Genomic DNA, 72,089 nt, shown 5'->3' on the forward strand with positions numbered 1-72,089 from the left:
TGTGGCTCTTGATTGAGTATGCCTGTGTGGCTTCGAGCTTGTATGGCTCTTGAGTGATTGATGGGAATGTGGCCCGATGACTATAAACTTAGACCCTTCATAGATTGCCACTGTGTTGGTAGTACGAGTGTCCAGCCAATGTTAGTAGGGTCAGAACTATCAAAGATGAGACAAATGTCAAGTAAATGTTGAAGGAAACCATAAAGGTTTAGTGGTGTAAATTATTAAATTCGTGAAGGATGACCAAGAAAGGCCTTAGCAAGGAAATGGCACTACAGGTGCGAAAACCAATGACGGATTTGATGTTATGGACCACCAATGGTAGATTACTGATGATCAGTGGTTGTGTCATGTGGAGGAACTGCAGCCTCTATATGAAACAACTAGTTCTGCTGTGGAGACGATCAGATGTCGAAGACTTGGAAAGCACTATAGGATTGTGACTAAGCTAGGCCTGGGTCGTAAGGGATTGAAGGAATCGTTCAGTGAGTTTGAGCTCATGGTTGGATTGGCAATTGAGAAGTGAAATTCCTGAAGAGAATGGGTCTAGCGTGGAAATAACGCTACGGCTAATGCTTACCAGTGACGGGTCTAAAGCTAGGGACCACCTAATGCAGCTGGCCGTTAGCCAGTGGGTTGGCTCATGCCGAGGGACCGCGACCCTCTGGGAAGAGCAACCGGTCTGCGGTGGAGACATTTAGGCACCGAAGGCCTGGAGTATGCTGTGGGTTATGACTAAATTAGACCTAAATTCTGTGGGATTGAAGGAGTAATGATTGCGCCACTAATTGATGGTGGTGGCAACTAGGGAGATTGGTGATGTGCTTGAGCGAGATCGCATGGTGGCGATGATTTGATGTGTAAGGATCCCCTTTGTTGAAGGATCTTAGGGCGTCGTGTAAAGTTGGTGATGAGAGATCGAATAAATTGGAATGTTAAATCCAATGAGACCCTGCAGTGATGCAAGGGTGTAGGTTGTTGGAAGGGTTGTTGAAACCCTGAGATATGTGAGCAAATGTCGGGGAGGCAGGACATGCAAAATGAAAATAGATTATGAGATAAAGTTTGAGGTGTGTGAAAATCTCAGGGAAGGATAAATCTCTGAGTGTAAGATGTAATTGATGGTTTGGGCATGGTTGCCCGATAGATTAAGAGTCTTGACAATGTCAAAGTGTTAATGAGGTGGGATCCTCGTGTAGCACCGGATGGGTGTCCGATTGTTGGTGCAGGATTGGTCGCATTGTGGTTGTGCCTGTAATGGCAACGTGAGGAGAGTAAAACTTGAGGTTGTGAATGCCAAGCTTAGGGATTTTTGTGTGTGTCGCTAACCTAAGGGTTCAGCAAGCTTCATGATAAGACCGGGTGAATATTGAGGAGAAGATCCAAGATCATTGAAGAATAATGAGTGAGCTGGAAGTGAGCAATTTAGATGAATGTTGCCCGATAGTACGAGTTAAAGATGGGAAATCTGAAATGGCCTAGATGAGAATGTGGGATGTTCTCTTGAGAAAGGCCAAATGGATTGCATCACCCGAGAAAGCCAATGTGAGAGTGGTTCAGGAAAGATCGAAATTCCCGTAAATTGTGAGTTGCCAAGGACTGGCAAGGTAAAGAGGAAAAGGTTAGTCATCTTTGCAAGATAGGGAGACTGCGAGGGTTTGATGCCCCGAAAGGTTTTATGGTAATTGTGATGTTCGTAGTGACACGAAAGACAAGGAGAGTCTTTGTTGTGATAGGATCTCCTAAAATCAAGTGTCATTAGAAGGTACAAGGATTGAGAGTGGAGTAAAGTCTCACATTGAAAGGGGGACTACGACGATAGATTGTGGAGATTGGAATAAATATGTTCCAATAGGATGTGTAGCCAGGCCAGTAAGCTTGGCAAGGTAATGGTTGCGCATAACGAAAAGCTTGATGGGATGCTGCAGTGGAGTAAGACGTGGAGGTTGAGGTCGCACTACAGGTGTGGGATAAGTAGTGACGGACCTGAGCTATGTTGCTGGAAACTATGTTGGCTCGATGCGCACGGGGGTAACATGAGGGTAAAATCGAATGTTAACTCGCCTAATGCATGGGACAACATGGTGACTGTGCAGATTATCAGGGGGCCGAAGATCTGCAGCTCGCATGCTAGTATGACCTAGATTGTGATTGGTTCTACATCGCAGTAGATCACGATAAGCTGAAGTTGAGGCACGAATTTGGGAGAGAAGTTTATCTAACAAGAATACCCAAGTGTGGGTAAATAACCTTGTTTTTGGACAAAGTAAGCTTGTGAGAAGAGCCTAAGTACTCTTGTGGAGTATAAAAGAAATCCTTAGAAAAGAGATGTTGTAATGCGCAGAGCAAGGAACTCGAAGCACAGGCTTGACTACTGTAAACGGGCTGAGCACGGAGGTACCCAACGTGAGATAGGGGTATGTGGTGCGTGCCCTAAGTGATGGTAATAGAGTAAGTCAGTCGGTTAAATGACTGACCATGTAAAGAAATAGTTAAGAGTGGCTAGGAGAGCCAGATGGTCGCTTCGAATAACAACGAGATGGTTGTGGTCGGTCAGACACGAAATGTCGCCATGGAGATCAACTTAAGCTAGAGAGGTGTATATGAGGGTGATACGCCATAGTGGAAATAGTGCCCGCACCACAAGTTTGCGAGCTAAAAGGATGACATTGCTGTGTTTGACCAAGTTTGAGACGTTGCTGTGTTGGTCAGCGTAAAAGCGCAGCCGTGTGTGGTAGGCAAAGGAAGCGTTGTCATGTGTATTTGGCGTAAAATCGTGATGACTGGTCAATGATGCGATGTTGATTGAGTTAGACTAGTGTTGCTGAGTTTGTGTTAGCTTCGAGGTGGAAGCAGGAAAGTTGACTGTAGAGTGATGGCTGGTCAAGGTTGAGACCATGAGAAATGGTCAATTGAGTTAAGCGTGCTCAATAATTGCTTCTCGTGTGATGATGCATGGTCGTGAGTGGTTAGTGAAGAAAGATTGCCATGGAAATTGAATTAAACCATGGATGCAAATGACATGGCGATGAAATGCCATGGCTGATTGGGAGTCAGCATATCTAACGGAAGCGACATTGCCAGGGTTGATCGGTGACGGAAACGTTGTTGTGTGTGATCAGCGTAAAAACGTGGCCATGTGTGATTGGCAGGGGATGCATTGTCGTGTGTGTGAACGGCGTAAAATCGTTGTCGACTGATTAGTGTTGTTATGTCGTGGTTCGAATGAATTGGCTGGTAAAATGTACGTGCGGATATTACTAGATCATGTCGAGAAGCAAGGATCATGGAAGCCCTAGGGAGATGTTCTACGGTATAACTAGCCAACAGTTATGAGCCTTGGGAAAAGGTCAAGATATTGGCCGAAAATTTGAATGTCCTCGGGAATAAGAGGATTGATAGCCAAGAGGCTTGAGCGGTGGTAACTCGAGTGGTGGAAGCTCGAGAAAAGGATAAGCAATAATGAAATTGTGAAATTCTCGAGCATAAGAATGAGGAATAGCTCAAGGGTAGGATTGTTTCGAGCGGAAGGTTGGTGAATGCGAATTTCGAGGATGAAATTCTTTTAAGGGGTGGAGAATGTAACACCCCATGTTACTGGTGTTAATAAATAAAAGAAATTTCAGAAATGCCTTGAATAAAGATGAATAGTGAGCATGATGGTGTCCAAGGGTAGGGGCATTTTGGTAATTTGGGTAGTGAGACCCAATGCAATGCTTGTACTTCATAGTATATGAAAAGATATGGGTGTCGGTAATTTCACAGAGCCTGAAGTGGTCTAGAGAGCCAAGAATTGGATCCGAAAAGATCGAGTAGATCGCCGAATCGGTGACAAGGAATGCCCCGGGACTTGGATGCCTAGGAAAAAGGGCACGTTGATGATGAGCGTCTCGAGATAGGATTTATAACGCTGAAAGAAATTAAATTGGAAATAGTTTTTGGTACAGCGAAATTGCAGCTTGAAAAGTCGAATGGTGAAGAGATGGTCGAGAGGATCATCCAAGAAGGTAGAGGGGCCCTAAGGGTGTTCTGATTTTGTGCGAGGGACAACCTTGAAGTGGTTTTAGATTGAATAAATGTCCCATGCGGGCTCAGGGACGAAGTTAATTGTTTTAAGTGAAGGTTGGATATTAATTTTCAAATAAATCAAGATTTTGGGTGGTTAAATATAATTAATTTATGGCTTTGGAGGGTCAAATCGCAATTAATAAATCCTTGAGTGAGATTTAGGAATTTTTTTAAAGGGATTAAGTTGCAATTAGGGAAAGTCCTCAAGTGAAATTAAAGGAAATTGGAGGATTAAGTGGTATTATATAATATGTTTATATATATATATATATGCTCGTGCGCAAGGCCCAAGCAGTGAGTGTTTTCAAATTTAAAAACTTTCTCTGGCATTGGGATTGTTGAGGATGGTGTCCAAACGAGAGAGAGAGAAAGATTGAAGAAGTGGCCAATCATGGGCCGACTGATAGCGGTTGTCCGGCGTAGGCAAGCGGCCGACGATGGCCAAACAAGCAGCCGGCCACTGGGGCCAATGGTGGTCACGCATTGAAGGTCAATAGCGCAAGGGGCAGTCGGCCGCAGGCGAAGAAGAAGAGGAAGACGGCCATGGCCATTCTTGCGGCGGCTAAAGGCCGTTCTGGCCGGCAATAGTGGCTGGAAGCGTCGAGGCTGGCGGCAATGGCCGCGAGTTGCGGCGGCCAAATGTGGAAGACAACCAGCGGCGGCTACAGCTGAGCACCGGGGAAGCCTCGGAGCCATCGATGGCGGCTAGAGGCGACGGCAAGAAGCCAATTGGCTGGCATCAATGGCCGGATGAAGCAGTGGCCGGTGAAGGTGGCAGCGGCGATCTGGGATAGTTTCAGCGGCCAAGGCTGTTGCGTAGGTGATCGGCGGGGCCCTCGGCGATGGTTGGCGGGGCCGATGTCGGCCGGCCACTGGCCGGCCGTTGCTGGGGCAGTTGGAGCCGATGGTGGCTGCAAGCAGCAAGTCAGATGGCTGGCGATCGCGCGAGCAAGGCTGCTCAGACACGCGAGGAAGACGAACAGGAAGGAAGAAAGAAAAAAAAAAAGAAAGAAAATCTGGAAATTCCAGAAAATAAGGAAAAGGGGGAGAAAAATAAGAGAAAAATGTTGGAAAATTCTGGAAAATTGAGAGAAAATTCTAGAAAATAAATGGAGGCGCAAGGAGTGTGCCAAAGGCTGGGATGTGCGTTTGGGGTAAGATTAAAGCCATCAAAGCAACGTCGGTGTGTGCAAAACGCCGGGTTTCTCGTCCAGATTAAGTAAGGTAAATGAGAAATTTATTTTTGTAAACTCCATTATGCTAGATGATGTTAAATAATGGATCGTGTGAGGTAGTTGGATTATTCATTTGGTTGGGCTTGTGGTGAAATTGCCAATGGATGGCTTGTGATATAGGGCTAAGGCATAGGCCCTAATTAAATTATCGGTATGATTGGGTGTTGTTGCGTGCTTGAATCTAGGTCCTAAGGAGGCAGTGGTCCTAGAAGAGTTCGAAGTGCGACTTGGTGTGTTTGTTCGTAGCAAGAGAGGCTCCAAGCCAGGTAAGGGATAGCCCCAGTGGATGGTGGCTAGCAAGTTGTAAGTATGCACTTAAACATTCTATGTGTGCATTGGCATGTGTTTGTACTTGAGTTTGTGTTCATGTTTAAAGATCTATGGCCATGAGGTTATGTGGAAAAGGGTAGTTTAAGTCCTCAAACCAAGGTGGTTGTGAGGATATGGAAGCCCTTATCATGTTGCATGCATTGACATCACATTTGATTGTTTTTGTTCATACTTATTGTCATTGCACCCTTACTGAGTCTTTGTGACTCATGAGGTTCTACCTCTAACAATGTAGATGTTGCAAGCCCAGAAGCTCAATTGGTGAAGTCGGGAGGACGAAGTGGTGATAAATTATGTTGCCGAGTCTTGTTTATTGTATAATGGTTGTTGTGTAAGTTCATATTGGTTTGATATATCTGTCGTGACCTATTATTCTCTAGTGATTGTATCTATTGCGGATCCCCCTGTAATCCTTTAAGAATGTAATCCGTTTATTATGAGACGATCGTTGTAAAGGGCTTACTGATGGTTTAATCGTTGATGCCAAATATTGAATGGATTAGAAGTGGTAATTTCCTATAAATCCCCAAAACTCAACATAGATTTAAATATGCTAGATTGTTGATATGTTTTTTGGTGCCTAGGTTCATTTTTGGCTCGTTGTGATACGGGCTAAAGAAAGGTGAAGCTCACTCGGGTTTCGGATCCCTTTTCGCTGCATTTTTTTCGGTTATATTGGTACCGAATCCTTGAGTGGAGCGAGGAGAATGACGAATCCTAGTTCCCACCTAGGGCGTTTCTTAATGAAACATAGTCCGTCTCTTCATCAAGTCTGGAATGGGTGAGTGATCAGGTGATTATTCACCGATAGCACCCGTAAGTGGGAACGGGTCGTTACAAGGACTAAGGATTTGATTCTTACATATGGAACAGGAGAACTTAAAGTAGAAGGGTACACAGATTCTGATTATCAATCAGATATTGATGATCGAAAGTCTATCTCAGGATATGTGTTTATTTGTAATGACGGAGTATTTAGTTGGAAAAGTTCCAAACAAGATACTACTGCCGATTCTACTACAGAAGCCGAATATATTGCAGCATCAGATGCTGCTAAGGAAGCTATTTGGATTAAGAAGTTTGTGTTAGAGCTTGGAGTTGTTCCTATCATAGAGTCAGTTGTACCCCTGTTTTGCGACAACAATGGGGCTATAGCACAAGCTAAGGAACCGAGGTCTCACCAGAAGTCCAAACACATTGAGAGACGTTTCCATCTCATTTGAGAGATTGTTGGCAGAGGAGATGTCAATGTGCAGAGAGTAACTACATTAGAAAATGTAGCAGATCCACTGACTAAGGCCATGAACCAGAAGCAACTAGATTCGCATTTAGATAGATGGGGTATGAGATACCATTCAAAATGGTCTTAGAGCTAGTGGGAGATTGTTAGATATAAGCTCAAAACCATTTATTGTGGCGAATCGGGGTTTGATCTTGTAATTCTTAGAATTTATTTAATGGCAAATTTTATTTAATTCAAATTGTAGTGTGGTTTGAATCGAATAATTATATATCCTTTAGTATAATAAGAGGTGGATCTCATTCTTAAGTGTTAAGAATAATCGAGATGGATGATCCACAGTACGTTATACTATAAACGTGCTCCTGGCCATAGAGTTCCTAATTTGGACATTAGCAACTCGCAAAGGTCGGCACATCATCTTTCTCCTTGTTCAGTATGAGATACTGAATGTCAGGGTGGTGAGTCTCATACCATTCTATACGAGATATAGTGGGAAGATGAGTGGGTGTTCGTTATAAGAACGAGTTCACTGAACGGGACAATCAATATTGAATCGCATGGCTTTTATCTCACGGGTCAATGATTCAATATTTGCTACGGATATGCAACTAGTCCTTAGACCTGAGATGACATTGATATCTACGCATTGGTGGATTAGGTTATCAGAAATACTATATCATTGGTCTAATCAGGGCCGATGATATGTATCTATGTACCTAGTTCAGTGATGCGTGAGGTATGTATGCATCAGAAATGGAATCTATCACCTCAAGGTGTACGAGGAAGATATCCTATGCGATCCAATAATCACTTGACAATAAATCCTTGGCCGAGGTAATATGATAATAGAATAGTGATTCCATGGAGATTCGTCATATTAGTCAAGTCGGATTATTGGATTTGGTCATATGATGAGATCAAGAGATTTGACATTCTGTCCATGATCTCATATCTCATCGGGATATAGGATGATAGAGGGACCGTATTGCATGGTAACGTGGTATAAGGTTCGCATTGTCTGCTTCACATTAAATTGGGTAATCATGACATATTGCTAGATGTCACTCATGATTTACGAAAATTAATAATTGATTAATTCTCGTTGCCAATTTAATTGTGAATCTAGGAAGTCCCACCCAATAAGAAATCGTTTTTGAGAGAAGAAGGACAAATTAGTAATTATTGAATTACTAATTGTGGTGCATTTTATTTATTGGATAAATAAAATAATCAAATGAGCAATTATTTAATAGGAGTTATTTATAAGATAAATAAGGACAATTAAATATAATTATTTGATAAAACTTATTTATGAGATAAATAAGGATTATTAAATAATAATGATAATTGTTTAATTGAACTTATTTATGAGATAAATAAGAACAATTAAATATTATCATAAGGATAATTATTTTGTTGGATTTATTTATAAGATAAATAAATACAATTTAATAATTATAGAGATAATACTGATTGCATTTATTTATTAAGATAAATGATGCAATCCAATATTATCTTAAATTATCATTTGATTAAATATATTTAAATTAGGATATTGCTAGCACATTTATCCTAATTTGAGTGCACTTAGGATTATCCGTAATCCTATTATAAATATAGGGCCAATGCCCTATAATTTGTGTGGCAATCAAAAGATAGAAATTTTTAGAAAAATTTCCGTACTCTCTCTCAATCTCATACCTTTTTTCGGTCGCTGGCCGGCTGTCGGTGATGCTCCAATGGCTGATCTGAGCTCACCCCCCTATATTGATGCTTCCGAACACGATGGTGGGGTCGGTTTTTCCAAAAAGTGGCTGGAAAGTGGCCAAACGGCCGGTCGAAATCGCTGCTTCGGCCACTGCAAACCTCGACCAGCCTCGATTTTTTGGCCATATCTTTCTCATTTTAACTTCGATTGACCTCCCGTTTGATCTTACAGCTCCCTCTCTTCCTCCTCTACAGTTTTATGGAAAGCAATTGCCAGATCGGAGCCGTTTTCCAACTATTACTGTCAGTTATCCGGTGAAGTGCAATTTTCCGACCAGCCTTGGTTTTTCCTTCAAATCTCCCTCGATTTTCACTCTTTTTCCTCACTTCTTGTTGCAGAATTTTCCTCTCTCCTAGAGGAACAAATTCTCTTCTTACACCTCCTTCAAATTCACAAGAACTCAGCCCCGAATTCTCACTTTTGCTCGCTTGAATAATTTTCTAGCCAACTCCTCCTTTCTCTCTTACTTTCCAAGCTTCTTTCTCTCTCTCTTGATTTCTTCCTTCAAACGCCCCATACCTGCTCCCATTCCCTCAATCCATTTCAATCCAAATCAATTTCCTACCCCACTGTAGCTTGCCCATGCTTCACGCATACGCGCACACACATATATATATATATATATATATAATTATATCATATAATTTGTACTATTACTATGTACTAATTTCACCATACCCTCCAATCTCTTTTAATTCCCGTTGAGACTTATTAAATTTCAAGAAAACCCATTAAAACCATCAGACTTGCTAGCCATCTTTTAATACTCGTAAAATTAATATCAGACACTACTCGATAAAATTAATTTCTTCCCTACGCTTGCACGGGACATTTATTTTATTTGAAATCACTTCAGGGTTGTTTCATACGCAAAATTGCACCACCCTCAGGGCCCCCTCTGCCTTCCCTGACATTCCATTCGACCTTCTCCTAACCATTTGATTTTCGCAACTGTATGTTCGCTGTACCAAAAACTATTTGAGATTAAATTTCTTTTAGTGCCATAAATCATGTCTTGGAACGCTCATCAATATCGCGCCCTCTTTCCTGAGCATCCAAGTCTTCAGGCATTTTCTGTCGTCGATTCGACAATTTATTCAGTACTCGAAACCCTTTTTCTGTAATTTATTAGCCTATTTTCTCATAACTGACGTTTGGGCTTTCCAAATCACTCAATATCCTTCTCAAAAATAATTAAAAATCATTTATTTTTGACACCACGTAATACAGGGTATTACAAAGCCGACTTAACCTCCCAGAATATGCAAAAGTCCACTCCGAACTTCCCGAAACACTCACAACATCCACCAGACATCCCGACTACATGACTCACACACCCATGCAGTCTATCTAACCATGATGACAAGAATTACATAAATTAAAAATGGAAATTCAGGATGTTACAATACCCCACCGATCTTTCTCACATAAATATGGGAACGCCCATCTCACATAAATAGCCCATTCGTGATTTCCTCGGAGCTCCTGGTCCAACAATGTCGAAGTGATTCTGCCATCCCAGCACGAACGCATCGATCTCTGTCCAGCTGGAAACTGTGTAGAGAAGGCCCGGTGACGCTTTCCAATTAGGCCTTTGGGTCGGGGTGGTACCATTCTGAACGCTGATGGAAGCCGAGAACAATGACCTAAAGGTAACGCCCAGCTGGGTTCCCACTCTCTTCAGGCTTGAACTGGGTCCCACCACTATGCCTATGTCTGCCGTTAGCAGAGGCAGCAGTTCTTCAACTGATTCTCCAGCGTAGACTGTCAACTTTTTTTGGTTTGAATACTTATTCACGATCTCCTCAAGGACGGAAACTCTGTCTGCGGGAGAGACTATGGTGTCGATAATCCCACCGGTGGACACCGATCCCTCAAATTCCAACTCGTTTGCATGAACTTGGAGTTGGTTTAGACCCACTGCTCAAAAGTCAAAAACCAATGAATCCAATCAGTGACAGGAGGGCCATCCTCATTGCTCATGGTGATGACGGGAAGATACATACCAGAGGAAAAGACTGCTTTAACTAGAGAAGCGCTCCAAGTTGTGGAGATCACATTAGCGGTGGAGTTCAACTTTCGACGCGTCGCCAGCCTCCGGAAGAAGGTGATGAAATCCTGGAGAATTATAGCATCTTCTCCTGCGCTTTCTATGGCGTTGGCTTGTATGCCTGCAAGAGCTCCGGATCGATTCACTCTCAAAAGGTTTGAGCCTTCAATGATTGAGAATTTCTCAAACTCTTTAGACAGGTTGTAGTAATCGAATTTCTCAGCTGCAGCGGCAGAGGTGAAGCTCGAAATCAAAACCACGAAAGAATAGTGGGAGATGCCAAAGCAAGTCAGGAGAAGAAACCGGAAAGGCTGGTACCTTGGGCGGAATTGCTGATGTTCTCGACTCCAAGTCCATACTCCTCCTTGTACTGCGAGAAGAGACGGCCCCATGTGGCCTTGGCTTTTGTTTTGTTAGAAGCTGATGAGACTGCGAGGTCGGCCAGAGCTACAGAGGAATCCACAACATTGCTGCTTCCATCAAAACCATTGAATATCAAAAGCCGCCCTGTAGCGTTGATCAGTTCTCTCGACAGGGGAACTGAGGTATATTGGAAGAGCGGCTGCGCAAGGAAGAACTCTACTTCGCATCTCATGCCCTGTCGATGAACCTGCTCTACGATGGCGAGTTCCTCTACGGTTAGGTCTGCCGCGAGGGTATCAAAGACATCATCAATTGTCACAAGCTTATTCTGGAGAACGCAGGACAAGTAGGAGGCAGGGTGATTGTCAATGATCATGCTAAACGTCACACAAGCACTTGGAAGGAAAAATCCAAAACAGGCCTTACCTTTAAGGATTCCTCGGAGTTGCCGTAGATCCAGTCGTAATAAGGGTTGTCACTGTAGTTCCCGACGGCTGCCACAATCTGCATGCCAATGTGATAATACAGCTTCCAACAAGGAATGAAGGCAGCCATACTGAGAACCGAAGCGATTTTTCCTGTGAAAGGCTTATCAAATCCTTCAACTATGCCGTGGGCTGTGTTGTTCAGAAAGTTCATGTAATTTATGGTGGCATTGTTGAGGGGATATGTTGCATTTGGTATGTGCTCATCCAACCATTGCTGTGGAAAACCACTGTCTGTATTACTATCAATGAATTAAGTGAAAAGATTGTTGTAAATGAGACCAATGTCTTACCCGAAAGGACTCTGCTCCCCGAGCATTGGAGTCGTTGAACATGGCGAATATCTCCTTTGCCAGGGGATCAACAGCATAATTCAACGCCACTACGTTCCTGCAAATTCCAGAAGAATCAAGCAATCATGTTCATTTTTTTCCCCTTGCCTTCTTATGAAAATGGCTCCACCACCCACTAAACAAATTTTTTTTTTTTTTTTTTTCTGGGCAGCATTGAAATGAAAAGCTACTCGGGGTGGAGTAACTGTGCCTATCTACTCCATGAGCCCGGAAGAGGAAGAGAAGAAGAAAAGAACTCACGCATCTGCTGCGGCCTGGGCATAAGGAGCATCTTGGTAGATGTACTGCGCATAAGTTTCGTTATCGAGATTTCCGGCAGCCAAAGCCACAACAAATGGGGAGTACAAAGCGTTAAGTGCTTCTGCCCGACAGTCATTCCATACTGCATCAGCAAAACTCAGTTTGCTGCTTGCAGCGGCAGAGGGATGAACGGCCAAGGATGCTGACAGCAACACTATGTTCATAAACAGACTCATAAAGCTCCGCATTTTGGTCAAAAAAACTGTTGATGGGAAAGGAGGGGCTAGGAGATCGATCGATGCTTGAAGTGAAGCTGCCAGTGAGGCCATCTATTTATAGCACAAGGCAATGCCCATGAGTTTGCAAAACCTAAGTGAGGATAAAAGCATAGCTCCAGCACAAATAAAACTTCCACGTGAATAGGGGCGGATGTAAGGGAAGACTTGGGATTGGGCTGTAGTTGGGAGTTTATATATTTATATATATATATTATTTATTATATATTTTTTTACTATTTATTATATTTTTTTTACTGTTTAATAGGGGCTGGCACCAGCTGAGGCCCCCCCCATCCGCCCTGCACGTGACCCCCCCCCCGCCCCCCACATCCGCCCTGCACGTGAACAACGCAAATAAAGCGGAATGAACGTGCTGCACGAGTCTATGCCCTGTTCCTGTCTCAGATCTGAACCACTTGTGTGAGAAAAGGACAAACAACATGTGAAAATATGTTTTGTCCTTTTGCTATGGTGGTGGTTTCACCATGACGTGGCAATGAAGGCCTTGCGGAGAGTAGTGACAGCTAGACATGGCCAAAATTGAACCGGACCAGCGGTTCGAACTGGAATTGGAACCGGTCGAACCGGAATCGGACCGAACTGGCGAAATTCGGTCCGGTTCCGGTTCAAGGTTCCGGAGAATCGGAACCGCCGGTTCCGGTTCCGCGGAACCGGCCGTGCCCCCCCTCCCCCGTGCCCCCCCCGTGCGGCCGTGCCCCCCTCTCCCGTGGCCCCCCCCCCCCCCCCGTGCGGCCGTGCACCCCCTCCCTCCCCCAACGGTCCAATTTTGGACCGTTGGCCCCCCCCAACGGTCCAAAATTGGACCGTTGGCTGCCACCCCCAGCCAACTTTTTTTTTTTTTTTAAATTTTATAATTCCTATCTATATATACCCCTCCCTCCCCCACTCATTTTTCACTCTCTCTCTCTCTCTCTCTCTCTCTCAAATCTCAAACTATTATTCTCTCAATTTTGTCTCTCATTTAATATTTTAATTTCAATTTCTTCAATCTTCTCATTTTGTTATTTATCAATTTATTCAATTATATTGTTAATTATTTATTACTTGTTACTATATTATTTTATCATTATTATATTTTTTTATTATCATACTTTTTTCAAAAAAATGGCAAGTGAAGGTAGAAATGTTGAAAATGTTGAGTTTGAAGCTCAAAATTTTCAAACACAAGAGAGTGAAACTCAACAAAAGAGAGGTGGAAAAATTTCTACTTCTGATATTTTTAATATTCATTTCAAGAAAACACCAAAAGGAGATGGTAAATTTGATGTATCTTGTAATTATTGTAATCAGGTATACAAATTCAAGCAAGGAGGTGGATATGGTACTTTCGCCCGACATTTGCAAATAAAGCACCCGCTCAAGGTTGGATTGAGCCGCGATCAAACACAAATATCTGGGTTTGCTACCTCTTCAAACTCTCCTCAATTATTTCATTATAATGAAGCTAATTGTAGGTCTGGTTTAGCTGAAATGGTAGCAATTGATCATTTATCTTTTAGTTTTGGTGAAAAATTAGGTTTTACTCGATTTTGTCAAAACTTTGTTAATCCTAGTTTTAAATCAATTCCTAGAAATACTTTGAAAAGGAATTTGTTAAAATTGTTTAAAAACTCAAAAATTGAATTGATAACATATTTTCAAAACAATAATATTAATGTTTCTATTTGTAGTGATATTTGGAGTGATCATTGGCAAACTCATTCATATATGGGTATTACTTGTCATTGGGTTGATGAAAATTATGTTTTACAAAAAAGAATTCTTGCGTATCGATGTTTTGATGAAAGTCATAATGCTGAAAATATTTGTAGATTAATTCAACAAATTTTACAAGAATATAGATTAGTTAATAGAATTTTTTCAATTTCTTTTGATAATGCATCGGCTAATACTGCTTCTATTAATGAATTGAAAAGAATTTGCCAACCAAATTTTGGTGGAAGATTTTTTCATGTTAGATGTGCATGTCATGTTTTAAATTTATGTGTTCAAGATGGTATTAAGTCACTTAATTCTTATTTAGATCCAATTAGAAATGTTATTTCTTATATTTGGGTACACCCTCGAACTGCAAAAGCATGGGCACATTTTTGCACCTCCAATGGTCAAACCCCAAAACGTTTTTCAAAAGATGTCCCTACTCGTTGGAACTCAACTTTTAAATTACTTAATCAATCTTTTGAATATAAAGATTTATTGTGTTCTTTTGCAGCAAATTATATTCCACAATATCCTATTTTTCCAACTATGTGGAATGTTTGTAGTTCAATTTTGAATATTTTACGAATTTTTAATGATGCTACTCATACACTTAGTAGTGTTTATAAACTAACTTCACATCAATTTTTAGTAGAAGCAATGAATGTGGCCGGTGTATTAATGGAAGGAATTAATGTTGAAGAAATTTGTCATGCTGTTTTAGAAATGAGAGAAAAATGGTTACGTTATTATCAATTTATTCCTGAAATTTTTCTTGTTACTATGGTATTTGATCCTAGGTGTAAATTTGATGGTTTAATTGAGTGTTTGTCTAACTATTATTCGTTGTTAGGATTAGAAAATAATGAAGAAATTGATGTGAATATTATAATTTCTAAGGTTAGAACTTTATGCAATCAATTATATGAAGCATATGTTATTGCTCCTAGTAGTGAAGAATCATTTCCATCCATGGCTCCGCATTCCTCTTCCTCCCAACCAATGAAATGGGGTCATAAATTTTTAGATCAAAGGAGGAAAAAACCTAGATCAAGCTCACATTCGGAGCTCGAAACTTATCTAACCACAGTTTTTGAGTTTGGTGATGATACAGGTTTAAATTTTGAAATTTTGGAGTGGTGGAAAAGGCACAAGGAGACATTTCCAACTCTTGCAATTATTGCAAGTCAACTTCTTGCAGTTCCAGCTTCAACTGTAGCCGTTGAACAAACATTCAGTAGTGGAGGCAACATTTTGGACGAAAGAAGATCAAGATTGGCTCCAGAATCATTGGAAGCTCAAATTTGCCTCGATGATTGGGAAAGAGCTAACATGCGACGTCAAGAAGAACTTATCCATTCATCATCATCTGACGAATGGGTTAATGATGGTTCAATAACGGCGACTTCCGACTCCAATGAAGATGCGTAGGATCCAAGTCCATATTTTATTTTTTTTTCACATTTATAAAAATTAATTACTTGTATTACATTTTTGTTGTAATTATTTTTTAATGAAATTAAGTCTAATTCTATTTTTTATTTTTTATTTTTCACATTTGTAAAAATTAATTACTTGTATTACATACTTATTTAGTTGTTTTAATTATTTTTAATGAAATTATTACTTATATTTCTTCAATTTTTAGTAGTGTTTTTTTATTAAAAATATGGTTGAGAATATTTATATTTACAATTACATTTAACAATTAAAAATCGAAACCAAACCGAACCGAACAACGGAACAAGGACCAAAATTGAATACAACAATATTTAAAAAAAATTAAAAAAATTCGGTTTGAACCGGAACCGGAACCGTTGACCGAACCGGCTCAAACCGTTGACCGAACCGGTCCAAACCGTTGACCGAACCGGCACGAACCGGAACCGGAACCGAACCGTCCCAAACCGCCCTTGGGCGGTTCGATTCAGGTTCAAAGATTTCTTGAACCGGAACCGGCGGTTCATGAACCGTGGCCATGTCTAGTGACAGCCTCTCTGCAAAGCTACCAGCATTTTATTCCATTTGGGTATTTGGATGGCTTGGATTGTTCAGATTTGGTCACACAAGGATGACTGATGGTTGGCCGTAATACCCAGCGTAAAAAGGAGTGCGATTTTGTTTAACGGGGTGAGCATCACCCTCACACATTTTGTGAGGGTGAAAAAGTAATGGAATGGCATAAAAATATTAATTGTCGTTTCGTTACCTTTTTCACCCTCACAAAAAGTGTGAGGGTGATGCTCACCCGTTAAAGAGGATGAACAAAATTGCACTATGTAAAAAGAGTGTAAAAAAATAAAAAATATATATATAATAATAAGTAAATAATTAATGGAAGGGTATTAAAAGAACTTCCGAACTGAATTTCGGGGAAGAAACGGACAAATGAGAATAATGGTGGCTAAGAGAAGGCCATTTTGATAAATTTGGATGGCTAAAAAATACAAAAAAGTAAATATTTAATCCCCGAATCAGTGCAAGGAAGTGCCTGGAAACTCTCAAATGCTAGGGAAAGGGGCATGATTTTGATGAGCATCTCAAAATAAGATTTTTAATATCAAAAAAAATAATTTTAAAGATAATTTTTAGTACAATAAAAATACAGTTAAAAATATCAAATGATCAGTGAATAGCTGAACCGGACTTTAGGAAAGCCAATGAGACCTTGAGGAGGTTCAAGTTTTGTAAGAGGAATAATTCTAAAGTTTCATTGGAATTTTAAATAGTGTAAATAATTTTATTTTATTTTTGTATGCAATATTGTATAATATACAGTGTATTATATATATATTATGTAAATTGCACAAATTGTTAGAGGTAGCACACTCATAAACGTGGCCGGCAAGTGAGCTGCAGTGCCCATGGAATTGAAATTTATATTCAATTGGATTTGGGATAAAACAAACGGACGTATGTGTATGTATATATTATATGTTAGCTGAAAATTCAAGCTTAGATTTACAAGAATCCGGCTGTCTTATTGAGTTGGTTCTTGGATATGATGTTCCTCGGGTCCGAGAGCATCTTTGGATGGTCTCTGATCGTGGAAAACGGTGGAGATGATGGCGAAACGGTGGCGAACAATGTGTTCGCGCATACATATATATATATATATATATATACACGGCCGAAACTTTAAAGCTAGATCTAGAGAGATCCGGCCGTCCGATCTTCGTGATTTTTGGAGTTGGTTTTGTTGGATATCCAACCGTAAATTAACACTGTTGTTTTAAGGAAAACAGTGCTATTATAAATTTACATGCAAAAAAAAAAAAAAAAAAAAAAAGATAAAAAGTTTTGAGTAATTATCGAATAAATGTAGGATTTTTTTTATAATTTATTTTAAGGATCTCCGACTTTTTTTTTCCACTAAATTGATCCTTATATTTTTAACAAATTCCAATTAGTGATGTTTTAAACTGTGATCAAATCGGACCCTTTGAAATTAAATCATTGATAAATATAAATTTATATAATTATTATTATTTTTAGTAGTTTTATTTTTTTTTCTTTTTTACAATATCTAACGTTACACGCATGGTGATATTGTAATATAGATTAATTAAAATATAATTTAACCTTAAAATGGTGAACATTAATAATCAAAAATTGGTGAGAGAAGCCAATATATTTGATACCTTAAACAAACAAGAAGATTAATTCAACAAAAAATGAAAAAAGAAGCAAACTATTTAGAACTATAATACAAAAAAGGGTTCTAAACTCCTTTGGTGATTTTCCTACAAAATAGAGAAAGTAAATTCAGATCGACCATCTTTTAATGATCACATAACATCGTATATTTAAAAATTATGACCTTCCTAAATATTTAATTATTTTATACATGACCTCCCTAATATTAAGTGTCACATTGCCCGCCCCTATATAGAACTAGCTACCTTCAAAGCAATGTATATATGCCATTGATCCATTAAATTCTTTTCTTCACACGCTACAAACCTCATATATGTTGAGAACATACAAATGTAAACATGCATTAAAAAGATTCTTAATTTGTTTTGAATCAAGAAGACGTTTTAATTTGAGACGTGTTATAGTATTGTTTGAAGCATAATCACTAAACAGGAAAAATGAGAAAAAAAATAATAAAAGAAGATTGCACTGCAGGCTATGAAGAGAAACCTATGATGAAATTCCCATTACAAGAAGAAAACGTCCTCTGTTGAAACTATCTAAAGTATTTAAAATCTAATATATGATTACTTCAAAAAGGCACAAAAAAAGAAAAAAAAAGAAGTGCACGAATAACATGTTCTCATGCAAAAACAAAGCTAGTACTTCTATATGATAATAGTTTCAAAGACCTTCACATGTTTATTAGATTTCTTTTGTCCAAAAGTACTGAAGTCAGGTGGTCCAATTAAGATAAAACCCAAAAACTAAATATTTATTTTTTGTTTACAAATTTACAAATTATTTTTTTAAAATGGGTTCTTTCTGATTTTTGAATCCTTGAATGATCGATGAAGGACTTGAGTCTAAAACGATTATTTATTTTTTAACTTGCTTTCACCTTATGTTCTATCCTGTTATATTATATAGTCGGATCCTAAGGTGGATGAGTTTAAACTAATAAATGTATGTGATTTTACTCTTCTAACTTTTGCATGGATCACTGACGCATGGCTTTCAATCCTTTCTTTTATTTTCTTTTGAGTAAATTAGGTAAAGCTTTTCCATGATGGCTCTTTCTTGAGTGTTCAATGTTTAATTAATTTTATAAACAAAATCCACTGAAAATTAAGTTGTTAACAAAACAATCATTGCGTGCATAGAAGGCTTTCAATGGTCATGGATAGTAAGACGTTGCAGATATGAGGTCCAGAAGCAACAGCCTTCTGGAAAGCCTCGGAGTTGGTTTTTTTGGATATTGAATGGTAAATTAACAATGTTGTTTAAGGAAAACAATGCTGTTTTAAGTTTACACCCAAAAAAGTGGATAAAAAGGTTTTGAGTAATTATCAAATAAATGTAGGAATTTTTTTATAATTAATTTTACGGAGTCTGACTTTTACAAATTCAAAATCACGAATTGATTGATGTTTTAATTAAATGTGATCATATCGGACCCTTTTCAAATTAAATAATTGGCAATTATAGATTTGTAACTATTATTACTTTTAGTAGTGTTGTTGCCAAATACAATAAAATTTATACAATGTAGGAAATACAACTCGATGTTTGTACAATGAAGCGACTAAGGACTTGATAAATACAAAGACACCGAGAAAAGACTAAACAGTTTTGAGGGTCAGCAAGAGCATGATCAACAGCCAATGGCAGGGGATCTGGATGATGTAAATGTAGCTTCAACAGATCTGGATCTGGTTAGAGTCGGTATCAAAGGGGGCATGGGCCCTGAATAGTCTTCGTGTGTTGAATAACGTGGGCCCCCGATGAGAGTCTTCAATGGGTTTGACCTTCCATAGGGGCGAGCAGTCTGGGACTCTGCCTGTGAGCACAACCACAATTAGAAGGCCAAGCAGGGGATTCCCCCATGCGGGCCCTCCGACGGCCAAGTCAGATGATGCTCTGACAAATGTGTCCAATGCATGTCGGAGATAATAAGCATGGCAATATGTATGTGTGCATGGATGCCCATGTGTTATGCTGATGAATAGTAGCTGAGGAAAAGTAACTCCTTGATGAATAGTACTGTAGCAGTGACTGACACTGTAGCAATGGAGAGTGGCCCTCAAAATGACGACGGGCCTATAAAGTGACGATTGGCCCTCAAAATGACGACTGGCCTATAAAGTGACGATTGGCCCTCAAAATGACGGGTGGCTTAAAAAGTGACGACTGGCCCCCAAAATGATGGCTGGCCTATAAAGTGACGATTGGCCCTCAAAATGACGGGTGGCTTAAAAAGTGACGACTGGCCCCCAAAATGATGGGTGGCTTAAAAAGTGACGACTGGCCTCAAAGTGCCGAGTGGCTTTAAAGTGTCGACTTGCTTTAAAAATGACGGGTGCTGTCCAAAATGAGTGTTTTTCTCCTTCGTCGAAAAATCCCCCAATGACGAGGCGAAATTGAGTATTTATAGGGGGAGAGGAGAGCGACACGTGGCGGACATCCCGGGACTCCCCGGGGGTATAGGTGTCAAAAGGGCCGGCCCGGCCCGGCCCGGTCCGGCCCGAGTCGGCCCACGGGCTTTTTAAACGGGCCGGGCCGGCCCTTTTACTAAAAGGGCCGGGCCGGGCCCGAGCCCTTTTATCATTGATAGGGCCCGGCCCGGCCCACGGCCCCCCTACAAAGGGGCTGGGCCGGGCCGGGCCGGGCCAGCCCGTGGGCTAGAGGGCCGGGCCGGGCCCTTAGCCCACGGGCCTAACGGGCCGGGCCCGGTGGGCCCGGCCCTTTTTTTCTTTTTTTTTAAATAATTTTTTTAAAAATAATACACATAATATATACATATATAAAAATTAATTTGTTTCTTTTTAAAATATTTTCTATCTTAATTCTTAAGTTTTAAATATTATTTCATTAATTTATATTCCTTATAATTTTTTTTGTGAATTGATATGAAAAATAATGTACATATCAAAAGGAGAATGTTTATTTATAATTTAAATATATAAAAAATTTAACTTAAAAATTTTAAATAAATTAATTGATGGTTATTATTTATATATATTGCGAAATTAAATTTTTTAATATCCAATATCAATAATTACTAAATAATAACAAAATTAAAAAAAAAATGAGTAAGGGCCTTACTGGCCCATAAGGGCCTCATGGGCCCGGCCCATAAGGGCCCAACGGGCCACGGGCCGGGCCGGGCCGGGCCCTTAAACGGGCCGGGCCGGGCCGGGCCGTGGGCCCAATTTCTTTGGCCCAGCCCGGCCCCCCAATGGGGGCCGGGCCAGGCCCGGCCCGTATGAACAGTAACGGGCCGGGCCAAAGCCCGGCCCGTCACGGGCTGGGCCGGGCGGCCCGCGGGCCGCCCGGCCCTTTTGACACCTCTACCCGGGGGACACGTGGTGGCCATCTAAGGCCTTACAAGGTAGAAGAAGGAGTTAGGATGAGAGAGAAAGGGAGAGATAGAAGTGTGTGCCGGCTGCCTTCATGGGGCCCGCTTCGGCAGCCGGCATGCCGGCTACCTCGCGTGGGCGCGCGGCCGCGCGGCTACCCCCAGCGCGCCCGGGCAGCCGCGCGCACTGTGTGCCGGGTGCCTAGCACCCGGCATGGCGCCGCTGCCTTGCCCCTGCGCGCGCGCGGCCGCGCGGCTGCGCCTGCTGCCTCGGCTGGGCCTTGCCCATTTTTGCTTTTTGGATTTCGGGTGATTTGTTCGGGCCATTTTTTCCTCCTTTTGACTTGGCTTTTTTGGGGTATTTTGTCGGTTATATTTGACCCGTATTTATGTATTTGACTTATAAAAAATTTTAAAATTTGTGGGCATATCAAGTAGTTTTATTTGTTCTTCTTTACAGTTGTCAAACGCTGTACACATGTTAATATTCTAATATATATTAATAAAAATATAATTTAAGCCTTAAAATAGTGAACATTAATAATCAAAGTACGTCTAAACAAACAGGAGGATTAATTTGATAAAAAAACGAAAAAGAAGCAAACTATTTAGAATTATAAAACAAAAAAGGGTTCTAAACTCACTTGGTGATTTTCCTACAAAATAAAGAAAGTATATTCTAATCGATCATCTTTTAGTGATAGCATAACATCGCATATTTAAAAATTGTGAAAAAGATTGATAGATGATCCAAATCTTACAAATATATTCATTTTTATGTAGCATCATGTTGATGATTAAATTAATAAAATTTATGTCTGCAACTCATCTAGAGCCAGGGGCAAAGCCCCCCCACCCCCACAATTTGAAATGTTAGATATATTTTGTAATTTTTATTAAATATTTAATTTTTTTTATAATTTCTATAAGAGTGATCCTCCTAAATATTTCGTTAATTTACACATCGTCTCCTCAATATTAAGTATCACCTTCTGCCCCTGTTTAGAACTACCTTCAAATCAATGTATATATGTCACAAATGTGTATATATATATATATATATATTGTGTTGCAAACGTGAGTTTGTTATATAAGAAAGAATAAGTTTCAAATATGCTTCACTTAATTGCTTGCTTAATATACAAATTATTTTCGAGTTTGTGGTAGCCAAGAATGATTTTGCAAAATATAAATAAAGAACTAAAAGACACAAGTATTTATAATGTTTCGGCACCAAGCTTAATCTATTACCTTCAAGTAGACTAAGCTCAATCATGTATATATATATTGTGCTACGTACCTTCAAGTAGACTACCTTCAAGAAATGAAAAATGTGTACATATATTGCGCTGCAAACATGAGCTTGTTATAAGAAAGAATAAGTTCCAAATATGCTTCACTTGCTTGTTTAATATACAAATTATTTTCAAGTTTGTAGCAGCAAAGAATGATTTTGCAAAATATAAATAAAGAATTGAAGGACACAAGTATTTATAGTGGTTCGACATCGAGCTTAGTCTACTACCTTCAAGTACCCCTTAAAAGATATTTGAATACAGTCCACGCTATCACAAAAATAAGTAAGGATTTTCTGTGGTTCATCCTAAAATTTTTATAAACAATATCAAGTTTTTAATAGCTGAACTCAAACCACTAAAAATGAAATATAAATTTTTCTTCACAGCAATACAAACCTTTTTGAATGAATAAATATAATGATTACCTTGCTGTACTACCTCAAAGAAATTTGTAATAAATAGGGAGTGCTTACTTTAAATAAGAAATTTGAAATCCAGGCAGTTCCGACAAGTATGAATGCTCACAGTTTTTGTTAGATATGTTGCTCAAGCTTAGTAAATGCACTTCAAATTTTGTCTGCTCATCATCTCAATCAACAAACTTGATATTTATAACATGAGAGAAAAACTTGGTCGTTTTTAGTTGTTAGAAACATTCAATGCGAGAATCGACATTGAAAATTTAAAACCTGCTGCAAATGTTTTCAAAAGAACTGAGTGGTTAGCTATTGGCATTAAATGCATTCAAACAGTTTTTAAAATTTTCAAAAACTTTATACTTGAATTTGAATTCCTTACATCAAAATGGATAAATTGACCTATTGAACAAATAAGACTCGGCAGAAGATATAGTTAATCCAGAAATCCGTTTGACCATATTCGTTTGAAATAGGATTTTGAAATATTATACATATATGTTTTATGTTTTCAAAACAATAAAAGGGAAGTTTCGAGAAAGAGTACAAGGTGTATTTCGAAGTATATGTACTTAATAGTTTTGAAATGTATCATGTGTAATCTTCTATTTTGAAATTGAGCAAACATAGATTTCGAAATATGTGTGAAAGGGGGGTTTCGAAATATGTTAAGCATATTTCGAAATATCCATGTTGTAGAACAATTTTTCTGAACAAGGATTTCAAAATATAAACTTAAATTTAGAAATAGGTACAAAGCAGATTTCGAAATATGTATATGAGACTTCAAAATATATTTTAAAAAATTGATATTTTGAAATCGTTATTTAGGGGTTTCAAAATAATCATAAAGAAAGTTTTAAAAATGAACTAAGAGTGTTTCAAAATAGATACGAAGTAGATTTCGAAATACTTAAAATATGATCTAAAAGTTTCAAATTTTGCGAGTTAGGTTTCGAAATATAGGACCAATGCTTCGAGATAACATAATTGAATTTTGAAACATATAACTTGTTTTTCAAATTGATACTTATTTTCGACAAACTAATTCAAAACATTTAATTGATATTTCGAAATGTCTAAACATAAAAGTTAATCTAAATTCATTTTATTTTGAATTTCAAATCATATCACAATCAAAAAAATATATTCTAATAAGATGATATTTTACCCCTTCGGCCTCAATTTCAACAAACCATTTTACTAGAGAATCTCAAAACACAGGGATTAAACTAATAATTGCCTTTGAAAATAAATTGACGGTACTCTCACTAGATTTCATTATCTAATGGGCTTTTACCCCTAGACATTCAACGTCCAGATGGGTCTTGCAGTTAAAAAAAAAAAAGGAGTGGCCGATTGACCATCCGAACGCAGAGACTTCCTTATTTTGTTGTTGTATCTTAAGAGCAATTGATTTGTAAAGTTTATTTTGAACCATGTGTGTCCCTTGAATGGCTACTCTGTCTTTCCTTAGCATTCGATCCTGTAATTCCACTGCACTTGTAATTGCTCAAGTTAGCTTAGGTCTGTATTTAACCTAGCTAGACGAGCAATTCTGTCGGGATATATTTGGGGTCGAATAAGGCATGTAAGTTCTTTATTAAGGTGTATATGTGAATGACGACTATCGAGATTATGGCAATTTTATTTTGGTGATTCTTGTGTATGTGATGATATATGAGGGAAAATATCTTAGTGTTTTCTGTGCATATAATGATGTTTGTGGAAAAATTTTACCCCTAGTATTTCCTGACCACGTGGCACACGCCCGGTGAAGCGGGGTGTTACACAATCTATCTGGGGTTCATCAAGATCATGCTATGGAACATAAGCTTACAATTTTTTTAGCAGCTCCTCAACAGTGGATGCGGAAATGAAAATCTTTCTTGTCGAAGAAGAAATGAACTTTTTGTTCACAGCCTGATCAATAAAAGAAAGCAACACATCGAAAAAATGGTTGATATTTAAAAGTCCAATGGGTTTGGTATGGAGGTTCAGCTTAGCCCAGGAAATTATACAAAAGATTTCCTCGAGTGTACTAAAACCTCTTGGTAAAGCAATAAAGGCGTCAGACTGAATGATTTTACAAGCCGTACGCTCAGACAGAGAGGTCGTTCTTATAAGTTGTCCACGTGTAAATCTAGAAATCTGTGGATCAGCCAAAAGGCTTGGCATTACACCCACCACATTAGACCCTCCAAATTGTGCAGCTTGTGAAACGCAACCATTCAATCCACGACTTCGTCATCCATATATTACATTAATTTTTTGTTTCTCCAATTTTAGGCTAAATTCACCTGCTGCAGATGTGTAACTAATATCGCTCCCAAGTCGAGAGCCACATAGTACACATACAGTGTTGATTCGACGAACTAACTTGCTTTCCATTTTCGTTTGGACAGAGAAGTCTGGCAATTAAAAGTAGTCACAAAGAAATTCAATGCTTGCGAAAAATAAAAATAAACATAAGCAAAAGTATACACAAGTAGTTGTGATTGTGGCTCACATCTTCCTCTGGTTTTACGTACAGTAACGGCTTAAACACCTTCTATGAGGTGGGGATATACTTCATGTAATACCTTATATTTTTATGAAATGAAATTTGGCTATTGGAAGATATTCTTGGAATTTTAAGTAAAGGGCAAAATGGTCATTTTCACCTAAAAAGTCAAGGGGACTTGGATTTTCAAAAGAAAGGGCCATGTGAGAACCACAAAATCAAGGATTCCATGAACCGGTAGTTAATTGCAAGTTTAGAAGGGGTTAGGATGCAATTTTTGAAAATTTGGGGGTCAAAGTGCAGTAGTGTTAAATTAAGAAAATCGATCCAGATTCAAGCAAGGGAAGCAAGGAACTTTCAGTATTGGAAGGATTAAAACAAAAATGAGTCATGAGACTCAAAATTTGGGCTTTAACACATCAAGTGATTTAAATAGGGGTCAGAGTGTAATTTTTCATAATTGCGGGCCTAAGTGCGAATTTTGGAAAATTAGACGATAAGGAAATTTTGAGAGATGAATTATCTTTGTGCAAAAGGTTTTAAAGTGATAAATCAAGTGATAGATGCATAAGGAATAAAGGTAGAATGAAATGTGCAAGTTTGGGCCCAAGTGTAATTTTTGAATCTTGAGAGGCCAAATTGTAATTTTCCAAAAATTATCTGAGAAGGTCAAAAAGAATGTTTTAGGATTCTTTGGGATGCAAATGAGATATGGGCAAAGTTTGAGAACCAAATGAAATGGGAAAATGACTGAAATGAAACTAGGAAGGTCAAAAGGGGTGAAACTGTAAAAACCAGAAAATAGGGGGCCAATCTGCAAAAAACAGAAAAAGGACACCGGCCGGCCATTGATGGCCGGATTTCGGCCGTACGTCGGCCGCATGGAGGCTGGCAGAAGGCTAGGAAGCTTGGGCAAAGCACGTGGATGGCTTTAATGAGGGTGATCGGCGGTCAGAAGTGGGAAATCCGCCAGAAATCGCGGAAGTTGGCCGAAAAAATCTTGGATTTTTTTAGGTAAATCCTGGCCATTTCAGCACGTCTTGAGGCCATTTAATGGCTGAAATCATCATCTAGAGGGTTGATAAGCCGGGACGGGACGTTTGATGGCTCGAAAACGGGTATAAATAGGGGTTTCGTGCATTAGGTTTCGATGTAGTGAAAAGCTTCAAATCGAAGGGGTTTTGGGGTGAATTGAGGGTCGAAAGGATAGGGCTTTTTCTCTTAAGGTCGAGAGAATAATTTCTGGAAGGATTTCAAGAAGTTTCGTGTAGGTTTCTCTTAAGGCTTTTTCTCGCCTGACCCTTGCTTCCCTGACAACATTAACGGAACTGGAACGTGGAATGTTCTAAGGGTGTGAATACCCAGGTTAGATAGCAAAATCTAAGTGAAGGAGAAGAAAGATAGTTATGCATGAGATGCAATATGCATGCTCCAGATGGAGGTGACTCTAGGGTGTTGCAATCACTCTCGCATAACAATAACAACAGCAACAACAGTGGCCTCACAACATGGCCCAACGGGTCACCGTACACACGTAGTGATGCATGATAGAAAGAAATGTAGGAAATGCATGGAAATGAAAGGTAAACGTGTCATGCTTATGCACACACCAACCCATGCTTTCGAAAGATGCTCAATATGCGTAAAACCAGATTGTAAACTCCTTCACCTGCTTCGGTCACACGGAAATGCCTTTTTCGCTAGATCATTGGGCTGTTCACTGCCCAAACAGGAATTTTTGTAAGTCTAAACACCAATATGACCATATATAATGAAAGAGTATGAAATAAGGGTGAGGACTACAAAATTTGGCTTGGAGATAGGCCTTCACGCACTCCAAGAAGGCTCAATGCGTGTAATTCACGCACCCATGACAACACTACGTCACTTTCGTATTTTAGCCATAACTTCTTTGTTTTAACTTCGATTCACGCACCGTTTGAACCTACGTGACCCTCTTTCGTCCCTCTACAAGAATATAAAATTTATTCATATCTTCGATTGCGCTGTTCAAGGCCTGTGACTGCTTTTCGGCTATGTCCGACTCGTCCTTGATGGCCGATTTTCCTTGCAATTTCTGCAACACTTCAACCTTCTCCCAATGCCTCATTTTATAGAAGAAAGGAGCCACCCTTTAAATGCCAAGTGTCCTTCTTATCATGACTTTACTACTTGCTTAAATCCTATTGGTCCACTTATCCTTTGGAATATATTCCCTCATCATTATACTTCATCTCCAAGTAATCAAGCCCCATCTCCTTCCAACTAAAACTATCCCTAAGTAACTAGAGGCTATCCCTAAGTGACCATCTCCTTAGAACTTCCTACCTCCCAAGCTTCCTATGAAATTCCTCTTAAGCCCACTTTCCTTTTCTCTTAAATTACACATTTCCTCCACCCATTCTTTGTCTTTGAATTCCTTAATTCCCCTTTGGATTTTTAATCACCAAATTTCCTCCATAAAATTTAGAATATCTTGCTTGCCACCCAATTCTTACAAAATCATACTTTATTAGCTATATAAAATTCTTTTCGAGCTATTACATTTAACCCCCCTTAAGAAAATTTCATCCTCGAAATTTCAGCTTATGGTTCCTGCTATATCAAAGAGGTAAGGGTATTTGTCATACATTTCTTGTTCCTTCTCCCAGGTAGCTTCCTCGATGCCATGATGCCTTCATAGTACCTTTACCAACGGAATTCTTTGATTCCTTAATACCTGTTCCTTTCGGTCCAGAATCTCCATCGGCTTCTCTTCATACGATAGATTGTCTTGAAGCTCGATTGTTTTCTTGGGTATGTGATGAGTCGGATCTAGTATAAACTTCCTCAATTGGGAAACGTGAAAAACATTGTGAATATTAGATAGTACTGGGGGTAAAGCCAACCTATAGGCCACCGGTCCAACTCGATCCAGAACTTCCTACGGCCCAATGTATCGTGGACTTAGTTTCCGTCCCTTGCCCCCTCTAAAGATCATTCAAAGGGGTGAGATTTTTAAATACACCTTATCCCATACCATAAATTCCAGGTCACTTCTTTGGTTATCTGCATATGATTTTTGCCTACTTTGAGCTACTTCCATTCGCCTTTGAATTGTTTTAATCTTTTCACTTGTTTCCTGCACCAGCTCAGGCCCTAATAGTTGCTTCTCACTCACTTCCATCCAACAAAGAGGTGTACGACACTTCCTTCCATATAGAGCTTTGTAGGGTGCCATACCAATGCTGCTGTGGTAACTATTATTGTATGCAAACTCAATCAATGGCAGATGCTCCTCCCAACTGGGAGAGAAATTCATCACACAAGCTCGTAGCATATCTTCCAGAGTTTGTATAGTACATTCTGATTGCCCATCTGTCTGAGCATGGTAAGCTGTACTCAAAAGTAACTATGTTCCCATACATTGCTGTAGACATTCCCAAAATCGTGAAGTAAACCTCGGGTCTCTATCAGAGACTATACTAAGAGGTACCCCATGCAGTCGAACTATTTCCTTAATGTAGAGTTGGGCGAGCCTACTTACGGGTTGTGTGACCTTCATAGGTAGGAAGTGAGAGGATTTAGTTATCCTGTCTACTATGACCCATATAGCATCATTTCATGTAGGTCCCTTTGGTAACCCTGTGACGCCCTTGTCCCGCAAATCGATGTGCAATGCCAGCAAGCCGAGGGGTCAGGGTTCATGCATAAATTTTTTTTTTCTTTAAAACAGAAATAGGGAAGTAATAAAATAGTAACAATGATAACATAGCTTTTATATAATCGAAGAACAGTGAGTCAAAAGCTCATTTGTTCAGTTTTCACAGTGAAATTCCCGAAACACCCTTATCTATTTCAAAGTTAGGGCTTAGTACAAAATCAGAGTTTGGCCACAACTGGAAACAATGATTTCAAAACGTTGCTACACAAAAAAGAAAATTAGGCAAGACACTCAATAAACATTTTCAAAACGTAGGTTATCACTAAATGGAATGGCAGGCCATAAAGTACAAAATATTCTTGGATGTGCCACCATTGCCCATGCCTGTGCCACGTCTCCTTATCCTTGGCTACCTATGGAGGGGAACGAATTGGAATGAGATTACTTGAATCCCAATAAGTACAAAAGAACCATCATACATATTTAAACAATACATGGTGTAACATAGCATGACATGAGGAAACACAAGGATTCGCGAACTTTGTGCAGAAACCCTTGGTCATACATAACATAAGGAGACACGAAGAGTTTCACCAACATAAGGGGAGAGGGGAAACATGAACATGGTGAGAACCAACGCTCGTAGCGCTACTAAGTTTCGGTCCCGAATAAACAGCGTATGGGGGAATTCATGACATGAGGTACCGATCCAGAACTTCATGGGATAACGTAATTTCATACATGATTCATGAACATGCTTAAACATCGTAAATTGTTCATAATGTACTTACCTCGACTTGGTTAGGCAGAAATTCTAACGTCTAACTGTCTCGAAGTACGAAATCTCCTAGGAATATCTCCTAGAAATGAAATCATTCCAAATATCATCATCTCTTGCTATCTAGGGTTTTCCTATTTTCCCTGAATTTTTCTTAATTTTCTCCTAATTTTCTATAGCCTATTATCTTTAAAAATTCCTTAAAATTTATCCTTGCATGATTTCTTCAAAATTCCTTCACCATAATTCATAAAATAATTCCCTTGAATTTCTTGGAGTTTTCCAGATTTTTCTGAAATTTTCTCATATTTATTTCTATTTTTCTCCTTTATTCTCCAACACCTAATATTTCTAAAATTCATAATAAATATCAAACCTGCATGGTAATAAAAATTTATTCCACATAAAATCATAAAATAAATCCTTTGACATATCATAATTTTTTCACATTTTTATTTATTCATTTACTATTTATTTTAAATAATCCATAACTTTAAAAATTAAAAATAAACACTAGATTCAACCATTTTTCTCAAGAAAACTAATACTCATAAACTTTATTGAATTTATGAATTTCTAGGAATTTTTCAATAATTCTCTAGGCTCTATAGATATTTTTTTTGATTTTTCAAACATTAAATAAATTAAATAAACTTTTCGGTCATCTTCTCCGGCGACAGCAACGTCGCCAAAGACGAATGGCCAGTACTAGGAAGGATATTACCTGCAATCGGTCACAATGGGTCCACTTTCGGCCTGAACGGAGCACTTGAGGTGGCCCAAAACGGCCGAAATCAGATCGGCGGCGGCGGACGCAGCGATTTTTCGACGGGGACGTAACACTCCAATTTCTGTCCAAAACTCCCCAAATTTGCACCGAAATGCTCGCCTTAATGCAAGGAACAGAAACCCTCTAATATCTTTGCTCGATTCTTTCTAAAACTCGATAATTTTCAAGCTTAAAAACCTCGAAACCCTTAGCTTATTTATAGGCAATTTCCGGCCATACCACAGCCAATCACCGGCCAGCCTTGGTCCCAAAGGCACCTAGGCCATGATGGCCTGCTCCTGTCACCCTTAGCCGGTCGAAATCCGCTGGAAATCTTGACCAAAACAATGGATTTACGACAGTCGCAAATTTGTCGCATTGACACTGGAATTTTTTTTTTTTTTTCAAAATTTTCAAAAATTGCCATTAGGTCCCCAATTCCTTGAAACCACATTTCCCCCATGAAATTTTTGCAAAATCACTTTTATTGACCTCCCTTCGCCTGATTCGGTATTGACCTTCAAGTTCCAAAAATTGCACTTTTGGCCCGATTTGATTTCTGATTCTAATTTAACCTTTCTTGGTCTTCCGAAAACTTCACTCAAGTTCTCAAAATCACAATTCCCAGGTTTTCCTTAAAAACCTGCACTCATTTTTCAGTTTTCCCTAGTTTTGCAATATTGCACTTGGACCTGAGTCTTTGAAACATTACATTTTGGCCCTAATCTTGATCCTCTTGCACATTATACCTTCTTGATCCTATCTCACTAGGGCTTCTAAATCCTTCCTTGCACCGATCTCAGGTTTCTGGCCCGTTTTCTAACTTTTATCTTAAAAATGATCGTTTTGCCCCTGAATCTCTAGGGTTCGAGCCACGATCCTTCTTACTTTGGAAACTTGTAGTTGACCACTGATTCATGAAATCTTGAGTTCGTGATCCCTCACATGGCCTAACTTTCCAAAACCTAAGATCGTTTGGCCCATTTCGGTCTAACGATTTGACCGTTTTGCCCTTGGTCCTTAATACATGGTGCCTTGATCTATTTCTTGGGTTTTCAAAACTTAAACTTTAATCATATTGCTCCCGAAACATAAAACAACAATCCCACATCCAATTTCGAACATTCGAAATGATATATTTTTATTACATCAAGCTTTCGGGTATTACATTATTCCCCTCTTACAAAGATTTCGTCCTCGAAATTTGCTCACTCTTCAACTGCAAACAATTGAGGGTACTTAGATTTCATCTTGTCTTCTCGTTCCCAGGTCGCCTCTTCAGCTGAATGATTCTGCCATAACACCTTGACTAATGGTATATCCTTGTTATGCAGTCTTCGCACTTCACGAGCTAGAACCTGAATGGGAATCTCTTCATATCTCAATCCTAGCTGAATTTCCAATGGTTGATACGTGATGACATGAGTCGGGTCTGGAACATACCTTCTGAGCATTGAAACGTGAAACACGTCATGTACCATGGACAATTCTGGAGGTAATGCTAATTGATAAGCGACATTCCCCACTTGCTTCAAAATTTCAAATGGGCTTATATATCAAGGCCTAAGTTTCCCCCTCTTTCCAAACCATAACACTCCTTTTATGGGCGTAACTTTCAAAAACACCCTATCGCCAACCGTAAATTCCAAATCTTTCCTTTTTCTATCCGCGTAACTTTTCTGTCGATCTTGTTCCTTCTTCATATTGGCCTTAATTAGCTCAATAGCTTGGACTGTCTGCTCCACAATTTCTGGACCTAAAATCTTGCGTTCACCGACTTCATCCCAATATGCAGGCGATTTACACTTTTTCCTGTATAACGCTTCGTACGGTGCCATGCCAATGAAGGCATGGTAACTGTTATTGTATGTAAAATCTATTAGGGGTAGGTTCCTTTCCCATTGGCCACCAAAATCCAGAGTACAACATCGCAACATTTCTTCAAGGGTCTGAATTATCCTTTCAGACTGTCCGTCCGTCTGAGGATGAAAGACCGTACTGAATTTCAACTTAGTTCCCATGGCCTCGTGCAAGCACTTCCAAAAACTTTGATGTAAACCTTGATTATTAATTTGTGTATTTGATTATTGATTATGTGTACGTGTGTATTTGATTATTTTGTGAATTTTTTATTTATTATTTTTTAAATATGCTTGCATTTAATTATTTTGTGTAGTTGATTATTGATTATGTGTATGTGTGTATTTAATTATTTTATGTAATTGATTATTGATTATGTATATGTGTATCTTATTATTTTGTGTATTTGATTGTTGATTTATGTATTTTTCAAAAATTTTCTGTGAAAAATGATACAATTTCCATGGAAAAAGTATCCATTTTCATGGAAAATAATGGATATCAAACAACAAAAATTGAAAAAAATGCCTATTTCTATAGAAAATAATGGTTATCAAACACCAAAAGTTAGAAAAATATAATAATTTCTAGGTAAAAAATTAAACTAATCAAACATCTTCAATTAAAATTTTTCCTAGAATTTAATTCTTGACAATTCAATTACTTAGAAAATATTTTCTTTCTATGCAAATTCTATACTTGCAATCAAACACACCCTTAGTGTTTCTTCATGGTGCAATTGAAAATTATTTTTTCAATGTAAAAATAATTTTAGATGGATTACAAGCACAAATGATAACTGAGTTGAAAAAAAGTTGGGGTAAGCAACTTACACAAACCTCCACCTCTGGATTCGACGAGGACCAGTGAAGAACGAAGAAGGTCTTTTTGGGTTTGAACAAAGTTAGATTCAACAACCTAGGGTTTTTAGGAACAAAGAAGTTCTAGAAAAAGAAAAAGAGAAGGAAGTGACGGGTTTCTGAAGAAGCCCTATCACAAGATGGGAATTTCGGTGGAGAAAGAAAGTGTTAAGTTGGCCAAATTCTACCAACCATTCATTTTCGAAGACAAGGAAGGAGATAAAATGTGGTGTTGCCTAGGAGTGTTAAAAAAAATTGCCAAATTGCAAAAATCAATCACACCGCATAGCATCATAATTGGGCCATTCCCGGCAATCGAAATCTGCCACTAAAGGTACCCAAAACCGTCGCTAAAAATTTCCCGGTGAATTTCTCGGTGGTTTCTGCAATGGTCGGGTTGGAAGCTTTCGGTGATATTTCCCGACGGATACAATCGCCGTTAAATAGTTTTTACCGGCGGTTTTTACAAGAACGCCGCAATTGCCTAATCATTTGCGGCGGTTAACCGAATGCCGACTCTACTAAATTATCGGCGGTAAGAAATGCCGGGAAATACTCACTACCGGCGGCTGCTGATTGCCGTAAATTAACGGCGGTATTGAGCTGCCGAGAATGGTTATCGTTTTTCCGGCGGTTAGGACTGCTGGTAATTCTTCTCCACGGCGGTTGCTGATTCCCGTCGATTAACGGCTGTTCTCACTGCCGGTAATGATTATAGTTTTCCCGGCGGTAGAAGCACCGGTAATATCCATTTTTCCGGCAGTTCTTACCGCGGGCAATTTCTGTGATTATCCATTGCAACCGCCGGAAATTCATAATTTTGTTTTTTTAAAAAATTTATCTCACTGCTAGCTGGGTTTCAACGTTAATCATGAGGGATGAAATCTGATTTAAAAGTATTTAATTACCACACTAAATAAGAAAACCACCACTAAGATAAAAACAAACAAATTATCAGTCCCGGAACGTACGCCTCTACATATCATTCTTTTAATTTGTTCGATAATAATAGATTTTATTTGGACAACAAGGCTTCTTAATTAAAAGACCAATTTAAGAGTGAATGAGCATAAAATTAAATTTGACATTGACATAGAAATCATACCTTGCCAACTAAATGATATTGTGATTTATTTGTTAATTGACATGCAAATAATTATATTAATAGACACTTTTACTTGCTAGTTGAACCAAGCATCATTTCCAGCAATTTTTGAAAACCACCAGGGAAAGGGTACTTTTACCAGCAGTTTTAGAAAACTACTGACAGAAATTGTAGGCTTTCCAAGTGAATTTTGGAAAACCACCGAAAAATGCTATCAATAGTTGCTGTCGAAACCACCACGTACTAAAAGATCCACCGGGGAAAACCCTTTTTCTTGTACTGATCATATTTCATCGTCATGGCAGAAATATATTCACTCACGTTATATATATTATAGATAGATGTACACGGTAAAAAAAAGTATTGCACTTATTCTATACCACTTTTGATCAAGTGTAGTCCATTATTTTATATATTAAAGAAACCTCTATGGAATACCATGTAAACCTCTATGCATGGATGTGTTGGCAAGGGACTTCTTATGGGGAAACAAAATTAGTGAGGAAGAGTGAAACATGGAAAATGAATTTTCGTCACGGCCTAGAAGTTCCTTCAACTTTCAAAAAGAATGCCAAATTGGGTCAAAAATTTCTCCTAATGTCTCAAATCAGTGAAACAATTTGACTATTCTCCACTTTCTCACTCCCCAATTCCTCCATCATCTCCTTTCTCTTTCCACCCCATGTTTGTGATTTTTGACCTAATTTTTAAATTTTTTTGGTTCAATCCCTATTTCTTGATAAAATTTGTTGATCCTTTTTGTCTCTCCTCTCGGTGTTCGCCACCCATAAAATTGAGCCAAGTCCTCCATTTTCTTGCAGTGCTCCTTTGTAAATTACTAAATTTAGTCCAATGTAACCTTGTCACTGCTCCTGCCAAAAAAATAAATACATATATAAATTGCATTCATCTACAAGATGAAATAAAAAATAACAGCAATATTTTATCCAACAAGTATTCGCACAAACAAATATTAGTTACCTACCTTTATTGTTCTTTACCCACGTCAGACTTTGGGCTCAACTCCAATCTCTTCGCAAAATCTTTTTATGGCTGCTTGCTCCTAATTTCTAATTCGCCAACTATATTGTTGGGCAAACTCTTCCATTTTTGCCCGTTTTGTAGTAAACTTCGTTTTTTGTCTTCTTCCCCTTGATTTGCCAAACTTCAAAGTCACTACCGTCGTCGGTGGAGGAAGTGGCTGAGATGGTGATGGTGGGGGTCGTGATAAAGCAGGTGGAGGTGGAGAAGATGGAGGTGGTGGTGGTGAATGAGGCAGAGGTAGAGAAGATAGAGGTGGTGGAGGAGGAGAAAATGGAGGTTGTGGTGGCGGCGACGAGGACAAAAAAGATGGAGGTGGAGGGGATAGTGGCAGCAAAGGAGCTGGTGGTGTAAGAGTTGGCGACAGAAGACCTGGTAGGGGAGGAGATGGAGGTGGTGGTGGCGGCGACGGAGGAACTGGTGGTGTAAAGGCTGGCAACAGAGGATGTGGTGGTGGAGGCAGGTTTCACGGCGGTGAAAATTGCGATAACACCCCATACACAACAAAATATACTTTGATTGATCTTGGGGTTGAATTCATAACAATCATCCAACAACATTATTTAAACATCTAAATCGAAATTTGACTATATTCTAGATATTGAACAGCAGCTAAAAAATTTGTCTGGAGATCTGCCATTAAAGAAAGAAAAAGAGAGAGAGAGAGAAGAGTTGTCGTGAAGAGTTTTAGAAGGTTTGTATATATATATATAGAGAGAGAGAGGGGAGTTGGGGTGAAGAGTTGCAGAATGTTTGTATATATATATATAAAAAATACTTATCGCCCTCACATTTATGATTGTGTCAGAGGTCGAAACTTGCCTGTTGAATCCCCTGATTTACCTCTCTTGCTAAAATCGTGAGATCAAGTAGTATGGACGCGAGTGATAACACGTAATCTGAAAAATATTAAATTAAAGTTGACGGTGGGGTCGCATTGTATTTGTAGCGCTGAAACTGAAAGCTCAGACCCTTCTGCTCTATGCCTGTGCTGATGAGTTTTAAAATTTTTGAAGTTTTTCTTTCCCGAGTTTTAGTTATTTATTTATTAGATCTTTTAGTGCTACAATTTTATTTATTAACAAATTGAATTATTAAATGAAATGTTATATGTTTAAATTATCTTAAATTACAAGTCCGCGCACGCAATGCATTCGTGATTATGCATTACTGAACACACTATTGAGTCACTTGTAATCCTTATTTAATTATTTTTTTAAAAATAGATTATTTTTAACATCTATAAAATTTGATAAAGAGAGGACTCATTTTTGGCATTTGAGAAATGACAAAACTATTATCAACTTTACAACTCTAATTATCTGATTTTAAATGTGTTAAATTAATTTCTCATCGTAAATTACAAAGATTGAAAATAAATTAAGCACTTACATTTTATTCTTTTGCATTGTTCCATAAACATGGCAAAACGCACACACACAAAATCACAAATAAGATCTTGAAAACATACTTTTGCTAGTATATGCATTAGCCCACTGTTTAATGCTTTTGCTATTATACTTCTGTGATAGTGGCGACAGAGAAGGTGGTGGAGGAGGAAGTGGCTGAGACGGTGGAGGTGGCGGCGGCGTAGATGGTTGAGAGGGCAGCTCTTCCGGGCGGTGAAAGAGTCGGTGACACCCACAAATAGAATAAAATATGCTTTCATTATTGACGGAGAGGAACTCGCTGCAACCATCTAATAACAATACCGGGCTTTCCATTTCTATACCGAAATTTTGGCGACATTCTCGATATCAAACAGTGGCTTGGAAATTTGCAAGATGATCAGTGCAGAGAAAGAGAGAGAGATAGAGAGAGATAGGTTAACGTTGCTGAAGTTTGGGAGAAATAGGGGAGTCAATATATAGGAGGGGATATATATATTATAGTTATACTTACTTACATGTTCAAAACAAATTAGAAGCATAAACTTTTAGTTCTCAAATTATATTTTCGTTTATGATATAGTGAGTTTATAAAAATTAGTAAAAAAATGTATTTCGTATCCTTGAGATTTATGATAATATGATACAAATATAAATATTCTTAATGTATTTAATGTGGCAAAATAAAACAAATGATCATTGAATTTTGTATTAAGATATAAAAATGTCACTAAATTTTAATTTTATATACGATTCTATAATCATTATCAATTGCAATTAAAAAAGATTAACAGGACGTTGATATGACTAACAATGTGGACAACTACATAACACAAATAATGATAAATGAATTTTATATAAAAGTATAAAAAAATTATTAAATTTTATACTAAAGTAGAAAAACATTAGCATTTTATTAGTTTTTTTTAACGATAATTAATGAAAATTATGAAATTGTATATTAAATTGAAATTCAACTTCTAAAGGATCGGTGGATTATCTGATCATTTTCAAAATATAATGTCTAGTTTAATTTTAAATTAAAATACAATAATAATATATTTATATTCACTCAATTTGTATGTGCTTTCTCCACCTTTTTGTTCTAGCTAGCTTGATCGGAATCGATTCCATGGTTGAACCGGAGAAGTGGTACATTGAAACTGGGAGATACAGACAAGAGCAGGGGCGGATGTACGTAAGAAAAATAATTTTTATTAATAATTTAATAAAAAAAATTATAATTCATCCCAAAACAACGATTATGTCAAATTAACTTCCTAACGTAAATTACAACGATTGAAAACACAATAACACAATATATCTGTATAGATCAAAATTAGCCTCCGAATATGTCAAATCAATGAAACAAATTTTTCTTTTCAGTTTGAACTAGATAAGAAATATCTATATATAGGTTAAAACTAACACAATATAAATACTATAATCTTTTTTTTTCTTGTAATAACTCAATAAAAAACATCAATCTGTTAAAATTAAATTATTAATATAATTAAAATCTTGTATATATAATAACATATAGAATAATCTGAAGTATCAATACAATCAAAATCTTACATATATATACAATTAAAATTCTGTATTTTTAATTAATCCAACAATCAAAATCTTGCATTTTTAACCACAAGAGTCCAAATCTTACTTATACAATTGAAATCCTACTTATACAATCAAATACAAAGTGACTACTAATTAAGATCACCAATTATAAATTAATGTAGTTATAACTTAATTAGTGAGTACATGATGACTTCTAAGTACATAATTAAAGAAAGTTAAATGAATATATATTCCATCTAAGAAACTCTTTTTTTTAATATATTAATATTTATAGTAGTTGGTATAAAATATATTATATTTTAAAGTATTTTATTAATTAATAAATATATTCATATATTAAAAATTAAATAAGTTATTATATATATATATGTAGAGAGAGAGAGAGAGAGAGAGAGTGGTAGAGAGGATGCTCTATACTTTAAAGTTACCAGACGATCCCATAAAAATAATTGAGTAGATTGGCACCGTTCAAAAAAAAAAATAAATGAAAAATTTCATGAAATGAATCAGTATTATGATTATAATTTTATTTTTAAGCTTTGTTGTAATTATAGTATTTGTTATGTAGTTACCATTAGATTTTTTTACAATTAAATAAAAATTTACGTTATTCAATTTATATATATATTTTTTTTCTGAGAACATGAGTGGGATTTTGTGCACCTGCTCGGTTGCCGAGGTTTGCTTTCAGCATTGCACTCTCTCTCTCTCTCTCTAATTTTTGGCTTTTTTTCTACTGATAATAGGAATGCACATGGAAGGAATATGATGGCAACGAAAATGTGCCACGTACGATCGAATCATCTTTTTTGAAACGAAAATGTGGGATCAATTTGAATCCAGTATGGACTTAAGAGTCTAGACTTCAAACAACAGTTCTTTTTTTCGATTCCACATTTTCGTTTCAATAAAATGTGGAATAGAAATATGGGTCCCTTCAAATAACAGTTCCTTTTGGTTTTTAACTTTTACTTTGGGTTTTTAATTTTTGACTTTATTTCCCACCCCCTACATATATACATACATATAGAAGGAATATGATGACAATGAAAATGCGCGACGTTAATTTGAATCATCTTTCTTGAAAGGAAAATGTGGGACCAATTTGAATCCAGTATGGACTGATATATCAAGAGTCTAGCCTTAGATCATGCATGCTTAAATATGAGCGGATCCATGCATATGCCTAACATAATTAAGATTTTGCCAATATTAATTTGTATACTTCAAATAATTTCTTAATAAAAGTAATTAAATAAAGAACTGATTTTATTATAAAACTGAAAATGTTAAATAACCTGATAAAATTTGTCACCAATACGGATTTAATTGTGTTTCTTGAGATGTAACGTACGTCATGAGGGATGAAATGTTATTAATTATAGAGAAAGATGAAATGTTATTAATTATAGGGAAAGAAAAGTGTTAAGGAGGGAGGGCTACGGAGTTTAATTAGTTGAGAAGAAATATTGAGGGATTTGAGAGAGTATATATTCTGATAATAATAATAAGAATATACATATATACATACATACTACCTAAATTTATATGTATATATGATAATAAACTCTAGTTTATTATCATATGCGTATCTGCTCTAGGCACTGGCAGTAGTGGCAGCCCACTTAAGCTCTAGTTTTGAGGGACCCTTCCTTACATTCGCTGATTTTCACTGTGTTCATACCATACCTTTAGAGAGAGAGAGACAGACAGAGAGGCTAATTAATAGCTTAATTTGCAAGCTAGTTCTTTTGGCAAAAAAAAATAATGTTTTATTTGTTAGTAATGGAGTTTACTACCCAAACATATTTACTTGCATCCACTCTATTCACCAACTATATATATATATATACACAAACAAACTAATTAAGGGATTTGAGAGTATTCTGATAATAAGAATATACATACAATCTAAATTTATTGGGTTTTAACTAAATTTTATTATTTCAAATTAGTTAATTCTTAATATTTATTAATCCAATAAAAATTAATTCGTTATAAATTAATTAGTGTGTACATGATATATATATATATAAAGAGAGAGAGAGAGAGAGAGAGAGAGAGAGAGAGAGAGAGAGAGATCATGATGATTAAAATCCAAAAAATGAAAGATAATGGGAGCTGATGGAATAGAAATATGATTCTTTTCAAATAACGTTTGCTTTGGTTGTACGTTGTTATGAGAGATTGAAATGGCTCTTACTCAAATTGATAAAAAGATTTTTCATCACAAAATAAGTAAAAAATTATTTTTATTTATGGAATGAGTGTTATGATTATAATTTTACTTTTAATTTTTCAAAATTATATATGACCACATATTTATATATATATATATATATAAGTTTGCCATTGGCCATCAGAAATTGTTGTCATATTAATTAGTTGAAATTTATTCATGTGTATTTGGCACCTAACTAATTTTTTATTAATTATTATAAATTATATATATACTAGGGATGACCCGTGCCTAAAGGCACGGTGCAATTAAAAAAAATTGAACATTAAATTTGAACACAAAATAATGAAGTACTGAACTCGGATACATACTAAACTGAAAGCTTAAACTCGCTTATATCACATATTTGAAGACAATATATATAGTTCTTAAACATTAAATTATCAAGAAATGAATATAAACATGCCTAAAGATACGATATAAATAATATTAAGATTAAAATACAATTATGTTCACTAATATTACAAAAACAAAAATAATAAATACTGAACAAAAAACAGAAATTAAAATTATTATATACTTGTTAACGTTTTATAATAAAAAAATTACTAAATTAATATAATAAAACACGTCAGTAAATGTTCTATAATTTGAAGTAGTTAAATTAAAAATTAAATATCAAACAATACATACCAACCATCACCGGAGACCCTTTGAGACCCCTACCATTATTGGTTGGGGACTTCAAGGGCCCCCAATAGCGGTCGGTCGGGGGCCCGCGGGTCATCTCGAACCGCCATCGCCCCCATTTGCTGTCGCCCCTCTTGCCCCCTTCATTGTCGTCTTACCCACCAACTCAATGTTTAGAATATATGTATTTTAACAATCATATTAAAATGATAAAATTAAAATTAGAGCACAATTTTATAGAAATGAATTAAAACCAAAATCAAAACATGGTATGAATAATTATTACTTCGAAAGTCAAAACATAAATTTATGCAAAAAAAATTTCCGCATATAACAAAGACATAGAAAGTGAAGATTCACCAAAATTTTTTAAAATATAACATAAAATATTATACTCTCTTAAAAAAGTGTAAAAAAAAAAAAAAACATAAACTTTCTTGCTATATATATTACACAAAAATGTTAAAACAATCCATTTCTTTTTAAATATCTCCAAACAAACAGTCTTTTATGTCCCAAACCAATTTTGTAAGATAGCTCTCTCATTCTCACTTTTCTTTTAAAGAGTACCTAAAATATATTCAGTGGAATGGCAATAAGAAGAAAGAGTCTTTGAAGATTTGGGCACAGTTAAATGATAAAAGTATTTAAAATTTCAACTATCGCCACTGCCATTGATTACAACACATGAGTAAGAATAGTTTAAATAAGATGACATAATGTGAAAAATTGACACATGATAACTAATAAGTTTTAATAAAATTAAAAACAAAATAACATTTATTATTTTTTTGATCTCATGTATTCACAATTTAGTTACATAATAATACATAATTAGATAATGTGAAATTACCATTAAATTAATTTTTTTTCCAATTTGATTCACCTTTGATGTGAAATTACAACACATTCAATGTTTGATTTTGTTTTTCTCCTTGGTTTACCTGAACGCACGGGTTATCCCTAGTAATAATAATAGTTTTAACAATTAATATAAAATAATGACATTTTAAATTTAAAATAATTCTATTTTTATTAAAATAGTCTTACATTAAAAATTATTCTATTTTTATTTTATGAAAAGGCTATTTTTAGTTGTTTATAATTAAAAGTATCGATATGTAGATTTAGTTTTTTATTAAAAATAAATTTACAAAAAAATTCTTAATTAAAACTAAAACTATATTATATGGAATAAAAGTGAAAAACAAAATCTAATATTAAAATTATAAATTAAATTTAAAAAAAATTAACATCTCTATAAATTAAAACTCATAAATCATCATTTCTTTATATCCACACAACTCAAATGTATTTCACAATCACAAAGATACCCCAAAAAATTTATTTACAAAATATAAAAATTAGAAAATCATGTCCAATTGAAAAAAAAATTTAAATAGACATCCAAAAAATCTGTTTTTCAAAATATCTTTGGTTTGTTTTTTACTGTTTTCTTTAACAAAAAAGTGACATCCCTTGTATTAATATTATTAACAAATATAATATGTTTACAAATTGAGGAATTCAAACTAATAGACCAAAATACATTATCTGAAAATTTTAAGAAAAAAAAAGAACCATTAATTTATGAATTCAATCTAATCAATTAGTTAAATTTAATTAAGGAATATCAATTAAATAATATTACATAAAATGATGGTATTTACTATTTATATATTAAAAATACTAAAATAGTTCAAATTGTAGAAATTAGCATTTGTTTTAAAATATAAAACACAATATGAAAATATATTGTAAATATAATACTATTATTAACAAAGATAATACGTATGTATTAAATTAAAATCAAAACTAATTATATAATACTTTTTTGTTAAAGAAAATAGTAAAAAATTAATGTATTATGTTTGTATGTATGTAAACAATATCTCTTATTTTAATTCGATTAATAACACATAAAAACTGACATAAAATAAAATCACATAGAATAATTCGACATACTCCATTGCAAATTCTAACCTAGGAAAAGATTTCAACTTTCCCCTCATTGACATAACTACCAACAAAATCTCAACGAAACTAAAAGAAAAACAACAAAAAATTTCAGTTCCAAAGAAAGACAAAGATTGGTATATTATATATATATGGGTGTGTACACACGCACACAACACACACATACATATACACACTGTAAACATCACACACACAGTCACACACAACACACACATCTATATAATAAGGAAGCACACACTACATATACATGATATATACATAGATACACACAGAATACACGCACACAACATACACATATTTTTACTTTATCTAATTTGAATAACTCGTGCCTCTACTTTATCTAACTTTAAATATTTTTGTAAAAATATTTTTACACAAATTATAAGTGTAAGATAAAAAAACAACAAAAAAATATGAAGTATAAAATGAAAAATAAAAAAAGTGGCCGGGGAGAGGGTATCCCTCCCAGCCCACGCCCTCCCCTTGGTTCCAGACCACCCCTCCCCCCAGCACCACCCCCCTCCCCCAGCAACGTGGCCGGCGGCTGCATGTATATCTATAAACACACAGAGAGAGAGAGAGAGATGAAATGGAGAGAGAGAGATAGGGGTGACGACGGTGGATGACAGGGGCGACGATGTAGAGGCTTTGAGAGAGAGAGAGAGAGAATGGGAGGCGGGCAGAGAATGGGTTTGGCAGAGAGGAAATGTGTTGGGCAGAGAGGAAGGATGAAAGAAGAAAACCCATTTACAAATACACATACACAGAACACACACATACACCCATTGACATATATATACACACACCCATTTACACAGAACACACACATACATATATTACGTATACACAGAACACACACACACACACACATATACATGTATGCACAGAACACACACATACATATATTACATATATAAGTACACACTACATATATATATCCCATGAAAAATACACACTACATATAGGTGTTATTATATACACCCATTGATTGTGGTGTTATTATTTTTATTTTCTTGGAAACTTTAACTTTCATTGACCGAAAACAAAATCAAAAAACAGGTGGCATGTATCATAAAAAGAAATCGATGATTGTGGAAGCAACTTGAACATTTACAGAAATCTATTAAGCGGACAAATATGCATTCCTCATATAAAGAGATCAAAAACTAAGTTGATTCTGCATATAGAGATCAAAAACAGAGAAAAATAGATATGGAAACTGTTGATTTCTGGGCCTTCTGCCTTCTCTCCTCCAACAGAAAGGTGCGACAGAGGCAAGCGACGGCGACTGGAAAAGGAAGAAGAAGACTGATGGCCGGTCACTGCTGCCGCCCTACTCGCTGCACCGCCATCGCCGGTCACCGACGCCTCCGCCGCGACTCGCTGCTGCCACCAATCGGCCTTCTCTCTCTCGCGATTGCTCTCGGCCACCTGCTCTTTCTTCTCTCTCTCTCTCCCTTCATTTGCTCTCTCTTCTTCTCTCGGCCACAATCCCAGTGTCCAAAGAATTTTAAATTTTGAAGGCACTGTAAAAGACTTATCTGTGTGAGTGTACGTTGGCCAGAAAGGGAAGAGTGTGTGAGTGTCGAGGATGGGATGGTTTTGGGGGGAAAATGTATTGATCTCAGCCATTGAACTTCTTGAAAATTAATCTCAACCATCAAAAATGTCTCCCTCACATTTGTCTATAGATTTCAAAAACCATGCTTCCTTATTATATAGATGTATTTTTTAGCAATTAAAAAATAAAAAAATAATTTTGTATGTTGTAATAAGCGAGTGTATACATTGGTGCAGCATGCAGGTATGTTTGTGCTCACGGGACAAACATACCCGTATGCACTCTCACAAAACCCTAATTGAAACGTAGGTATAATTACTTATATATATACTAGGGATAACCCATGCCTGAAGGCACGGTGCAACTAAAAAAATTCGAACATTGAATTTGAACGTAAAATAATTAAGCACTAAACTTGAACATGTACTAAATTAAAAGTCTAAACTCACCCTATATCATGTGTGTGAAAACAATGTATATAGGAGATTCATGCCCACGATCAAACTTTGGAAAAAAAATTGCAATAACGACTTTAGTCATTGGCAATAACTTTGGTTGTAGGATTGTCGATTGACCATTAATGAGAAATCTCCTTTACTTTGGCGTCTTAATTTCCCTCATATTTACAACCAGTTATAACTAAAATATTAATGTAATGACATACAGAAAAGATACAATTTTAAAAAGCCCCTACCATGTTATATCTTATATTGCATGTATGAAATCCTATTAATTATAAGGTTGGGCATTATGTACGAAAAATAGGTATACACAAATCTAGGAGACAACCGATCAAACTTGGTACAAACGTCATGGGCATTGTTGTCACTAATTGATGCTGGACAGGTAATTAATTAGTTTTCTTGTTTGCCCTCCAATTAATGCTATTTTATTATAAATAATTAATGTTCATAGGGTTAGTTTTTTTATCTTCTGTGAATAAATAAGTGCTTTCATATATAATAATAAAAAAAATTAAAATGTAAAGGCACGGTGTAAATAATATTAAGATTACAATATAATAATATTCACTAATATTGAAAAAAAAATATAAACCCTGAACAAAAAATTAAATTAAAAAATAAATATCAAACAATACATACCAGCCGCCTCTGGATATAGTTGGAGCCCCTGACAGTCGCTAGTCGGGGGCTTCAAGGGCCCCAAATAGTGACCGATCGAGGGCCCGCAAGTCATCTCGAACCACCATCGCCCCCTATCAATCCTCATAACGCCTCGCCCCCATCTGTTGTCATCTCTCCCGCCCCCCTCAACGTCGTCTCACCCGCTGAATAATTATTTCATTAAAGCAACTAAATTAATAATGAATAATTATATTCCCTTAAAAAGGTGCAAAAAAAACATATGCTCTCTTGCTATATTACACATAAATGTTAAAACAACCCATTTCTTTTTAGAATCACATAACAAATATATTACATTTGAATGGTATAAAACAACCCATTTCAACTAAACAAATTACCTTCACTTTCTTTTTTAAATAGCTCCAAACAAACAGTTTCTTCCCTCCCAAACCAATTTTGTTAGATAACTCCACAACAAATCACTCTCACTCTCACTTTCGTTTTAAATAATTCCTAAAATGCATTCAGTGCAATGGCAATAAGAAGAAAGAGGCTTTAGAGATTTAGGCATAATTAAACTTTCAACTATCGCCACTACCATTGACTACAACACACACATACATATACACAATAAACATCACACACACATTAAGTAAGATGACATAATGTGAAAAATTGACACATGATAATTAATAACAACAACAACAACATATCCAGCCTTTATCCCACTATGTGGGGTCGGCTACATGAATTCTAGACTTCCATGTATTTCTATCTTTTATTATATCTTCATTTAAATCCATACATTTCATATCAAACTTTAATGTCTCTCCCAAAGTCTTCTTGGGTCTGCCTCTACCTCTTTTTTTGACTAATTGTTTCATTTCATCAACTCTCCTCACAAGAGCATCTCTTGGTCTTCTTCTCACATGACCAAACCATCTTAGTCTAGTCTCTCTCATCTTCTCCTCGATTGGCACTACTCTTACCTTATTACGAATAACTTCATTTCTAATTTTATCCCTTCTTGTATGGCCGTACATCCATCTTAACATTCTCATCTCCGCTACACTCGTCTTTTGCTCATGCTAGTATTTGACTGCCCAACATTTTGAGCCATACAGCAAGATTGGTCTTATAGCTGTCCTATAGAATTTTCCTTTTAATTTTAATGGGATTTTACCATCACATAACACCCCCGATGCATTTCTCCATTTTAGCCAATCTGCCTTAATTCTATGTGCGACATCCTCGTGAATTTCTCCATCTTTTTGAATCACTGATCCCAAATATCGAAAATGGTATTTTTTTTGTAAGATTTGGTTTTCCAGTTTTATTATAACATCATCCACTCTTGCATTCTTACTAAATTTACATTCCATATATTCTATTTTCTTTCTACTTAATTTAAATCCCTTAGATTTTAAATTATTTCTCCACAACTCAAGCTTAGTGTTCACTCCTTCTTTTGTTTCATCCACCAACACTATGTCGTCTGCAAATAGCATACACCATGGCACATCTGTCTGAATATTTTTAGTGAGTTCATCCTATTATAGTTGTAAACGGTTCAGTATCCCCTCTGCATGTTCTAACCCTTGTCTCTACACCGTGATACATGTCCTTAAGGGCTTGTATATAGGCTATTCTGACTTCTTTTTTCTCTAAAACCCTCCATAATACTTCTCTAGGGACCTTATCATAGGTCTTTTCTAGATCTATAAACACCATATGTAGGTCCTTCTAGTGATCCCGATACCTTTCCATCAGACACCTCAATAGGTATATAGCTTCCATTGTTGACCTACTAGGCATGAAACTAAACTGATTTTCTAAAACTTTTGTTTCTTTTCTAAACCTCTGCTCTATTACTCTCTCCCAGAGTTTCATGGTATGACTCATTAACTTAATTCCTTTGTAATTTTCACAATTTTGAACATCTCCTTTGTTCTTGTATATAGGAACCAAAATACTCTTCCTCCACTCATCTGGCATGATAATTAATCATTTTTGATAAAATTAAAAATAAAATAACATTTATTATTTTACGGTGCCATATATTCACAATTTAGTTACATAATAATATATTATTAGATAATGTGAAATTACCATTAAAGGATTTGCTTATTTTTAAGGTATAATAATAAAAAAAAAATAGATTTTCATTCATTTTATTTTATACCTTAAAAAATTAAAATACCTTAAAATTAATAAGGTATTTTCATTCATTTTATTCATTATTTTAAACTTTTTTAGATTTTCATTCAATTCTCTCCATTCTCCATCACTCTAACTTAATAATAATTTTAAATTTTAAGTTTTTAAGGTATAATAATAATAATAATAATTTTATTTTTAAAATTTTAAGAAAAAAATAGGATCATGTATGAATTCAATCTAATCAATTAGTTTAATTTAATTAAGGAATTTCAATTAAATAATGTTACATAAAATGATGGTATTTACTATTTATACATAGAAATACTAAAATAGTTCCAATTGTAGAAATGAGCAATGAAAATATTATAAATTGTGAGCACAATTTTAGCTACTTCAAATTGTAAAATATATTTGTATTAATATTATTTTAATAAATATAATATCACTTTTTAAAAAAAAACAATAAAAAAATCACTATATTATACGTGGGTTGCAGAGGCAGTGGTGCCTTCACAGAATAGATTCCCACCACCCAATAACTTATTTATGCTTTCAAATTAATTAAAGATTATAGGTATCAATGTACTATATACATATAATATATACACACAATGACTATATGCACGAACACACTGACTATATACATACACACACAGGAACTAAAACTACAAGAATATATATACATACACACACAGGAACTAAAACTAAAGGAACTATATACACACAGTGACTATATACATACAATATATACACATAGTGAGGAGAGAGGGAATGAGAGATACATACATACAGTCGCGATAGAGCTTCAGACAACAAATATGCATGCACAAACAATGAGGAGAGAAAGATAAGTGATGAGAGAGAATGAGCTTCGACGGACAAAGAGAGAGAGAGAGTGGGAGGCAGTGAGTGAGGGAGATATACATACAATATATACACACAGTGACTATATGCACGAACACAGTGACTAAAGGAACTATATGCATGAACACACTGACTATATACATACTCAGGAACTAAAACTACAAGAATATATATACATACACACACAAGAACTAAAACTAAAGGAACTATATACATACAATATATACACACAGTGAGGAGAGAGGGAATGAGAGATACATACACAGTTGCGATGGAGCTTTAGGCAGTGGATATGCATACACACACAATGAGGAGAGAAATATAAGGGATGAGAGAGAATGAGCTTCGGCGATGGAGCTTGAGCAGTGACTTTGAGCAGCGATGGAGCTTCGGCGGACAGAGAGAGAGAGAGAAAGAGAGAGGGAGAGTGGGAGGCAGTGAGTGAGGGAGTGGGAGAGAGAAAGTGAGAGGCAGTGATGCGTGACTTTGAGCAGCGATGGAGCTTCGGTAGACAGAGAGAGAAAGAGAGAGGGGGAGTGGGAGGTAGTGATGAGTGACTTGGAGCCGCCCACATGTCCATCAATCACATATAAATTAATTTTTCATCAGCCATACATACTTTGAGCAGTGTTTGGGCGGGAAGTAAAATTAATCCCAACCATTCACTAACACTCAAAACCCATCTCAACCATTCAAAAAATGTCTCCCTCACATTTGTGTTAAGACCATTCAAAAACAGTGCTGCCTTATTATATAGATATATATATAAAGAGAGAGAGAGAGAGAGAGAGAGAGAGGGAGGATGATCCTTAATTTATTTCAAGTCATAAGTTTCTTCAACTCCTCATTACAAACATACTTTTACTATTATTAATATTTTAGGCTAATAATAAAAAGCCCCCCTTGACTTTTCAATGATATAATTGGAAGTGACACTCCAATTACTAAGGGGCCGCTTTTTGTTAGTAGATTATTTTATTTTATTTTTGTTCTAACAAGCATTTTTAATAATTTAACAGCCAATATGCTTCGATACAAACTCTTTTTTTTTTGAGGATCCGCCAAGGAAGAAAAAAAAAAAGGAATGTTTATAAGATAGAAAAAAACCTGGAAAAGATGGTGCCACAGTCACACTTGTACTCCTTGGTGCCACTGGTCTTTGAAAGAGCTTTCCAGTCGAATTGCACAGCATATTTCTTTGAGCATTTGTCACATTTCCATTTCTTCTCGCCGTGTTTTCTTGAATAATGCTTCTTGATTCCGGTGAGGTCTCCGAGCGCCCTCGCAGGATTGTGGTGGACGCAGGAGGTTTCGGCGCAAACGTAGACCCGTTTGCGGATCTCGGAGCTGGTTCTTAATTTGCTTGAGCTTCCATGGCAGATTGTGGCCTCGCCGGTGCAGCTTCAGGTTCTGGTCTCTCTGAAACCCTTTGTTGCAAATTTCACAAACAAACCTGTTTGTTGCCATGAGGGTTTGGGGGGATAGAGCAATGACTTCTGCATTGGGATCTGCTTTCATCATAAATTAACTCCCATGCATTAATTAACACTTACAGAAAATTAAATTAATTCACTAATTAAACAAGAGAAGAACATTCGATTCATTAATTAGGAGAACAGATATTGCTACAAATTACCTTGACAAAACAGTCATGGAAATGGAACCGCGCGCACACAATGCATTTTCACGAGAAGATAACATAGTTACATAGCAAAACACACACAGACAGAAAACCACAAACAAATATTAGGCCATCATCGGTTCTTTCTCTGCGCAGCCTTTTTGTTCTTGACCCAGATCTTGTAATTTTCTGAGCGAATTCCTATCTCTTGGCATAGCTCCTCGATGATTGCTTTCTCTGCTTTGGTTGTTCGCCACCCAGTACGTTCAGCGAACTCCTGCATCTTGGCTCGCTGCTCGTTGGTGTACTTTATCCTTGTTCTCCTCAGTGTTGCTCCGACCGTCTCCGCCGGTGGAGGAGGTGGTTGAGATGGTGTAAGTGGTTGTGATCCCTGAGGAAGATCACCTAAGGAAGATATGTATCTGTCGGTAATATTGGGCACCTTCTCCTGGCGGTGGAAGCTCCGGTGACAACCACAAGCTGCACAAAATCTGTCGTCAATCTCATTGAAGCTGAATTCAAAGCAGCCGTCATATCTAATGTCTCCCGTGGCTTCTAATATGTGATTTTCAGTGTGCTTATATCTTTAGAGTGTGATATATAGAGAGGCTAATTAATAGCGCTTAATTTACACGCTAATTCTACGGAGAGTTGCAGCCGCCTCATCTTACCATTTTAAGTTTTATCCCAAATCCAAGCCGGAGAATGAAAGACTTAGGCGGGCAGGTGAGGACTTGGATAATCTCTTACTGCATCCTCCACACTAACCCCAACCGCAAATCTGGATGGCCTGGTCATATGAGCAGCCTCCACTTCAACTTTAACTTCTAAAGTATTTGGTGGATTATTTAAAAATATAATGCCTAATTTAATCCAAAACCAAAAATACAATAATTTATTCCAAGTCATAATTTTCTTCATTAAAAATGTATTTTTACTATTATTAATATTAGGCTAATGTTTAATAGTCTAATAAAAAGAAGTATGATTTAGCTAGGTTTGAGTCCTATATATAGTTGGCTTTGGATCAATTAATCTGATTTTAGAAGCTTGAGTCCATACAAGATTCAAATTGATACTTCCATGCATGTAAAAAATCCTTCAAAATTTCTTGTCCTAAAATGCCCCCTTCACTTTTCAATGATATTGAAGGTGCCTGACTAGTCTCCGGCGCCTCACCCCAACCCATGGTCTCTCTTCTCTCTCAGTTTTGGCCTTTTTGAACACCATGCGCGCGCGCTCTCTCTCTCTCTCTCTCTCTCTCTCTCTCTCTCTCTCTCTCTCTCTCTGGCTTTATTTTATTTTTAATTAACCCGTCTCTCTCTCTCTCTCTCTCTCTCTCTCTCTCTCTCTCTCTCTCTCTCTCTCTCTCTGGCTTTATTTTATTTTTAATTAACCCGACTAGTGTCCGGCACTCATGAGTGCGATTTTATTCACCTCCTTTAACGTCAGTGGGGGTTAAAAAAATAATAATGTTTTTAAAAAATAATATTTTATTTTTATGTTAAAAATTACAAAAATTAACCATGTTTAAAAAAAATTATTTTTAGAACTTAACTATAAATGTGACGGATCAAAACTTGATTGGATTAAAATTTATAAAAAAATAACAGACTTGCAAAAATAATTGATAGGATTAAAACTAAATTAAAACTAGAAAGTGACTGTTTTTAGCAATTAATTTGTTTGAATGGCTGAAAATGATTTTTTCAAAAAAATGACTAAAAATAAATTTTTTTTTGAAACATGGTTAGTTTTTACAATTTTTAATATAAAAATAAAATATTATTTTTTAAAAAAATATATTTTTTTAACTTCCACTGACGGGGGTTACGTTCACCCTTGTTAAAGGGGTGAACAAAATCGCACTCCGGCACTCACCCCAATGGTCTCTGTCTCTCTCTTTTAATTATGGAAAATTTTAGAGAGCCAGAAAGCTCTTACCAGTTTACAGAAAGAAGGTAATTTGACAAAATTACCCTCATGGAATAAGAAATTTTCAGTCAAACCAGTACTTCGTCATCCTCGCCCTTTACTTCCTCATCCTCTCTTCACCGCCTCTCTCTGTCATTCTCTCTTTCCACCGTCTCACTTGCTGCAGGATTCAACCCTCCACCAGAGTCATATCCAATACAAGTGAAATAGATTTAAGGATTCAACCCTCCACCAGTCCACCATTCAAGTGAAAAAAGGAAGAAATTTGAACCACAAAAAGGGATGTGGCAGTATACACCAATCCCTTCTACTCCTTGTTTGCTACACATTTAAAGAGGTTGCATCAATAATTAAAATTTCTTATACACAGCATAACAAGAAAAGATAGGGAATCAGGGAAATCGAAGCCATTCTAGGAAATGATTCCAGGGAATGATGGATCTGATATACGTATATATGTATGTATACATAGCTCTCCTGGTTTTGCAACTTTTTATTTTCTTCTTTTGCACTCTAATACAGCTTCTTCTACTGTTCATTTTCTTTTTTTTTCTTAAGAAGACCCAAAACGAAAACCTCCACACAGGCAGATGACAAAGAATTTAAGAAGATGATGAAGACGTGATAGTGAGATGGCATAACAAGAAGGAAGGTCTCGATCGCCAAAGGAAAGCTCTCGCCTCGATTTCGACTGTCGTTGGTAATCTCTCGCTCTGAAAATTTTTTCTTTTTCTCTTTGTTTCAGTGGGATGTCTGTAAATGCATTTCTAAGCTAATCAAAATCTCGCGATATTTTGACAGTCAAAATATTGCGAGATTTCGCTTCTGTAAACCCTTCGGTGAAGCCGTTTGGCCCTATAGAATGACTCATTAATTATTAACCCGACTAGTGTCCGGCGCCTCACCCCAATGGTCTCTCTCTCTCTCTGACCTTTTCATTCATGGTCTTTCTCCCTCTCTCTCTTTGTCTCTCCCTATCTCTCTCTATAATTTTTGGCTTTTTCTCTACTGATAATAGGAATATACATAGAAGGAATATGATGGCAATGAAAATGTAGGATCAATGTGACTCCAGTATGGACTCAAAAGTCTATACTTAGATTGTAATACCCGAGAAATTTTAAAAGACTCAAGGGTAAATTACCTTAGGAGCAAAAATGAAATTTAAGGACAAATGAAGGGTATAATGGTAATTTATTACCGTATGAATGACTGAATCAACTGGAGGGAATGTCCTGCAGTTGAGATGCCAAAGAAAAATGATGTGACATTAACAAGAACCCTGAGATAGGATTTATGGTGCCAAAAGAAATCGGATCGGGAACAGTTTTCGGTACAACAAAATGGCAACTGCCAATTAGGCTGCAATACTGAATTTTTAAAGACGACTTCCGAGAAGTCAACGGAAGGTTGAAGAAGCTTCGATTTTTCATAAGGAACAACCCTTCAGTGGTTTCAGGAAGAAACGAAGAGATTTAGGGCCAAAACGAAGATTCGGGCCTAAGTATAATTTCTTAATTTTGCCGGAGGGAGGTCGAAATGATATTTTTTCGGAATCTTCGGGGATGTAATGAAAATTATAGAACTTATAGGTCGCAATGGCAGTATTGGGAAGCTTAGGGGCTTTAAGGAAAGGACCAAAAGTTCAAATGAGAAAAGATAGGGGTCAAAGTGCAATTTTCAAAAGTTAAAGATGGAGCAAATCTGCCATGGCCGACCAAGATTTCTCTACCACCTCCCATCACCGAATTCGATGGTGAGAGACTCGAGGAAAGTGGCCTAAGATGCTCTTGGGTCGAGCTTAGTCTGACATTGGCCAAGATGATGACCAATTTTGCATAATTTTTGGTCGTTTTATGGATGAAATTCCAATACGTTGAATCCGTGTTTGGTGGCATTTTTGGACTAATCTGGGGCAGGTAGAAGCCTCAGGGAGGTTGGATCGACCAACCATGAATATTTGGAGGGTCGAGGTTGCCTATAAATAGAGATTTTTGGATTAGCCAAATGGAGTGAAAAATTAAACTCTCAGATCCGAGAGTTTGGGCAAAAATTGAGAGCAACGGATAAAGGACTTTTGTTCCCATGTCCAGAGGATCATTCCTGTGAATTTTGAGCAATTTTCGTTGAGAGATGAAGGAGATATGGAGCTTCATCGGAAAAACGAGTTTTGCCGAAAAATAGCTTCGAGTAGTGTGAAAATGGCTCTGTTTGTGGGATTTTTCGGTATCATCTTGTAGAGAATGAAAAGAGGAAGCCATATGTTCAAACGGGGGTCAATCGGAGGTCGGATGAAAGAGATATGGCCATTAAATCGAAAACGGCGCACCAGTCTGGCGAGCTGGATGTTGAAGAAGACCGGCGCGTCGGGCACATGCGCCAGCTGGGCCCCGCGAGTGGGGGCACGTGGAGCACCTTGTTTGGGTGAGTGCGGGTGCGTCCGGACTCCAAAAATTCTGAAAAAAATTTCTAAATTCCTATAAAATTGAGATCTAGGTCCTGTAAAAAAAGATTTGAATTTGGAGTTCTATAGGTCTCGATTCTAGCATCAAAGTGCCTCGTTTTGCGTGAAAACGCATCATCCGGGTAAGTCCAGTATTTTTCCCTTGAATTTTAAAGTCTATTATGAATTTTTGAGAAGATAGATTTGAGAAAATAGTCTCGATATATTTATTGGGATTTTCAGAATGAAAAATGAAAGAAAATGAAGGAAAATAGGAAATAAATGGAATATTGAGGATATTTAGTAATAAATGTCATTTATGTTGAGGTAATCGAGATGATATGATTGGTACAACTTTTGAGAGTTGGCAAGAAAATCGAGGCGATGCACGTTTTTTGAGAAAGTTCAAACTTGTGCTAAAGGTGAGTAATTTTATCCAAAACATGGTTTTGTGAGTTTTCCTATCCTAACGATGATATTGCGAGTGGTTTTCTCACAAGAACTTATATTCATGATATGTTTGTTATATATGCATGTTGTTATAAATGTAATATTCATTTTGGCATCTTACATGGAAAGTCGTGAAAGTTGCATGACACGATATTATTGTTACATTGATATTTGTGCATGGTAATGGGATGTCGCCCCAGAGTATAGCCGTAATTCTCCTAGGGCAATGATGGAATAACGTTAGGCTTATTCTGTAGAGGTTCGGGATTTGCTTAAGATTCTGTGCCGAGCTGGTGGGCCTGGGAAGTTACATTAAGGGTATATGTTGATTATGTCATGCATCATGCATTCATATATATATATTTGGACCCTCACTAGAAGTTTCATCTTCTAATAGGTTATGCCCCTAGAATATTCAACGTTCCAGTTTAGACTTGCAGCTTAGATAAAGAACAGGTTGAGATGAGACGGTACGTGATAGCGTGGCCAATGAATTTAGCGAGCTGAATTGAATATGTTTTAGCTTATGCTTTAATGAGTTGAGAGACAGCAATGAATTTATATAACGTTGTATTAAGGATATGATGTTAATGTATGGTACGAATTCTTATATTATTATAAAGTGAAATTGATTATGTACCATATCAGGTTTTGATTTTAAGTTTCCGTAGTTATGATGATTATATGTCTTAACTTATTAATTCTTATTTAGTGTGTTGAGAAGGTAAAACGGGATTGTCAGGAGATAGTTTATAAAAATATATATATATATATTCTCGAAATTCCTAAATTATTTAACGCTCGAAAAAACAGGGCGTTACATAGATCATGCATGCTTAAATATGAGTGGATCCATATGCCTAACATAATTAAGATTTTTCCAATATTTGTGTACTTAAATAATTTCTTAAATAAAATTAAAATAAAGAATTGATTATACAAAACTGAAAATATTAAATAACCTGATAAAATTTGTCTCCACGTGTCACCAATGTGGATTTAATTGTGTTTCTTGAAATGTAACGTACGGGAGGGATGAATCTATATATTCTATATATATATTATAACAAAACAGCCGTAAAATTTTTTCCAACCTATTTCCAGTAACTATTTTGATATTTTATTATGTTTTTTAATTTTTTTTGCTTACCTAAAATAGAATTTTTATAGGTCATTAATTAAGTCTTGGAGATGTAGTTCTTGGAACATGTAAATGGTTTTTTCATAATTAAATAGTGTTTGGAGAATGTGTAATCATGCTGGTATATGAAGAGCCAAGATAAATATTATTAATTTATCCATATTATTAATTTTTAAATATTAGCATAAAATTTTAATTGAAATAAATTACAGAAAAATGGAACTTTTTTAAATTGGGAGAAATCTTGAAATATTAGGTAATACTGTTAAATACCAACTGTCAAGTAAATTTTTTATTTTATTTTTATTTATATATAGTTTAATTAATTTAAATTTATTTTTTATAATTTTAAATGTTATAATTTTATATATAAATTAAATATTATAATTTTATTTTTTAACTTTATTTTTTTTGTTGCTTTTTAAAAAATATGACATGTCTTAAATGTGATAATTGATTGCTAGGATAAATATGTAAAGCCATGTATGGATAATCAATTTTAAAATTTTGATTATTATTATTTATATAATTAATTAATTATTTAAATTGTCTTTATTTTATATATAATTTAATTATTTTAAATTTATTTTTTTATAATTTTAAATGTTATAATTTTATATATAACTTAAATGTTATAATTTTATTTTTTAACTTTATTTTTGTTTGTTGCTTTCTTAAAAATGTGACATATCTTAAATGTGATAATTGATTACGAGGAGAAATAGGTAAAGTCATGTATGTATAATTAATTTTGAAAAATTGATTATTATCATTTATATAATTAATTAATTATTTAAATTATCTTTATTTTATATAGTTTAGTTAATTTAAATTTAATTAAATTATAATTTTAAATGTTATAATTTTATATATAACTTAAATGTTATAATTTTATTTTTTAACTTTATTTTTTTTGTTGTTTTCTTAAGAATTTGATCTCTCTTAAATATGATAATTGATTATCAGAAGAAATATGTAAAGTCATGTATGGATAATCAATTTTGAAAATTTGATTATTATTATTTATATAATTAATTGATTATTTAAATTATCTTTATTTTATATATAGTTTAATTAATTTAAATTATTTTTCTTATAATTTTAAATATTATAATTTTATATATAACTTAAATGTTATAATTTTATTTTTAATTTTTTTTTTACTTCCTTAAAAATTTGACATATCTTAAATGTGATAATTAATTGTTAGGAGAAATATGTAAAGTCATGTATGGATAATCAATTTTGAAAATTTGATTATTATTATTTTATATAATTAATTGATTATTTAAATTATCTTTATTTTACATACAATTTAATTAATTTAAATTTATTGTTTATAATTTTAAATGTCATAATTTTATTTTTCAACTTAATTGATTATTATCATTTATTTAATTCTCCTTTTTCCCATTAATCTACACTGAAGATGTGTTATATGTTGGACTTAGAGAAATTAAATACAAATTAAATTTGTGTTTTGAAAATTATGTTAAGTGAGTAAGATTCAAATTGTGTGACAAAGCGCGGGAAAAAAGAGAAACTTAATGGTGACATGTGATTTGATAAATTGAGAGAAATAGGAGAATTTGAATGAAGAGAAATGAATAAAAGAAAGTAAATATTTCTCTCTCTTCTTTCTCTTCATTCACGTTCAACCCTTCTATTTATTCTCTTCTCCTTTCTCAATTATTCTTCTCAAATTTTCTCTTCTTCTTTACTTTTATTTAGTAAATTTTAACCGTATTTTTTTACCCAGTTTGGTCTTCTGGTGTAACATAGCACCATTATTCTGTCAAGTGAGTGATGTGAATGTAATTAAGAAAATTAGGCCTTGAGGGTTTGTGTGGTATGCACATATGAGACAAATACACGTAAAAATCTCCCCCAAAAAAAGTCTACCCTTGAATTCATATTTCAAAATAAAGAGGTTGGTTATCGTTTATTTTTGTTTTCTTGTTATTGTGTAATTTTTTTATTTTTTACGCATTGCTTATTGTATTACATGTTAATTTAGGTTTATTTTTACATGGTTTCGGGATAGAGTTATGTCCTTTTAATTGTTTGTCTACCCTTGAATGCAATAAGGAAAATTTTCAAAATCTATAATATTTTTGTTGTATTTTCATGATTATAATACGGTTATTTTATTTATTTTTTACTTCTTTATTATGATTTTTATTTATTGTAACTATTAAATTATATAATTTTTACTTTAACAATTTTTTATTTTTTTTATGATATCCATTCATCCATGCATCGCATGGGTGATCCGCTAGTTGTTATTATAGGGAAAGAAAAGTGTTATGGAGGGAGAGTTTATTAATTAGTTGAGTAGGAATGAGGGGATTTGAGAGTATATATTCTGATAATAATAATAATAAGAATAAATTTATTGGGTTTTTAACTAAATTTTCTTATTTCAAAGTACGTAGTTATAATTCTTAATATTTATTAATCCAATAAAATTTGGTTATAAATTAATTAGTGTGTACACGATGACTATAAGTAGTTGAATAAAGTTGAATGACCAGCAAAACCCTATCTATTTGAATATGTGGGTATAATTACTTAAATATAATTATATATTACCGTTTCACATCTTACTTTTTATTTTTAATTTTTTTAAAAATTATATATATGTATATATAATTTTGCAATATATTGGGCATCAGAATTTCTTAACATATATTTGACAATTATATAATTTTTTGAAATTAAATGTAAAAGGGAGGTCTTGGTCACTTCTAAATGATATTTGCAAAATAGAGAAGAAGGCAACCACTTTTGTCTTTGTTGGATATGGTGGTCCATATAAGTTTGGCATTGCCCATCACAAATTGTTGTCATGAAATTTAACCATGTGTATTTGGCACCCAACTAATTTTTTATTAATTATATGTAATTATAATAAATTATATATGTATTTTTTAGCTATTAAAAATTAAAAAAAAATCAATTTTGTGAGTTGTATTCAATTCATAGATCTATATTTGATAATTATATATAATTTTTTGAAATTAAATTAAATGTAAAAGGGAGGTCTTTGTGGCATCTCTTTGCAAAATAGAGATGAAGGCACCGCACCACTTTTGTGTTCGTTGATTACAAATGGTGTTGGTCCATAAATTAAACCAAAATAGAGATGAAGGCACCACTTCCGTCTTCGTTGGATATGGTGGCGGTCCACACAATGTATGGACGAGAAACCCGGAAGGAAAAAGCAGGGGGAAAGGCCGAGCAAGGGTGGGGACCCTTTTCGCCCTGACTCACCCCTTTGCCCCTGCTTTTTCCAGGCTGGCCCGGGCGGATGAATCCGGCAACAGGCAGCTAGAAGACTGAAGACATGAGCAGGAAGCATCCATGCTTGCGAATTGGATAATTTTTGACATTAGTGTACTTTCGGGATCTATATTCATTTGATTTCTTAATTTTAATAAAAGAGATAAATTAGAGATAAAAACTTTATCTCATTGCAAAGAAATTGAATCTAGTTATGTGAATTCTAATTTATAGTAATTTAACCATTTAATGTTTGTTTTAAAGACAGAATTTGGATGTCCACTTCAACTCTTAAAGGATTGGTGGATTATCTGATCATTTTCAAAATAAAATGTCTAGTTTAATTTTAAACTAAAATACAATAATATATTTATATGCACTCAATTTGTATGTGCTTTATCCACGTTCTAGCTTGATGGGAATCGATTCCATGGTTGAACAGGAGAAGTGGTACAACGTACGATTTGAAACTCGGAGATACAAACAAGAGCACGGGATGGATGCACGTAAAAAAAAATAATTTTTAATAATAATTCACTAAAAAAAATTACAATCCATTCTAAAATTTATAATGTATAATTTTATACATCAAAAAAAATATTTCAACCTTATTCTTCATAAATTTTTAAATTTATCCTTGAACGAGAGAGATATCTCTCTCTTGTATCCAAGTATAACTTTTTTAACTTTTAATAATCATTTGGACTTTGGAGCAATTCCCAGGCAGTCCCCAACTTTGAGCTTGAATTGCGGGTCCAATCATTGACGGATCAACAAGTAAGGGAGACAACAATAAGTCCTTCGCATAACTATTAGTAAAGTCTCGCCTTCAAGTTACAGATTAAGATTAAGTGATTAAATCATAATAAATTGAAATTCACACTACTACATCATATATTCAATTCTTTTTTTTTTCTAATGAAGTAATATCTCTATTTGCAATTTAATTTTTTTGTTAAAATAAAAAATACAAACGATAGAAGAGTGTGCAAAGGTAATAATTTAAGTATCAATGGAGTCTCATACTCAACAACTCCCAATGTGATTCTTGATGTGAATGGGAGATTATCCACAGCCTCTACTTCAACTTCCAAAGTATTAGAAATAAATCATGCTAGATATACATCATTTTTGTATATTTTGAGCTACATAAAAAGGTATTATGATCAAAATACCCCTCGCTTCCATGCGTCTTATACGTTTTATAAGGGATATTTTTGTCTTTGAAACATCTTTATATAAACCAAGGTATACACATGGCTTTATTCATTCTTTACCCACCTTTATTACAAGAATAATAAAAGAAAATAATTTTTTATTTAAAATCTTTTGTAAAAAAATTATTTAATTTTCATTACAAGAATAATAAAAGAAAATAGTTTTTTTTTGCTATTATGATTTTCAAATAATTTCTTTTTATTATTTTAATTATTATTATCTGAATATAATAATTAAAAATTATTGTTTGAAAGAAGATAAGCAATGAGTCGGTGGAGCTTGGAGAGAATATCAATTGAGAATTGATTAAGAGATGGATGCAATCTTGATATTTGAGAATTTTCAAAAATATTTATCTAATTTTATAACTCTTATTTAATTTAAAATGTGTCAAATTAACTTCCTAACGTAAATTACAACGATTGAAAACAAAATAACACAATATATCTATATAAATCAAAATTAGCCTCCCAATATGTCAAATCAGTGAAACAAATTTTTCTTTTTAGTTTGAACTAGATAAGAAATATCTATGTAGGATAAAACTAACACAATATAAATACTATAATCTTTTTTTTTTTTTTTTGGTAATAACTCAATAAAAAACATCAATATATGTTAAAATTAAATTATTAATATAATTGAAATCTTGTGTATATAATAAAATATAAAATATTCTGAAGTATCAATCCAATCAAAATCTTACATATTCAATTAAAATTCTGTATTTTTAATGAATCCAACAATCAAAATCTTACATTTTTAACCATAAGAGTAGAAATCTTATTTATATAATTGAAATCCTACTTATACAATCAAATACAAAATGACTACTGAGATCACCAATCATAAATTAATGTAGTTATAAATTAATTAGTGTGTACATGATAACTACAAAGCACGTATAGTTGAAGAAAGTTAAATGAATATCTTTTATCTAAGATACTTGTTTTTAATAAATTAATATTTATATTAGTTGGTATTAAATATATTATATTTAAAATATTTTATTAATTAATAAATATATTCAGATATCAAAAATTAAATACGTTATTATATATATATATAGAGAGAGAGAGAGAGAGAGAGAGAGAGTGGTGGAGAGCTATACTTTAAAGTTACTGGATGATCCCATAAAGCAGCCAGTAAAATTGCTCTTTATAGTCTACACTCCTACCAAATTCTCTAATAATTTTAAAATACTTATTTTAACCCCCCCCATAGAGCCCACTTTCTTCTCCGAACACTCATGATCATCGGCCGCCACCTCGCATCTCTCTTTCTTCTCCATATCATATACACACAAACACATACATAGCAAACATATCACATATAAATTTTTGGGATGAACCATTCACCTTGATTTAGCTGCTCAAGCTTTCTTGATATGTGTCTTATTTTCAAAACGCACGTTCGAATAATTTCTTGACAATATTTTAATAAAACTTAATTTTCTAAATTTTTTTCAATCTTTTCTTCTCTTTTTTCCTATTTTGCTCTTACTTCGCGCACTCGCACCCACACCCACTCACCTGAAACTAGTCGTCTTCTTCAACGATCCTCTCGCCGTCGCCGACTAGTTTTGACTTGTTTCTTTGATTTTTTCTTCTTCTTCTGGTCAGTTTTTCTTTCTAAATACGATAAAAGCACTTTTTGCTTGAAACTCCGGCCAAAGCACCCTCAAATCGGTCAATTAAACCTTGTTTCTGGCGATACTCGACTTTCTGGCCATGTTTCCAAACCACCTCAAATCAACACCAAAATTAATTTAAAATATAAAATAATCAAAATCTTACATATTTAATGAAATATAAAATAATCTGAAGTATCAATACAATTAAAAACTTACATATATAATTGAAGTATAACATGTCGTCGCAGAATAGAGAAAGAAAGTGCTCGTTGCTTGTCATCATTTCAAATCCCAGCCATGTTGATGAGAGATGCTCAAGAATTGGATAAGCTTTTATTTAATGCATCCACACACACCTCCCTTATATATCTACGTCAAGTTACATATGTTTGGGAACATCTAAGGTTACTAACAAAATTAATTAGACAAAAGAAAGAAAATAGAAAAAGAAAGAAGTCTTAGTTCGGACTTAATTAGCAGCAGGAGTACAAGAATACAAAGTTTTAAAAGAGGATTGTTTCCTTTTTAAATATTTTAAAATATTACAAGATTTTTAGAGTAGGGACTGAACCCTCCTCTATTCTCATCTTTTTCTACAGGGCAGCTTAAGGCATAAGTCAGGCCCCCAACAAGGTGGATGTCCCAAAAAAGTTGTTGGCCTCTCTCTCTAGATATTGGCTCTCTCTCTTTCTCTTTTTATATTTGTATATATAGTTATGATGTTGGACAACATGCATGTGGAAGGTCCCCTCATCCCATCCCCCTTTTTGAGTAAATTTTCTTCGGAAGAAATCAATTTAGCAAATGTTAATTTTGTTTATCTCAATAGTAATGATTTTTAATTCTAATTGAACAGAAAATTTTAAACCAAGGGTGAAAACCATGTTTATATATTGCCAAAGAGGATATTAAGAAGAATAATAAAATTAATTTTAGATGCAAATTAAAAATAATTAAGGAGAAGAATCCTGGTTGGTGTGAAAGGGAAAACAAGCATAAATATGTATATATGTTTTGCAGAAAGTGAGATTTGGCGAGTGCAAATGGTGACTATATATATATATAGCCTACTATATATAAACAAATCTGGGCTGACTACGTTTAGATTTGTAGTAGACTAATTATTGGGGTTTGGAGTATCACAAGTAAATATACTATATAGCCTACTATTTAAACAAATCTAAATGGGATCCATTTTAATTAATTCCTCCGAAACCGTCGTTTAGGACACTAACATGGTATGTAATAAATATTTAAAGTTCTGACATTCTCTGCCCAGCCTTCTTGAAAACATGCTTTTGATATTACATACATTAGCCTACTACTGTTTAATGCTTTTGCTATTATACTTTTGCCATGAATCGATCTTTCTTAATTATTGGGGCTGACTATAAGACGTTTACATTTGTTGTAGACGACTTACATGCTGTAGATTATGGTAGTTGCCTAGTGTGGTTTGGGATTCAATATATAGGCAGATGAGAATGATTACTTACATGTTGAAAACAAATGTCATTTGAACCGTACGTATTCACAGGGAGATATATATATAGAGAGAGAGAGAGGGGCACTTAACAGCTTAATTTGCTTGTCGTGGACAGGTTGGCAAAAAGAAAGTTCTATTTGTTGGCCAGCGAGCTATATATTGTTATGTATGGGGTTCACTAGCCGAACATTCACGAAGTATATACACGCACAAAACCCCCGGCCCAGTTCATTAAGATGTGGGAATAATTAATTCGACACCGAAACCCTTGTTCGAAAAAATGGACTGTAGCTCAAAAGGTTGCGTCACCCCTTTTGTGGCAGCTGGCCGGGCTTTAAATTAACCACGTCTGAAAGTAACATGCGTACGTGGGGACGGTCAAGCCTGGAAATTCATTGAGAAATGGGTGTTTTGACAGCAAAACCCTAGTTGAAATGTCCGTGTAATTACTCTTATATATATATATATATATAGAGAGAGAGAGAGAGAGAGAGAGAGAGTGGTGGAGAGAACCATCCTTAATTAATTTCCGTTTGGGCAGTAGGAATCAGGGATTTGGATGACTGGTAAATGATATTCTAATAAGAAGGCCCCCTTGACTTTTCAATGATATAATTGGAAGGTGACGCTCCAACTAATAAGGGGCAGCTTTTTGTTAGTGAATTATTTTATTTTATTTTTGTTCTAACAAGCATTTTTAATAAGTTAACAGCCCCTTCTTAGGATTTTTAATAATTTAACAGTCCCCTGTTAGGATTTGGGGTATTAAAAGTATTAGGGGTAGTTAGTTAATGCAAGGGGATGACTTCTTCTCTCCAAATCCGTGCTGTGCTGACTACGCTTATACTATATAGCCTACTATAATAAATAAATCTAAATGAGATCCATTTTAATTAATTCCTTCGAAATCGTCGTTTAGGACGCTAACATGGTATGTAAATATTTGAAGTTTGACATTCTCTGCCCAACCATTTTGAAAAAATACATTTGATATTACATACATTAGGCTAGCTACTACTGTTAAAGAATGCATTTAATTGGTGCCCCAATAATAATAATAAGTTGCACTCATTTTGGGAGCAATCACATGACTGTCTGCATGCCCAGTTACAGAAAATGAAAAAACCACTATATATCTGCATGCCCCAAGATAACTAAAGCACGTATTATGTTTTCACGAGAAGAAAACACACACACACACACAAGCTCACACACACAGAATCACAAACCACAATTTTCATCCTTTCTTTCTCTGCGTGCGCACCCTTCTACTTGTTACTTTCCCATCTCTTTGGAGTTGAATGAACAGTAGTTGAAATAAGTTGGTATATATGAGATCTATGCCACCGTCACAATCAAACGAAAGTAAAGGACCATTCGATTCATTAATTAGGAGAACAGATATATCGCTACAAATTAATTACCTTGACAAACCAGTCATGGACTTGGAGGAGCCTTTTATTCGTTTCTGAGATAAACGAAGCACACATCACAGTACATTTTTATGGGAAGAAAACACACACCGTACAGAGAAGCAAATTAGAACACACTGATACAAAAAAGCATCCCATATATGATATATATATATATATATAGATATAGCAAACTCAATTCTTTGGCATCCCATAGCAAAACACACACAGAAAAAACCACAAATAAATGTTAGGCCATCATGACCTTTTTGTTGTTCTTGACCCAGATTTTATAAGCTTTTGGATTAATTTTTATCCCTTTGCAAAACTCCTCGATTTTTGCTCGGTCCCTTTTACGATTTCTCCACCCAGAATCTTGAGCAAACTCTTTCATCTTGGCCCGCTGCTCGTCCGTAAACTTTGTCCTTTTCCTCTTCGCCGTTGCTCTGCCCTCCTCCGACGACGCCTCCGCTGTTGGTGGAAAAGGTGGAGGAGGTGGTGGTGGTGATTTCTCCATAACATCAGGCCAAGATTTGTCCCAAAAATATTCTTTTCCATTGCTGGTAGCCACTAGCTCGTCGACCCAGCGGTCATCAACGAAGAAAGATTTGTTTTGGTTATTGATAGGCACTTCTTCCCGGCGGTGGAAGCTGCGATGACAACCACAAGCTGCACAGAACAAACCTTCATTCCCACCAGGGAAGAATTCACCGCAGCCGTCTAATAGGTTGCTCCCATTATCTAAGACATAGATGTGCTCACACTTTCCGTACCGAACTGTCTGGGAACTAGAAGGATATTCTGCCATTGATGAGAGAGAGAGAGAGAGAGAAGAGTTGTTGATTAAAGTGGTTGCGTAGTGTGGTTTGGGATTCAATATATATAGCAGGCAGACGAACTAGACTAACCGGCGAAAAGAACCAGAGATTGGTGGAGAGAATTCCATCCTTAATCTCCGTTTGGGCAGTAGGAATCAGGGATTTGACTACTGGTAAATCCGTTTGGGCAGAAGGATTATGATGACAAAGAAAATGTGCAGCGTTTGAGTCATCTTTATTGAGACGAAAATGCGGGATCAATTTGAATGCAGCATGGACTTGATCGAGACTAGCCTAACTCCGATCGCGCTTAAAGGTTACGATTTTGCCACCTTACTCAATATTTGTATACTTAAATAATTTCTTAAATAAAAATAAAATAAAGAACTGATTTTATTAAAAAACTGAAAATGTTAAATAACCTGATAAAATTTGTCAGCAATACGGATTTAATTGTGTTTCTTGAGATGTATCGTACGTCATGAGGGATGAAATATTGTTAATTATCAGATTCCACACGAACAGTTATAGGGGAAAGAAAAGTGTAATGGAGAGAGGCAGGTGAGGGGAGGGAGGGAGGCAGGGAGGGGGATTAATTGTTATCAGATTCCAAACAATTATTAAATTAAGGGAAATTAAGAAAAGTGTTATGGAGAGGGAGGGCTAGCTATGGAGTTTATTAATTAGTTGAGTAGGAATATTGAGGGATTTGAGAGTATATATATTCTGATAATAATAATAATAAGAATATACATATATACATACATACTACCTAAATTTGTAATGTGAAGAAACTCACCGGCCCGACCCGACTCCGCTTCATTCTTTAGCGTCTCCAGCATCTGCTTCGTGCACATCACCATATACCCGGCATAGCTCTCCCATTAATCACCAACGCCAAAAATCAAAAAAATAAAACTTGATAGTTATATGACTATCAAAAAAAATAAACAAGTAAAATTAAAAATTAAAAATTTCCCAAAAATAAAAAAAAAATTAAATTAAAATATTTAAATACTAAAGTAAAAGAAATAAATGTTCAATCTAAGGTTAATTTTTGTAGTTTTGGTATGGAATAAACTAGTCCTTCTTGATGTGTGATTTGTTACTTAATTTATTCAATTTATATATATATATTTTTTAAAAATATATAGATTAATTTTTAACATATATTTGATAGTTATATGACTTTTTGAAATTAAATGTAAAAGGGCATAGAGCTAAAAACATGTCATTGCCGAATAGAAAGGAAAGTACTAGGTGCTTGTCATAAGGAGTTTAATTGATTTTAAAGGAGATGCTCAAGAATTGAATAAGCTCTTATTTAATGCATCAAGTCAACATGCACTCCCCTCCCCTTAATTATATATATCTACACGTAAATTAAGTTATATGTTTGGAAACATCTAATTAAAGTTAATTACTACACAAAAGAAAGAAGTCTTAATTAGTTGGGACTTAGCAGCAGGAAGGAGTACAAGAACTAATACAAAGTTTTAAAAGAGCAGGATTGTTTTCTATTTAAATATTTTAAAATATTACAAGATTTTTAATTAGAGTAGGGACTCACCACCCTCCTCTTTCCTCTTCTTTCTCTAAAATCTTCAACTCTCGAAGAAGAGACTGATCAGTACACATATATATGGTAGAAATATTGTCAAATGTGAATATTTTTTAATTAAATATTTCTTCTTTTACTATTTTACTCTTTGCTTCCTCTATGCATTAAAATATAAAATATAACAAGTTATATTAACAATTTAATATTATAACCATGCACACTTTATTTATTATTTTTATTAATTAAACATCCAAATAAAAATAAAATATAACTCCCTCTCTTTTTTCATTCCTTTCAATTATATTTATTTATATACCCCTCGACAATCATCATCTACTCACTACTAATCCTAAACTAAAATACAATAATTTGTATATTTAATCTAATAAGGTCTATCCCAAATCCACGGACGTACGGATCGAAGACTTGGGCAGGAGGAAGCAACCCAATCATACATATATATATATGCTCAGGAATTGGATATATATATATATATATATAATATATCTCTCATTAATTTACTGCATCCTCCCACCACCCCAAACCCCAAGAGCAAATCTGGATGCCCTTCCTGTTCATCATCCGCAGCCTCCACCTCCACTCCCACTTCAACTTCTAAAGTGTTTAGTGGATTATTTTATTATTTTTAAATTATAATGTCTAATTTAATCATAATTAAACCAAAATACAATAATTTATTCCAAGTCATAAGTTTCTTCGACTCCACCTCATTAAAAACATACTTTTGCTATATATTATTAATATTAGATTAATGTTTAATAGTCTAATAACAAGAGGCATGATTTAACTTTAAGTTTGAGTCTTATAATTGGCTTCAGACCAATTAGTCTAATTTTATATGCTTGAGTCCATACTAGGTTCAAATTGATCGTTCCATGCATGTAAAAATGCTTTAAAATTTCTTGTCTTACCATGAAAAAAATTATGTCTCTGACAAAAAAATTATGTCTCTCAATATTCTGAAAAATGCTTTCATCTCTAATAGAAAAAAAAAAAAAAAATTCATCTCTGATTCTGTCCCTAACGAAAAAAACTTTCAGAAACTTAATTTTTTTCCTCATTGATATCAGAGATGAAAAACTTCGACTCTGATTCCATAATTGATTCGGAAAAAATTCAAAGATAGAATTTTTACGTCACTAATTCCATCTCTGATATAGAGATAAAAAAATTATATCTCTAAAATAAATTTTAGTTATTTTAGTTATCCATCTCAAAATTCAAAATAATTTTACACCACCTTTTGCTCATTGGCATGTTTGCCAAATATTCAATTCTAATATATCTTTGTTTGATTTCTTCTATAATTTCATTCTATTATTATATTAAGGAAATGTATTTTTGTGGTATAAAATTTTATTAATTAGAATAAGTTTTTGAATATTTATTTAAAATATAAAAATTATAAAATTTAAACTCATCATTTCTCACATTAAGTATAAAATTACTTTAAAATCAATTATGCCACTGTATCAAACTTATTTCTATAAAAGTGTTATCTAAAAAAAAAACTAAAAAAATAATTAGCACCAGAAATCAAGTGTATTTTTTTTAATTTGTGTATGCGTAAAACACGTGACACATTCTTAGTTATTTATAATCTAGACAACAATAGTAGAAAAAATAATAAATAAATAAATAGTGACTCATTATCAAAGAGTGACACTTGGTAATTATAATTTGAATTTTATTAGTTTCTAAATAGAATCTAAATAAAGATGATCTAAGCATAATAATAAGTTAATCAATCTTTTACTATTAAAATAACAAATAAATACAAAAGTTAATTTTGCCAATATTTGTATACTTAAAATAATTTCTTAATAAAATTAAATAAAATAAAGAACTAATTATATAAAACTGAAAATGTTAAGTGACCTGATAAAATTTGTCTCCACGTACGTGTTACCAATACGGATTTAATTGTGTTTCTTGAGATGTAACGTACGTGAGGGATGAAATGTTATTAATTATAGGGAAAGAAAAGTGTTATGGAGGGAGGGCTATGGAGTTTATTAATTAGTTGAGTAGGAATATTGAGGGATTTGAGAGAGTATATATTCTGATAATAAGAATTAATATTCAAAGAAGGAACATGCATGATGGCAATGAAATGTGACGAAAATGTGGGATCAATTTGAATCCAGTAAGTATATATGGACTCAAGACTCTAGACTTAGATCACGCATGCATGCTTAAATATGCATGAGTGGATCCATATACCTAACATATTAATTACGATTTTTCCACCTTCTCAATATTAATTTGTATACTTAAATAATTTCTTAAATAAAAATAAATAAAAATAAAGAATTTATTATATCAAACTGAAAATGTTAAATAAGCTGATAAAATTTGTCACCACGTGGCATCAATACGGATTTAATTATAAGTTGTGTTTCTTGAGATGTGATGATCAATTGTTATCAGATTCCAAACAGTTAAAGGGAAAGAAAAGTGTTATGGAGGGAGGGCCATGGAGTTTAATTAGTTGAGTAGGAATTAGGGATTTGAGAGTATATATTCTGATAATAATAATAAGAAGAAGAATATACATACATACTACCTAAATTTATTGGGTTTTTAACTAAATTTTCTTATTTCAAAGTACGTAGTTATAATTCTTAATATTTATTAGTTTTAAAGCATTTTTACAATATTTGTATACTTAATTGTTATCAGATTCCAAACAATTATTAAAGGGAAATTAAGAAAAGTTTTATGGAGAGGGAGGGCTAGCTATGGAGTTTATTAATTAGTTGAGTGGGAATGAGGGGATTTGAGAGTAATAATAATAATAATAATAATAATAATAATAATAATAATAATAATAATAATAATAATAATAATAATAACAATAATACATACATACATACATACTACCTAAATTTATTGGGTTTTTAACTAAATTTTATTATTTCAAAGTACGTAGTTAATTCTTAATATTTATTAATCCAATAAAAATTGGTTATAAATTAATTAGTGTGTACATGATGACTAAGTAGTTGAAGAAAGTTGAATGACCATCAAAACCCTATCCATTTGAATATATGGGTGTAATTACTTAAATAAATATAATTATATATTACCATTTGGTATCTTACTTTTTATTTTTATTTTTTTAAATTATATACATATATATATATATATGTGAGTCTATAAGTTTACGGTTGGGCATCGATCAGAAATGGTTGTCATATTATATATTAGTTGAAATTTATCCTCCATGTGTATTTGACACCTAATTTTTTTTATTAATTATATGTAATTATAATAAATTATATATGTATTTTTGTAGGTATTAAAAATTAAAAAATAATTAATTTTGTGAGTTGTTTTCAATTCATTTATATATATATTGAACTAATATTTATTATATTTTAAATAACAAGCGAGAAGGAAATTAAGACAAACAATCAAGGTGACTGTTTAGTTTGAGAAGAAGGCAATGCACTCTGTTTAGTTCTTTTCCTTTTAACTAGTTGAACATTTTAACTTAGTCATGGTGGGTGTCTTGCAGAAATTTTTGTACAGTTCAAGACAACTGAAGAGACATTTTCTTGAAATGAGTGTTCTTGCGCGCCCCGCTGCTTGTATCCTCAATTATGATAGAGAAAATAAATCACAAGTGTGAGGTCTCGTTTCACTGTACAAGATAATAATCAAACTCATAATCCACTAAATTGACACTGACACATCACCTGTTTAATCACTCGATATTTTTTTATTCATACAAGAAAGAGAAAAAGAGATTTTGTCTTTCCTGTGAAGATTGTAAGGTGATCAAGCTAAGTTCATTTAAAGATTTATATATAATTTTCTTATTTAATTCTTTCATGACATTATATTGATTCTCATTTTTTGTTAACTAAATTTAACACCCCTCTGGATTGGCCCTTTATTGACAAGCAATGCCAATACCCTATTTTCGGGTTTTTAATTAAATTATTATAATTATATTAAATTTTAATAAAATATAACCACAAAGAGCAAATCACTCCCCTGGAAATAGAATTTCTCCTTTTTCTTTTCCTGAGAATTGACGTGCAATTGCAGACTTTCAGCAAGCGTCTTTCCATCTAAACGTTTATCCAAAATGCAGCGGCCCCCGGCGGACAAATCTGGGAACGGCCAGATAATCTAATTTACTACACGTCCTTCTCCTCCTCCTTCTTCTCCTCCTC

General features: G+C 35.0%; 2 protein-coding genes across 3 annotated transcripts in view; both read right to left on the minus strand.

Annotated features, from left to right (window-relative positions):
* Positions 1-12,545, minus strand: part of LOC127793259 (bifunctional TH2 protein, mitochondrial-like) — an 87,743-nt gene extending 75,198 nt beyond the window's left edge. The window contains exons 1-6 of one of the 2 annotated variants that reach the window (XR_008021289.1): positions 12,136-12,545; positions 11,836-11,932; positions 11,484-11,759; positions 11,013-11,385; positions 10,651-10,917; positions 9,897-10,564 (exon numbers count right to left, since the gene is read on the minus strand). Coding sequence is in view for 1 of the 2 variants with exons in the window: in XM_052324095.1 (XP_052180055.1) it covers positions 10,068-10,564; positions 10,651-10,917; positions 11,013-11,385; positions 11,484-11,759; positions 11,836-11,932; positions 12,136-12,464 (1,839 nt within the window). In the remaining variant the exon portion in view is untranslated. Of the gene's footprint in view, positions 1-9,804; positions 10,565-10,650; positions 10,918-11,012; positions 11,386-11,483; positions 11,760-11,835; positions 11,933-12,135 lie in introns of those variants that run through there. The other variant, XM_052324095.1, reaches the window with a different exon arrangement.
* A 22,876-nt stretch (positions 12,546-35,421) lies between these two features.
* Positions 35,422-37,123, minus strand: LOC127793143 (extensin-like). The gene is made up of 2 exons (XM_052323926.1): positions 36,871-37,123; positions 35,422-35,831 (listed from the first exon to the last, which is right to left on the minus strand). The coding sequence occupies exons 1-2, from the start codon at positions 37,121-37,123 to the stop codon at positions 35,422-35,424; spliced, it is 663 nt and encodes a 220-aa protein (XP_052179886.1).
* Positions 37,124-72,089: the final 34,966 nt, after the last annotated feature.

This window comes from Diospyros lotus, unplaced genomic scaffold, assembly GCF_014633365.1.
Source record: "Diospyros lotus cultivar Yz01 unplaced genomic scaffold, ASM1463336v1 superscaf1, whole genome shotgun sequence".
Taxonomy (NCBI): Eukaryota; Viridiplantae; Streptophyta; class Magnoliopsida; order Ericales; family Ebenaceae; genus Diospyros; species Diospyros lotus.

What these genes read in the sequence shown, in the direction of transcription:
- LOC127793143 (XM_052323926.1), bottom strand. Translation starts at nt 37,123, where the DNA reads ATGGAAAGCCCGGTATTGTTATTAGATGGTTGCAGCGAGTTCCTCTCC. An exon ending in TAATGCATATACTAGCAAAA is followed by an intron (nt 35,832 to 36,870) that starts GTATGTTTTCAA and finishes CTCTGTTGCCAG; the next exon opens with CCTTTACACCACCAGTTCCT.